The 72,089-nt window shown below is 38.3% G+C and overlaps 2 gene segments (V, D, J or C); both read right to left on the bottom strand.

The window, feature by feature from the left end:
• Window positions 1-33,195: 33,195 nt before the first annotated feature.
• On the bottom strand, window positions 33,196-33,806 carry LOC130882818 (Ig heavy chain V region PJ14-like). The segment is given in 2 exon segments: window positions 33,196-33,677; window positions 33,761-33,806. Coding segments are annotated over 2 exon segments (528 nt in total).
• Window positions 33,807-49,146: 15,340 nt separating this feature from the next.
• On the bottom strand, window positions 49,147-49,653 carry LOC130882816 (Ig heavy chain V region PJ14-like). The segment is given in 2 exon segments: window positions 49,147-49,523; window positions 49,608-49,653. Coding segments are annotated over 2 exon segments (423 nt in total).
• Window positions 49,654-72,089: the final 22,436 nt, after the last annotated feature.

Genomic DNA, 72,089 nt, shown 5'->3' with positions numbered 1-72,089 from the left:
AGTATGAATCACACTGTGTAGACCTGGAAAGCAAAACATTGGAGTGTTTATGCTAAGGGAGTCCACATTTATGCAGTGCAGGCAGAATAGTGTACCATAACCTAAATGCATTTGTATATCTCTACAAATTTCAGCACAGATTTTAGTATGGTATTGTGGGCCCATATTTCGGTTTGGCACAGTAGCCATTAGCCTGGTCTGAGCTAGTCACATAGCTCTGCAGACAAGCTGTCCCTTCCTTAACAAAAGTCAGGATGTGCTGCTCCTAGTTTCTTTTGTTAGAATGTGGATTACCTGAGGAGAGATGTTGGCTAAAGCTGATGACTCAAGAGTTTCAGGGGTTCGGTGCTTCCTTCCTTTTGTTACTAAGAGGATGTCTTATAGAGATGCTAATTCATGGCCTACCTGACTGCTAGATGTGGACATGACCTAAGCTGAGGCACCTGGTTGCCTAGGAGACAGCCTAATGTGTTTTCCCCCACTGAATGTAGATATAAGATGTTCCGAGAATAAAGAGTGAATCTGGCCTTTTCCAAGATGACCTTGTAAGCTGTGTCAGTTTTATTCCTCGTGACTCCGTTTCAGCCGGGTTAGGGAATCTATGTTGGACCCACATGGGCTCCGACATGGTATTGGGCCTCTTAGTTATTAGAAACTCTACTTTAAGGAAAAACTTAAAGTTTATTCACTTAATGTCAGTGAAATCATTCTTATTCTCATAACTTGTCTACAAGATAACTTGTGAAGATGAAGCTCACTAACATTATTACATGTGGTTTCAAGAGCTTATCTGAGAGGATACCCAAGAGACTTATTTGGTTCCTACCTCATGTGGCTCAACTTACTCACTTTCCCATTTTGGAACATGGTATCGAGGGACTGGTTTTAGTACCTTTTGACATATCAATCTACATTTCTCTATTTTCTTCTCTATTTTTAGCCAGTAATACAGAAAAAACCCATGTTCCTGTATATAATTATTGCATTAATAAGGGGTGGGAAATTTGGCTGTCAATAAAATTCAAGAAGCACAGTAGTATGCAACTAGTCTTGAGAGTTGTGTTAATGAACTTGAAAAATAAGGAAGGGAAGCTGAATCATTACCAAAAGTGGAGAAGTAGGCATTTATGAATATGGGAACCCTGTGCCTTGAGTTTTAGATCACCATAGAAAACAAGAGTTTGTAGAACTTTCATCCTTGCTTTGGTAACACAAACCATAGGGGAAATAAAGTTCAGAGCTGGACCCACACTGATCAATCAGCATTCAGAGAATGTCTGCCTATTACTTGGTATTGGAGATCTCACATTTTAAATTCCTTATTTCTGTGTGCATAATCTTTGTACTAGAGTGGCAGTGGTAGAGACAGGTCTTAACATTAGGGATTCAGCCATCTTGTGTAAGCTCTGATGGTCACTTCCACTATGAGTACTACGTTTTACATGTTCTTTGCTCTGAAAGTTAGAATACTTTTCAGATATTATACTCAGCATGTTTCATCGTGGGTTTATCTAATATTTTCACTCTGTTAACAAAAATTTGGGAATGAGTATTACTATTACATAATTAAATTGCCACTCTTGTACTATATTGGTGAATTTGCCCTTTGGTTTCTTCAGAGATAGTTTGTGTCTGTACTTTCTTGTTCATTGTTTTTCCCTTTTTCATTTATTCCATAAAGGAAGTTGCTAAGCAAATTATTTGTAAAGGTTAACAATTCATGGTAAATCTACCTATTACATATAATTATATTCTATTTGATAGGTAAGTTCTTATCCATAAGTTCTTTATCAGTTATTTGTTTACTTATGTCTGGTGGACATATGGAGACTCACTTAATTGGTCATGTTATAATGGCAGTACCAGCTTGTACATTTGTGGTGTCATTAGAATTCTATGAACATAATACAAATGACAGTCATCAGGGAATAAGGGACTTCATTTGGAAAAATTTCCTCCATCAGGTTGTTCTGGAAGAATGACTGCAGTCATTTTCTTGAGTAATGATTGATCGGGGAGGGTCTATACAGATGGGGTGGTGCCATCTATGGGAAGTTGTTCCTGGTTTGTATAAAAAAGCATGCTGAACAACCAGGGAGGGCAGACCAATAAACAGGGTTCTTTATGGTTTTCAATTCAGTTTCCACCTTCAGGTTCCTGCTCTGATTTCATGTACGGATATACCTACTGTTGGACTGTAAGATTTAAATTGACATAAATCTTTTCCTTCCCATGTTGCTTAGGTATGATGGTCATGACAGGTACAGAATAAAAACGAGGATAATTTCAGTTACTTATGATGAAAGAATGGATGTGGAGTCAGTGACAGTTTGCACAATTTCAACCACAGACACATATGTCACTCATCCAAACATACACCTACACACACCCACACACACATCATATCCTCTACATGCAGAAACTCATATTCACAGGTAAAATGGTTAAATAACGTTTCTCCTTTCTTTTTAAGGGTCACTCTGGTTGGCTTGCACTCACTGTCTACAACAGTCTGGTATTAAACCATGAGGTATTTTCTTATTACTGCTTTCCTAGTGACTGGATTAAAGGTTTGTACAACACTCCAGACCATCACATAAAGTTTTTTTAAAAAATCATTCCTTAATTAATATTTTGGAAAATAATATTTTCATACAATATATTCTGATAATTGTTTCCCTTCCCTTATCTTCTCCTAGAACTTTTTTCTCTCTTAAGCTTCCATTTCCATTATCATCAGAGTTTTAAGGACAGTTAAGAGATTGGCTCAATGACATTAACTTTCATATAGGTAATGATTGGTATAAAATTCCATACTGACAATGGATTTTGTCTTTTAAAAATCATTTGCTCTTAGGGTACTCTTTGTTACCTAGTGTCTCTGGAACTGTGGATTGTAGTGATTATCTGCAACACCAACTCCAGTGTCATCTGTGTGACATGACATATGTCATTATGCCAGATGGGAGCTACGTGTACTATGGGACTAGGCTTCCTGAAGGTCAATGGCAGATGGCCTGGTATTAGCCACCGCTGAGGCATAGACAGGTTTCTTGAGTAGCTGGCTATGTGGGATATGAGCTTTGCACAATTTCTTTCATAATAATGATAATCTTTTTGTTTGTTTGTTTGTTTTTAATTAATTAATTTATTTAATTATTAAAGATTTCTGCCTCTTCCCCGCCACCACCTCCCATTTCCCCCCCTCCCCCAATCAAGTCTTCCTCCCTCCTCAGCCCAAATAATGATAATCTTTATATATACAAAACAAGGATCATTCTCTTCAGGAACAGCTCTAGGATAAGGAAGCACAGTATGGGAATGTATAAGACTACAGCAGAACCTTTGTCATACATGGGGTGTATGATGAGCAAGGGAATAGATGGGTTAATGTTGATGGACAAAGACTGCTATATTATATTTTGAACTTTATGGATAGGCTTGCTAGATCCCAACCCCCATGGTGTCTGCCACAAAAGAAGGTACTAAAAAGTATATTTCAACATGTGCAGAGAACTGATTAGGCATATTTGGTCACTAGATGAAATAAAGGTTTAGGAAGAGGAAGGGCCATGATAGCGATCATGAAACAGAAGCTTTCTATTCATAAGATGAAACCACTTGTCTGAGGTTTACATTCTCAAAGACAAGATTTCCTCTTCTCCTGGTAATATACTTTTCTTAAATATCGGTGATGTGACTAAAAGAAGCTTTCATACTGTGCCAACCAATGATACATGACCGTCTGATTCATTCTTTTTTTGAATACTATATAATGAAAACATGAATTTGGTAAAATCACAACAGATTCCAACCACTCTCTTGCGTGTTGTGTCTGTCTGTCATTCACCGAACTTGTGCCTTCCTGTTACCAGGACCCTGCTTCTCCCATGGTCTGAGTGGCTCCCCTGAGCCGGTCCTTGGCAATTATCCTTTGCTTTATATACAATTATCCACTTATGAGTGAATGAATACCATATTTGTTTTTCTGAGTCTGGGTTACTTAATTCGGTATGATTTTCTTTTTAGTTCCATGTATTTGCCTGCAAGTTTCATGTTGTCATTTTTTTCCATTTAGTAATCCTCCATTGCATAAATATACCACAATTTCTTTATTCATTCCTTGGTTGAGGGACATCTAGGTAGTCTCCAGGTTTAGCTATTTTGAATAATGCTGACATGAACATTGCTGAAGAAGTGTCCTTGTGGTATGATTGAGTATCCTTTGGATGTGTTACCAAGAGTGGTATAGCTGGGTTTTTAGGCTTATTGATCAAACTTTTCTGAGAAATCACCACAATGACTTCCAAATTGGCTGGTTAAGTTTGCACTCCCACCAGCAATGGAGGCGTGATTCCTTACTCCATACCCTTTCCAACAAAAGCTGTCATCAGAATTTTTGAAATTAGACATTCTGACAGGTATAAGATGGTATCTCACAGTGATTTTATTTGCATTTTCCTGATGATTAAGGATGCTGAAATGTCTTTGATTCATTTGAGATTCTTCTGATGAGAACACTCTTTTTAGATCAGTAGTCCATTTAAAAATAGGATTATTTAGTATTTGATTTTTAGTTTCTTAACTTCATTATATATGCTGTAGGTCAACACTGTCAGATGTGTGGTTGTCAATGATCGTTTTACATTCTGTAGGCTGTTTTTTGTCTTATTTACCATGTCATTTGCCTTATAGAAGCGTGACCATTTCAGAAGATTCCATTTATTGATTGTTGTTCTTAGTTTCTGAGCTACAGGATGCATGGATTGCCCCAGAAAATGGAATTGGAAGAGATATCATGGTACACAGGAGGTGAGAGGAGTGGTAGCAAAAAGATGATGGGGATGAAGACATTAGGGAAAGTGATGGTTGTGTTGGGGGAGGGTCTGAGTAGGGGAACAATAAATATTTTCATAGAGGGAGCTACTATGGGGATAGTGAGAGACCTGGAGCTAGGAAATTCCCCAAAATACATGAAATACTCCAGCTAAGACTCTTAGCAACAGTGGAGAGAGTTCCCGACATGATCTTCTGTAATCTGATTGATGAATACCACATCTGTCATACAGCCTTCATCTAGTTAGTGATTAATATAGATGTAGGTTGATTGAGGCTACTAGTTCATTTTCTGTCTACCCAGACTTAAAATAATCACTCAGAAACTATATTATTTTCAATACTGTTTGGCCTATACCTTAAGTGTATTTCTAGCTAGCTCTTATACCTTAAATTAACCAATTTCTATGACTATAAATTTCCCATGAGACCTGTGGGCTCCAGTGGAGGCAACTGTCTCCTATGGGCTGATACATGGCTTCTTGTTGACTCTGCCTTCTTTCTTCCAGCATTCAGTTGTGGCAAGGAGGCCGCTTGTTTGTTTCCATCTGCCTGGCTAGCTTAGACCCGAAAAAAAAATCACACAGAAACTGTATTAATTAAATCACTGCTTGGCACATTAGCTCTAACTTCTGATTAGCTAACTCTTACATATTAATTTAACCCATTTCTAGTAATCTGAGCATTACCATGAGGTGGTGGCCTACCAGAAAAGTTTCAGTAATTCTGTCTCCGGCAGCTCCATGGCTTCTCGCTCTCTGCCTTCCTTCTCGCAGAATTCTATTTAGTTTCCCCCACCTATCTCTGTTCCCCAAAAGCATTTTCTTTATTCATTAACCAATAAAAACAACATGTAGACAGAAGGACCTCCTACACCATTCACTTTAGTTTTCCTGACTAGCTCTATTCTTCCAAGTTCCTGGCCAAAATAGTTTTATTCATTAACCAATGAAAGCAGCATATATACAGAAGGATTGACCACACAAGATGCAGAGATCCACAGCCAAGAACCAAGGTAAGTTCCTGGAATTCAGTCAAATAGATGGGAGAGGGATTATATGAGTGTGTGTGTGGTGGGGGTTTCAACATCATGGTGAGGAATTCGACAGAAACAGTGATTCAAGCTCCTGGGAACTCATGAAATCTAGACAGATAGTGGTGAGCCTCAGTGGAACAAAAATTGGCCCTTTTATATGGTAGACAGTGTGTAACTTGGTCTATTTATGATTCCCTGGCAGTAGGATTAGGATATATCCCTGGCAAATGACATAGCTTTTTGTCACCAGTTCCCTATGATGGGATGACTCACTCAGCCTTGATGTAGGGAAAGGGGTTTGGTCCTGCCTCCACTTAATCTTCCAGACATCATTAATACCACATTGGAGGCTTTACCCTTTGGGAGGGAGGAATGAATAGGTGGGAGGTAAGGGTGTGAGAGAGAAAGAACTATGTTTGGAATGTAAAATGAATAAACAATCAATAAATCAACAAAAAATTTAATTTTATTCCTACCCAGTACATGACCTAGATGCATGTTTTGTCTATTATCTGACATGTCTGGAGCCTCTTTTTAACAAGCCTGTCTCTGGTTACTCCAAAGCCATCCTTAGTTTTGCAGTCATTCCAGTCCAGTCCATTCCAGTTCCTGGATGTTAATTGATATGTCTTTAGATGAAATACAGTCTTGTAGCACAATCGTATTCTTTGGATAATAGAGATACAATCGCATTTACATGGAGTAGTATGTGGTATACTGAGAGTCCTTTCTAACTAATGAAATCCCCATTATGCTAATATATCCTCAATAGAAGTCAATTATCTCCATCTACCATTCTGAATATGTGTTTTAAAACACTACTTGATCAAATATTTTACCACTATTTTTGTTTCCATTTTGAATATTAATATCTAGAAAGTATATAATTGTATATTTCAGGTGGGCTTATAAATGCTTACTTAATATGTAATATCTCCATAGAAATAAATTGAAGTACAGAGTTAGCAAACAGAATCCTTAATTCTTAAAAGTAACCATCATTGTAAAGTTTTGGAAAAATGCAGTGTGTTATATATAATGAGATAATATGTATGTTCATGTACCAAAAGCCAATATAATTTAAATAGTTATATCCGTGACTAAAGTATACTTTTACCATGTATAATGTACATATTTGTTTTATAGGTTGCATATTTTTATTAATGTATACAATGTGTAGTGATAAAATTTTGAATAGAAAAAAATGGCTCAGGGGTAAGGTGTGAGTATCTCAGTTTGGTTCTCAGTACTTAGCAATGATGCTGTGATTTACTGTGTATTCCCAACACTGGGGAGGTAGTGACAGGAGACTCTATTGAAACTTGCCATCCCACCGTACTATCTGAACTTGTGAGCTTCAGGTTCAGTGTGAGACCCCATCTCAAAAAATAAGCTAGAAATCAATTGGAAAGACACTCAGAACCTATCTGTGGCATCTACATGCATGTACAAACACATGTATGTGCACACATAATCTCAGTAATTAAAACTGCCATTCATTGAAACATTTCCTTTTTCCCGTGTTGAACTCATAGTATGTAGTTATTTGAATCATGTTATGGGTGCTTCAGACCTAGGCTGAATTGTCTGTTATAGAACACAAGAGCTGACCTCTTGTAACTCCCTATATATTTGTTCCCTTTTACTTGCACTACTTTCTACCTGGACTTCCCTGTCTAGCTGTTGTAATTCCCTCTAAACATAAAATTGTATCTTTTATGTCTATGCATGCAAGAAATGACAATTTTTCTGTGCAGAATTTTGAAATTTCTTTTTGAAATTGGGATGGAACTTAAAACCTTGCACATAGAAGGACAACACAATAGGCCCATATCTTTAAAACATCACTTTTTTTTCCCACAGCAAATAAAGTTTAATTACATCATTGGGTTATATTATCCTAAAACAATTACTAGCCTTTTCAAGATCCTCTCTTTGATGCACAGAACTTATGAGTGATTAAAGCAAAAAAGAGAAAGAAAATGGAAAAGATCAATGTTCTGAGCAACAGTCTCAAGATGGCAACAATTAGTTCTCAACCACTAGTATTCTGAATGCAAATTTGACCCTTAGGCATAAAGTGGAGATGGGCTGTATTTAGAGCCTGTATAATGGAAAATGAGGCCCTGACCCTGAAGTAATCCCCCAAGTCACAGTTTCCCAGGACACCTGACCCTTGCTTTGAACTCAGTAGTCAGAGGATGCTGTGGTAAACTCTGTAATGTAAACTATTAACATAATATGAGAAAATATGCCTCTATAAAGCAAACATGCTAACTTCAAGACATTGAAACAGAAAAATAGACAAATAGCAGCAGAGAGAAAGATACACAAACACATACATACTTGGAGAAACAGATATATGTATGCTAAAATCTTAAGTTATTTGAAAGCATTCCTTTTCAGCCTATGTCATTCATTCTACTTAAAGAACTCTAGCTCATTAACAATATACCTTGATAACATTAATGTATCTTAGTACCCTTTCTCATCTACATCTTACACCAGATGACCCTGTGTGTTTTTAGCTCTGTGTTGTCCTGTGGAATCAAACCTCAGTTGAGTGATAGAAAATAGTTTTTTTTCTGAGAAGAAAAATGAGTCTGTTCTTTCGATGACAAAAAGTGTCATAACCTTTTACAGGGAGTATGGATGATAAAAATGCAGTATTTATTAATCAAAATGAGGAATACACACTTGAAATTGTACTTTTTGAATCAAAGTTTCATATATACTACACCAGAACTCTTCCATTAAGCTAACTTCCAACAAGGAATGAGAAACTTTTAAATAAATGATTTATTTTTAATTAAGTGTATATGTTTCTATATGGTTGGTGTAGTGATCATGGAGAAAAACAAGAGGTCCCAGGGTCCTCTGGGCTCATATGTGGTTATAAACTGCCCTGAGTCTAGGATTTACATTATTTAGGTTTTTTAGCTTCTCCTCGATCTTATGGTGATCACCACAGAATCACTCCTACCTTGTATGATGATTTGCGTTTTGTTGATTTCAGAGCATATCCTAAATTTAGAATACAACTTTAATGGAGCTGTGAAAATAGCTCTGTGCTTCAAGTTCTTGCCATAGCAAGAATGAATGGTCACTGGGATCTAAACTATAAGTTCAGGTCTCCAAGACTGCAAAAAGAGCTGTGTGGCAGACAAAGATAAGAGTTATCTTATCTGTGGGATGTGGGGACGGGATAATCACTAGGGCTCACTGGTTCACCAGTCTAGCCATTCGTGAGATCTAGGTCAAGTGATTGAAATTGTCTTTTTAAATATTTTGTAGATGGAGGGCACTTTGTACTCTGCTTTTTATTTGGCGACTCCTCAGTAAAGAGGGACCAGGAAGAGAAATACAAGATAGTGGTTAAACAGTGGATGGGAATTTGGAATTCTTTAAAGGTAAGGGTGCTTAGGAGAAGCAAGTAACTCTGGGAATCTTTATTACCAGTAAAAGCATCAACAAATCACAATCTCAGTTTTCATAGAATTCAGATGCTAAGGAAAGGGCTGGTGACAGTTGGAGGCAGTAATGAAGCTTATACAAGTAAGGATGTGCACACTAGTGGCTGAGAATTTTGTACATTGAGAGCATGTGAATATGCCTACAGAGGAATAATTCCTTGAAAATTAGGGTGCATACTGATTTTTAACAAGATGCAAATGTTTAATATTAGAACCTTTCACAAATGGTAACAAAGTGTATCCTTTTAAGTTTCCTTGGTTTAGAAGAAAGAAAGATTGTATATTTCATTTTCAAATCTACCCTTGGAAAATGTATTTTACAGAGAAGCTGCAGTTTCTCCATCACATGTTCAAAAACAAAGAGAATAAATTACAAAATATTTAAAATTCCCAAGCTTTACATTGAAATTTAAGTCAACAAGTGTCACAATTTCAGATTCCTTTTAAATATTATTTCACACACACACGCAAAGAGAGAGGGAGAGAGAGAGAAAGAGAGAGGAGAAAGAGAAAGAGACAGAGAAAGAGAGAGAGAGGAGGGAGTGAGAGAGAGCACCACAGAATATATTAAATTAGATGTCATTCTTTTTGGTAATCAGAAGCAATTGGATAACTTAGAGAGTATATAGAAAAAATTGATCTCATGTTTGCACACATAGAAGGTTGAATATAATAAGACAAAGGAGATGGGCCTCAGGATATGCTTGGCTGGAAGAGCAAACCACAGGATCTGATTTTAAAATTCAAGGTCATGAAGCCTTACCCTCTGAGGTGAACTTTACTTTTGGTTCTCAGGAATCCCTGTTCATCCTTAGTCCCCTCTGTGGGTCCCAGATGTCTCTACAAGGAGGTATTTTTTTGTGTAGGCTTAAATTGGAGTTTCCTCACTGTGTCTCTGGCACAGTAATATATGGCTGTGTCTTCAGTGTGCAGATTGTTCAATTTTAAGAAGACTTCACTCTTGGAGGTGTCCCTGCTGATGGTGATTCGAGATTGGAGAGCTGAACTGTACTGTGTGCCTCCATTATTCCATATTACTTCCATCCACTCCAGACCCTTTCCTGGAGGTTGGCGAACCCAGTGTATATAATAGTCATTTAGTGAGAACCCAGAGACAGTGCAGGTGAGAGACAGGGTCTGTGAGGGCTGCACCAGGCCAGGTCCTGTCTCCTTCAGCTGCACCTGGGAAAAGACACCTGGAGGCAAACAGCATCATGATCAGTCATACATCTTATAAATGGCATTCCTGGGTCCCTCTCCTGAAACCCTGAAACACTTACAACTTGGAAATATCACCAGGCAGAGGAGCAGCACAAGGACAGCCATGCTTTGCTGGAAGATCTAGTGAAAAGGAGATGGGGCCTCTCAGCTAGGTCTGGGCTTTTATAGTGAGCCTAAGGGCTGCTTTGCATTGACACACCATCTTGAGAAAGAAAGCACAGGACTTGGTTTCCAACTTCCCTCAGGTGAATGAGATTTCACTTATGCGTCTTAGAGGATGAATATGATAACTCAGGAACATTTTCTTATTATTGTATTTATTTTCAAACCCTGACAAGTGGGAATTAGTATGAATCACACTGTGTAGACCTTGAAAGCAAAGCATAGGAGTGTTTATACAAAGTGAGTCCACATTTATGCAGTGCAGGCAGAACAGTGTACCATAACCTAATGAATTTGTATATCTCTATAAATTGTAGCGCTGAATTTAGTATGGAATTGGGACTCTTAGTTATCAGTAACCCTACTTTAAAAAACAACTTCAAGTTTATTCACTTGATGTCAGTGAAATCATTCTTATTCTCATCACTTGTCTGGACGATAACTTGAGAAGATGAAGCTCACTAACATTATTACATGTGATTTCAAGTATTTATCTGAGAGAATACCCAAGAGACTTATTTGATTCCTACTTCATGTGACTCAACCTATTCACTTTCTCATTTTGGAACATAGTATCAAGGGACTGATTTTAGTACCTCTTGACATATGTCAGTCTACCTTTCTCTATGTTCTTTTATCTCTCTTTTTAGCCGGTAATGCAGAAAACCCATGTTCCTATATATATAATTATTGCATTTATAAGAGATGGGAAATTTGGCTGTCAATAAAAGTTCAGAAAGCACAGTGGTATGCAACTAGTCTTGAGAGTTGTGTTAATGAAAGTAAAAAATAGGGAAGGGAAGCTGAACCATTACAAAAAGTAGAAAAGTAGGCAGTTATGAATATGGGAACCCTGTGCCTTGAGTTTTAGATCACCATAGAGAACAAGAGTTTGTAGAGCTTTCATCCTTGCTTTGGTAATACAAACCATAGGGGAAATAAAGTGCAGAGCTGGACCCACACTGATCAATCAGCATTCAGAGAATGTCTGCCTATTACTTGGTATTGGAGATCTCAAATTTTAAATTCCTTATTTGTGTGTGCATAATCTTTGTACTAAAGTGGCCGTGATAGGGCTTAACAATTAGGGATTCAGCCATCTTGTGCAAGCTCTAATGGTCACTTCCACTATGAGTGCTGTGTTTCACATGTTCTTTGCTCTGAATATTAGAATATTTTTCAGATATTATTCTCAGCATGTTTCATTATAGATTTATCTGATATTTTCATTGTGTGAACAAAAATTTGGGAAGGAGTATTACATAAATAAATGTGCCTCTCCTCTCTTGTACTATATTGGTGAATTTGGGCTTTGGTTGCTTCAGAGATAGTTTGTGTCTGCACTTCATGTTTTATTGTGTTTTCCTTTTCCATGCCTTCCCTAAAGGAAGGCACTAAGCAAATTATTTGTAGAGATTAAGAACTTATGGTCAATCCACCAATTACACATAATTATATTCTACTTGATAGGTAAATTCTTATCCATAAGTCTTTTATCAGTTATGTGTTTACTTATGTCTGGTATACACATGGAGAGTCACTTAATGGATCATATTATAATGGTAGTACCAGCTTGTACATTTGTGTTGTGGTTAGGATTCCATGAACATAATACAAATTATAGTCATCAGGGAATAAGGGACTTCATTTGAAAAAATTTCCTCCACTAGGTTGTTCTGGAAGAATGACTGTGCATTCATTTTCTTGAGTAATAATTGATGGGGAAGATCTAGACAGATGGGGTGGTTCCATCCAAGGGAAGTTGCTCCTGGTTTGTATAAGCAAGCATGTTGAACAACCAGGGAGGGCAGGCCAATAAACAGAGTTCTTTATGGTTTTCAATTCAGTTTCTACCTTCAGGTTTCTGCTCCAATTTCATGTACTGATATACCTATATGATGGACTGTAAGGCTTAAGATGACATAAATATTTTCCTTCCCATGTTTCTTAGGTACGATGGTCATGACATGTACAGAATAAAAACTAGGGTAATTTCAGATACTTCTGATGAAAGGATGGATGTGGAGTCAGTGACAGTTTGCCCAGTTTCAATCACAGACACATGTATCTCACTCATCCAAACATACACCTACACACAAACATACACACACACATACACTATATCCTCCACATGCAGAAACACATATTCACAGGTAAAATGGTTAACTAACATTCCTCCTTTCTTTTTTAAGGGTCACTCTGGTTGGCTTGCCCTCACTGTCTAGACCATTTGGTATTAAACTATGAGGGATTTTCTTATTACTGCTTCTCTAGTTACTGTATTAAAGATGTGTACAACACTCCAGACCATCACATAACTTTTTTTTAAAAAAATTTCATTCATTAACTAAAATTTTGCATAGTAATATTTTCATACAATATATTCTGATAATTGTTTCCCTTGTCTTATCTTTTCTTGGACCCTTCTTCTATCTCAAGCTGTCATTTCCATTACCATCAAAATTTTAAGGACAGTTAAGAGATTGGCTCAATGACATTAACTTTCATATAGGTTTAAAATTCCATATTGACAATGGATTTGTCTTTTCAAAATCATTTGCTCTTCGGGTACTCTTTGTTACCTAGTTATCTCTGGAGTTATGGATTATAGTGATTATATTTTTCTTTACATGTAGTACCCACTTATGAGTGAATGAATACAATATTTGTCTGAGTCAGGGTTACTTAATTCAGTATGATTTTTTTTAGTTCATGTATTTGCCTGCAAATTTTGTGTTGTCATTATTTTCTACTTAGTAATCCTTCATAGCATAAATATACCACATTTTCATTATTCATTCCTTGGATGAGGGACATCTACGTAGTTTCCAGGTTTTAGCTATTTTGAATAATGCTGACATGAACATTGCTGAAGAAGTGTCCTTGTGGTATTATTGAGCATCCTTTGGATGTGTTCCTGAGAGTGGTATGCCTAAGTCTTTAGGTTGATTGATCTATCTTTTCTGATAGATAAATTACCATGTTGATTTCCAAGGTGGCTGATTAAGTTTGCATTCCAACCAGCAATGGAGGCATGATTCCTTACTCCATATTCTTTTCAACATAAGCTATCATTAGTATTTTTGAAATTAGTCATTCTAACAGGTATCACATGGTATCTCACAGAGATTTTATTTGCATTTTCCTGACGATTAAGGATGCTGAACAATTTCTTAAATGACTTTGATTCATTTCAGATTCTTCTGTTGAGAGTACCCTTTTGAGATTGGTAGCCCATTTTTAAATAGGATTATTTAGTAGTTGATTTCTAGTTTCTTTCTTTTTTTTTTTTTTTGGTTTTTCGAGACAGGGTTTCTCTGTGGTTTGATTTCTAGTTTCTTGACTTCGTTATATATGCTGTAGGTTAACACGGTCAGATGTGGGGTTGTCAAAGATTGTTTCTCATTCTGCAGGCTGTTTTTTGTCTAATTTACCATGTCATTTGCCTTATAGAAGCTTTATCACTTCGGAAGATCCCATTTATTGATTGTTGTTCTCAGGTTCTGTGTTACTGGATGCATGGATTGCCCTGGAAAATGGAATTAGATGAGATATCATGGGTACACGGGAGATGAGAGCAGTGCTAGCAAAACTGTGATGGGGATGAAGACATTAGGGAACAGGATGGTTGAATGGGGGGAGGGTCTGAGTAGGAGAACAATAAATATTTTCATAGAGGGAGCCACTATGGGGATAGGGAGAAACCTGGTGCTAGGAAAATTCTCCAAAATACATGAAATACCCCAGCTAAGACTCTCAGCAACAGTGGAGAGTGTCCAACCCATCTTTCTTCTGTAATCTGATTGATGAATACAACATCTGTCATCATACAGTCTTCATCCAGTAAGTGACTAAAATAGATGCATGTTGACAGAGGCTGCTAGTTCATTTTCTGACTGCCTAGACTTAAAATAATCACTCAGAAACTATATTATTTTCAATACTCTTTGGTCTATACCTTAAGTGTATTTCTAGTTAGCTCTGACATCTTAAATTAACCCATTTCTATGATTATATATTTTACCATGAAACCTGTGGCCTACTGGCAAATTTTCAGTGGGCTCCAGTGGAGGCAACTGTCTCCTGTGGGCTGATACATGGCTTCTTGTTGACTCTGTCTTCTTTCTTCCAGCATTCAGTTGTTGCAAGGAGGCCGCTTCTTTGTTCCCATGTGACTGTCTACCTTGGACCCGAAATAATCACACAAAAACTGTATTAATTAAATCACTGTTTGGCCCATTAGCTCCAACTTCTTTTTTTTTTGTTGTTGTTGTTGGTTTTGTTTTTGTTTTTCGAGACAGGGTTTCTCTGTGGTTTTGGAGCCTGTTCTGGAACTAGCTCTTGTAGACCAGGCTGGTCTCGAACTCACAGAGATCTGCCTGCCTCTGCCTCCCGAGTGCTGGGATTAAAGGCGTGTGCCACCACTGCCCGGCTAGCTCCAACTTCTTATTGGCTAACTCATACATATTAATTTAACCGATTTCTAGTAATCTGAGCATTACCATGAGGTGGTGGCCTACCAGAAAAGTTTCAATCAGTCTGTCTCCAACAGCTCGATGGCTTCTTGCCCTCTACCTTCCTTCTCCCAGCATCCTATTTAGTTTTCCTCCACCAATCTCTGTTCCCCAAAAGCATTTTCTTTATTCATTAACCAATAAAAACAACACATATACAGAAGGACCTCTCACACCATTCAGTTTAGTTTTCCTGCCTAGCTCTATTCTTCCAAGTTCCTGGCTGAAACAGCTTTATTCATTAACCAATGAAAGCAGCATATATACAGAAGGACTGACTACACAAGATGCAGAGCTCCAAAGTCAAGAACCAAAACAAGCTCTTGGATTCCAGTCAAATAGATAGAAGAGGCATTATACAAGTGTGTGTGGTGGGGGTTTCATTGTCATGGTGAGGAATTCTACAGAAACAGCTATTCAATCTTCTAGTTGCTCATGAACTCTAGACAGATAATGGTGAGCCTCAATGTAACAAAAGTGGCCATTTTTATGTGGTAGACAGTGTTTAACTTGGTCTAGTTGATGATGCCCTGGCAGTAGAATTAGAATCTATCCCTGGCAGATAACATAGATTTTGTAACCCATTCCCTATGATGGGATGACTCACTCTGCCTTGATGTAGGGAGAGGAGTTTGGTCCTGTCTCCACTCAATCTTCAAGACTTTGTTGACTCCCCATTGGAAACCTTATCCTTTGGGAGAGAGGAGTGAATAGGGGGAAGGTAAGGGTGTGAGAGAGAAAGAACTATGTTTGAAATGTAAAATGAATAAACAATCAAGAAATCAATGAAAATTATTTAATTTTATTCCTACCCAGTACATGACCTAAATATATGGTTTGTCTAGTGTCTGACATGTCTGGAGTCTCTTTTTAACAAACCTGTCTCTGGTGATTCCAAGGCCATCCTTAGTTCTGCAGTCATTCCAGCCCAAAATAATTGAGCTTCAGATTCCCTGATGTTAATTAATATGTCTTAAGGTGAAATACAGTCTTGTAACAATCAGAACTTCAACATATTCTTTGGATACCAGAGGTACAATCACATTTACATGGAGTAGTATGTGGTATACTGAGAGTCGCTTTCTAACTATTGAAATCCCCATTCTGCCAACATATCCCCAATAGAAGTCAATTATCTCCATCTAGCATTCTAAATATATGTTTTAAAACACTACTTGATCAAATATATTTACCCCTATTTTTGTTATTTTTGTTCTCATTTTAAATATTGATAACTAGAAAGTATATAATTGTATATTTCAGGTGGGCTTATAGGTGTTTACTTAATATGTAATATCTGCATAGAAATAAGTAAAAGTACAGAGTTAGCAAACAGAATCCCTAATTCTTAAAAGTAACCATCATTGTAAACCTTAGAGAGAGAGAGAGAGAGAGAGAGAAAGAGAGATTATGTATGTTCCTGAACCAAAAGCCAATATAATTTAAGTAGTTATGTCCCTTACTAAAATATACTTTTAGCATGTATAATGTACATATTTGTTTTATAGGTTACATATTTTTATTAAAGTATACAATGTGTAGTGATAAAATTTGGAAAAGAGGAAATGGCTCAGGGATAAATTATGAGTGTCTCAGTTTGGTTCTCAGTACTTAACGATAATACTGTATTCCCATCATTGGGGAGGTAGTGACAGGAGACTCTATAGAAACTTGCCATTCCACCATACGATCTGAACTCATGAGCTTCAGGTTCAGTGTGAGACCCTGTCTCAAAAAAGAAGGTAGGAATCAATTGATAAAGACACTCAGAACCTATCTGTGGCATCCACATGCACGTGCAAACACATGAATATGCACATAAAATCTCAGTAATTAGAATTTCCATTCATTGAAACATTTCCTTTTCCCTGTGTTGAACTCATAGTTTGTAGTTATTTTGAATCAGGTTATGGGTGTTTCAGACCTAGGCTGAATTGTTTGTTATAGAACACAAGAGCCGACTCAGGACATTTTTTTCTGTTTATGTCTGGATTTCCAAACCCTGACTGGAAAAAGTGTGAGTCTCAATGTGTCATCCTTCGATGGAAAACATTGAGTCCACATTCATGCTGTGCAGACAGAAGAGTGTACTGTATCTTGAATGCACTTTTATGTCCCGTTTCTATTAATCTGTGTATTGCCACAAGGCTGTGGCTTATTGGAAAAGTTCCACCATCTTTCTCCTTCTGCAGATTATGTGGCATCTTTCTGACTCTGCCATCTTTTCCTTGCATTCAGTTTAGTTTTTCTGCCTAGCTTTATTCTGCCATGTCATAGGACAAAATAGTTTCTTTATTAACCAATTGTAATAAAATATATTCACAGCACACAAAGGGAAATCCAACATCAAGTCACAGATCTGTACTCATCAATATAAATTCTTGGACTAGTCAATTAGGTGAAATATATATTCTATAGCCTTTGTGACATGAAAATATGTTAATGATTTCTCTATCTACAAATAGGACAATATGAAAAGTAGGCCTGAGGCAACTGGGATGACTACTAGGAAGCAAACCAGGTAAACCTTTGTGACAAACACACATTCTGGGACCCCTTCACCCACAATTTAGCAGAGACGGAACAGAGTCAAAAAAAGCAATAGGGTGTGTGATGTGAATGTGGGACTTATGGCCAATTTTGCCTCATTTTTGACCTTTCATGGAAACATGGGGATTTAGTAACATTGGACTCTTCTTTTCATTTACTTTGGAGTAGGAATCTTCTATCCAGTGCTCTCAGCTCCCTCAATCTCCTCCCTTTAAGGATGTTAATCTACTTTATGTTCATACAAGAACTGTGGTCTGCGGATCTCAGAACATATCCATTAACAAAGATTTTAGGAAGAATTAACCAAGGTTTATTGGAAATAAGAGAGAATAACAACAATGGCCAGTTTTGGCATCAGCCTGGCTGGATCACATTTCCAGTTACTGAGTCACTCATTAGCCATGCTGTGGTTGTGAGCTGTTGTGGCCATGATGTTTAAAGTCTCAGCTTCCTTTTATTCAGGGACAAAGTCCTCACAGAATTGCATGGACCTGATGCTGGAAGGGCAGTGCAGAGAAGAAGAAAATGCTTTGTAGGAGCAGACTTATATCCTGTCTGAAACTTCCAGATGCTCTGTCAAACGGCTGAACTTATAAATATCCAGCCCTGTAACATGGAGGCCACTTGTTGGTTCATAACAGGGAGTGAGTGGAATGCTTGTCCTCTTAAACACCCCACTAGCTTACACCTGAAATAATCACACAGATATTGCATTAATTAAATCACTGCCTGACCCATTATCTTTAGCCTCTTATTGGCTAACTCTCACATCTTGGTTTAACCCATTTCTAATAATATGTGTATTGCCACCTAACTGTGGCTTACCAGCAAGATTCTAACCAGTGCCATCCCAGGCAGGATATCCATGGCATTTTCTTGACTCTGCTCTTATTCCTAGCATTCAGTTCTGTTTACTCTGCCTACTGAAGTTCTGCCCTTTCAGAAGGCCAAGGCAGTTTTTTATTCAACCAATGAAAACAACACATAAACAGAAGGACCTCCTATACCATTGGTTCTCATCTGTTCAGCCCCAAAATAATCACACAGAAACTATATTATTTAAAACACTGCTTAGACCATTAGTTCTAGCTTCTTATTGGTTAACACTTAAGTCTTAATTTCACCCATTTCTATTAATTTGTGTATCACCCCATGGTCGTGGCTTACCGGGTAAATTTACTAGCATCTGTCTCCAGCAGGGCTACACGGCTTCTCCCTAACTCCACCTCCTTTATCACAGCATTCAGTTTAGTTTTCCCTGCCTAGCTGAGTTCTGCTCTTCTATAGGTTCAAAGCAGTCCTTTATTGACCAATGGTATTCATAACATACAGAGGGAAATATCATATCAGAGCCCCCTTTCCTTCCATTTTCCCAGAGCTCACAGGACACAAGAACATCCCAGTCATGGCAAGGACATTATCACAGGTGAGAAAATTTCAAGACAGTCTGAGAATGCCTAGTTTAATTTTCAGGTTTAATCACATTTTCATTGAAAAAAAAATAACATTACCTGGTTTCCAACACTTATCTGTACTTTCATAGTGACACCTTCCATAGGATCCTAATATTCCAGTTATAGAGGAATTAACAAATTTTCAAGGTTCCTTTAGGATCCAAATGTGAGTATACTTGAACTTTAAATTAAGAACCTCATCTTGATTTTCATACAGGGAGCTCACATCATGATTATTGGGGAGGCACTGTAAATAAGCCATAGGAAGGATTCTAGAGGAAAGAAAATGGATGAGCATGTTAAATGAAAATTCCTTAGGCCTATTAATTGCAGTGGGACTATATGTATAAAAGAAAAACAAATAAATATTAAAGAAGAAAACAAAGGCATGTTACCTATTGAGTGGATTAGGAGCTGCCTGTCACCAACTGAAGCTCAGTGAGGTGTCACTGGATGCATTCTTTTCACAGTCTCAAATATGGAGCCTCACACACATTTTATTACCAGTACCACTCCTGTGTCTGATGTGCAAAATTTTTGTGAGGATTAAGGTGAGAGTGAAGGTCATTATTGTTCTTGGGTCTGTGACCCGGCCTGATTTCCTTGTTGGCTCTGACTTGAATCCCAGTGCTCTCACCATGGTGAATCCTGAGACTTCCCAGAGTCAAGGGCTTCACGATTTCCAGTCCCTTTTGATTTTTGAGAATCTGATCATGATCCCCATACAGAATCACTTCTTCCATATTTGATGTTTTGCATTTGGTCAGATCAGAGTGTATCATATATTATAAAAAGTTACCCTTAAAAGGCTATGGGGGTAGCTCCATAATTCCAGCTCTCACCATACAAGAATCCCTGAGTGAGACCTATATTCCCAGTTGTTTGTAAAAGCAAGAAGATAGGTGAGGCAGACAACAAGGAGTCCTACCTCTGGGATGTCGAGACAGTGTCATCAATGTGGAACACTGTCCAACCAGTCTAGTAGGTTAGTGATATCCAGACACAGTAATATTTTTTTACCTCAAAAAATAAGGTGTAGGTTGATAGGAAAATCTCATGTCAACATGGGCAGAAAAACACATTAACACATACATATAAACACAAAAAGACTGAGAGGAACTGAGATGGAGGTACAGAGAGAGAGGAAGGAAGAGAGAGAAATATTATAATAAAAAGTCCAAACACATAGCATAGGAAAACAAATTTGAATAAACATTTGGACACGTTAAGGATTACTACACACTGCACCTCTAAAAAGAATCACTGAGTGTGGTATGAAGAAATAGCCCATAAACAGAGTCCAAACCTTTATGCCTCTCTGAACAGGCTCTTCCATGACCCAAATATCTGTGTGCTCTCATCGCCCCCTGGTGGTTCTGATGACACTGTGGTCACTGTGCCTGAGCTCACAGTACTATATTAATGTGCCTCATACTTCAGATTGTTCACTTACAGGTACTGATTGTTCTTGGCATTGTTTCTGGATATGGTGAATTGATTCTTCGTGGCATTGGAGCATTTAATGTAAGAACTGCCACTACTAAAGTATGCGACCCACTCCAACTGTTCCCTGGAATCTAGTGCATGTTATAATCACTGTATGTGAATCCAGAGACTGCACAGGTGAGTTTATGGGACTTTCCAGGATGTATCAAGATAAGATTCCTTCTAATCTTCACCTCACATTTGACACCTGCAAAAAAAAAAAAAAAAAAAAAAAAAAGAATGCTGGTCAGAAAACTGTCATATTAAACGAATATTTCTTTCTCATGTTCACATAACACACAGCACCTCCTTTCCACTAATTACCTTTTAATGACAATGAAAAACAAGCTGTGTCTGAAGACTATTGTGAGTGGCCTCTTTTCAGCAATAATCACTGAATGGGAGGACTTGTGAATCCAGAGCTGGGCTCCTCTGCCAGAGCTGAAGGATCAGGAAAGAGCTGGTTTTCACGGGCACTGAGAAGTCTTATTTACATGTCTTCCTGCTATAAGAAGGAACTTCCTGGAGTTGGATCTTTGTGGGAATACAGAGCTCAGAATATATCTCACACATCAAAGATCATAGTGACCGTTATAGAAATTCTCACAAAATTGCAATTTTGAATTCACGTTTTCCTTGTTAAGGCTTCCCCACACTCCAGTTAGTTCCCTTTTGTGTGTGTGTACAGAACACGCTAATATATACTGTCATGTCTCCTTAGTACATGTATGATATTGAAAGTACCACACAGCTGTGTTTCTACATAGGAGCTCAATCTTTCTCACTTTCTGGACTAGAAATGGCTTGTCCCTGATGTGGCTCTTGGACACGATCACAGCTGACAGATTATATTACCATATCTCATTCCCTATGGTGAGAAAATGTGGGTATTTTTTGAGGTTTCCTCATTTCCAAGATGATGCTGTCCCCAGGCTCATGTAGTCTAGCATGTGAGATACTGCTGGTCACTTTCTCTATTGCTTTGCATTTGATATGGGGATACATTTCTATTTGCAAAAAAAAATGAGCTTGTTTTGCATCCTTAAGTATTTTTTTAATTTACATGACTTTTATTGTTTATTTAAGCATGAATTAGATTTCCAACTATAAATCATAGTAAGTACAAAAGAGAATAAGTGATTGCACAAAATGGTTATATTTACCCTTTTGTTTTTTAGGGCTGCTCTTGAAGAAAATCTGTATTTCCTTGTAGGGACATAGCCCCACCCATTGGAGGCGTGTTCGCCTTGGGCTAATGTTTACGGATAAATCTGCCGGGCGTGAGCCAAGCAGCCCCTTTTTTCTTTTGCTCCGCTTTTCCAGTGCTCCGCAGGAACCTGTGGTCCTGTAAGTCTATTTCCTTATTAAAGCTGTATATATCTGTATAATCTGTCTGCATTCATTTGCGTCGCCACATTTGGTGTCCCAACGTCGGGCTATTTTGCCCCCGACCCGGCACAGGGGGGGCGCAAGCTCCACCTTTCCCGGCTAGGAAGGTGATTTACAGCGCGCTCCCTGCTCGCTTTCCCTTCCCCCACTCCAGGCCACTACAGTCACAGAGCAGCGACCCCCTACAGAGCAGTTAATAGCTCCCTGCTTCTTCTAAAGCCTCACTGCCTGATTTAAGGGAAGCACCTGCGGTTTTGAAGCAAAAGCCGCCAACCCCTTCCCTTAACAGGCAGTACAATAATTTTTGTTTTGAGTTAATTGTTTCAGACCGGCTCTGGCTTAGACCACGTGGACTCAGGTGCATTTCTTTAGCCACCACTGGCAGGAAAACTTCATTACAGGTACATAATTTTCTTTTATAAATAAGAAAAATGTCTGAAAACATTACCATTCAAGACTTTAACAGCCTTTTCAGTTGTACCATGTGGGAGATTTTACAAGAAGTGTCTGTCAGCCCACAGATATGGATCTTTCTGGGATTCGTAGTTTTCCTTGGTACTGTATGGTTTGATAATAGAAATATGATAAAGTCTTTACGAGATGAGGTTGAACGCTTAAAAACAATTGAGAATGACAACAATCTTCTCAAAAATCAGTTTGAAGTTCTCCAGGCAGAGAACAGATCTTTGTTTAACACAACTCGACAAACTGAAAAAAATTTAGAAGAGGTACAGGCTGATGTTAAGGAGAAATTCATTACTATGGAAGAGGGAACAGCTGATTTGGATCGTAAGCATCAGTCCCTTTCTGTAGGAACTGAAATATTAACGGCTGATATTAAGGAGAAATTCATTACTATGGAAGAAGGAACAGCTGATTTGGATCGTAAGCTTCAGGCCCTTTCAGTAGGAACTGAAACACTAACTGAGAGAATCAAAACTGCTGAATGTGACAATCGGATTTTGTCTAAAGCTTATGACAGATTGACAGAAAGATTATCTATACAAGAAGGCACAATATATGCTATAAAAATTATGTCCAAAGATGAGACGTTATCTCTAATGGACAAACTTCATACTTTAGAATCCTCAATGAAGGCTTTAGAACATAATTCTGGACAGGAGATTCAGACATTAAAGAAGGCAATGGTGAATAGAATTGAAAAGATTGAGGAATTTCTAAATTCTGAGGAAGAAGAGCAAGAGGTAGAAAGGCATATTTTAACTAAATCTGTGGGTAAATCCCTCCAGGACAATTCCCACAAAGCTCTACCTACAGTTCTACCTGCCTTTCCAGTTGTAACAACAGAGAAAGTAGTTGGTTCCAGAAACCCTAGGGTCATCAAGGAAGATACATGGGAACCTGTCCGTATGAATGATCTCAAAGAAATTAAACAGGCTGTAATGACTTTTGGAATGAATGCCTCTTTTGTTAAAGAGATGCTAAGATCTTGGGCCACCACGAATAAAGTCACGCCCTCTGACTGGTTTCAACTGAGCTCTGCTGTCCTTGAGAGTGGAACGCAATTGAAATGGAAATGCTTATTCAGGCAAGAGGCTAGACTTTTAGAACAGCAGGAAAGAGCAAAGGGAATTGAGATTTCCATAGATCAAATTTTGGGAGAGGGGCTATTTTCTGAGCCTCAGGAACAAGCTAATTTGGATGAAAACATACTCTCCGTGTGTACTACAGCAGCCTTAAGGGCTTGGGACAGGGTGCAAGACCCAGGACAGAGGATGGAATCATTTGTCAGAGTTAAACAGGGTCAGAGAGAACCCTTTACTGACTTTTTAAAAAGAATAACTAAAGCTGTACAAATAGGGATATCTGACCCAGAAGCAAGACGTATAATGATCGAGACTTTGGCTTATGAAAATGCAAATGTGGAATGCAAAAGGATTTTGGGACCTTTAAAGCTCAGATCAGCGCCATTAGAAGAATGGGTCTTGCATACACTAGATGTTGATACATTTGGCTATGGCACTGAAGCATGGGTAGAAGAAGCAATTTCCAATGGTAAAAGGAGACATCAGAATACCAAATGTTTTAATTGTGGCAAAATGGGTCATATGAAAAGGAATTGTAGACAACGGATTTTCAGAAATAATAATAATGCATCTTCTAGAAATAACAGAAATAGGAGGACTCAGCCTTCAGGTTTATGTAGAAGATGTGGAAAGGGCAGACACTGGACGAATGAGTGCAGGTCTACAAGAGATAGACAAGGCAACCTGATACAGATGGGAAACGTGAGAGGGGGGGCCTCACAGGCCCCCATGGCAAACATGGTTCAGTCATTTCCAGTTACTACAAAGAACGTGACTCGTCAGGACAATTAGAAAGCCCCATGCCTACTGTTACAAGGAATAATGATCAGAAAGATGAGTTCCGTGTGTTTTGGCAAACTTCTATAAATGACCAAAGACCAAAGCTGAGAGTGTGTGTAAATGGCATTTTTATTACTGGCCTGCTGGACACAGGTGCGAATGTAAGTATCATTACCCCAGAATCTTGGCATCCATATTGGCCTCTTCAGAATGTAAATGTTCAGCTCCTGGGAATTGGAACCCTATCTCGAGTAAGGCAGAGCACGAGATGGGTTGAATGTATAGGACCAGAGGGACAAATAGGAAAATTAAGGCCATATGTAGCCAATATTGCAATGAATTTATGGGGTCGTGACCTATTACAACAATGGAATACCCAAATTAACATTCCTGCTACTTCTAGAGCTGATATTTCTGGGGATAATATTAAAAGATATTATAAACGGAGAAAACCGGCCATTCGGGCTGTACAAGAACAAGCAATTGATGTCCCTTCAGAGATACCAACAGCCTTGCCTTTAAAATGGTTGACTGAGAAACCAATATGGACAAAGCAATGGCCTTTAGCTGAGGAAAAGTTACAGGCTTTAGAACAGTTGGTACAAGAGCAATTAGATGCTGGACATATAGAAGAATCTACCAGCCCTTGGAATTCTCCTGTATTTGTGGTTAAGAAAAAATCAGGTAAATGGAGAATGGTGACAGATCTCAGGGCTATCAACAAGGTTATTCAACCTATGGGCCCTCTACAATTTGGAATTCCTTTGCCATCTTTATTGCCAAAAGGATGGCCTCTCATAGTTATTGATTTAAAGGATTGTTTTTTCACTATACCTTTACAAAAAGAAGATAGAGAAAAATTTGCCTTCACAGTGCCTACTTATAATAATTCTCAACCTTCGAGGAGGTATCACTGGGCCGTCCTCCCCCAGGGTATGTTAAATAGCCCCTCCCTGTGCCAATATTTTGTGAATCAACCACTGCAAATAATATGCAAGAAATTTCCCAAATCGATAGTATATCATTACATGGACGACGTTTTGTTATCCGATTCAAACATGGATACCTTGAACAGACTGTTTGAAGAAATAAAAATACTTTTACCAAAATGGGGATTGCAAATTGCTCCTGAAAAGATTCAGAAGGGAGATTCTGTTAATTATTTAGGTTATAAAATAGGTTTACAAAAAATTAAGACACAAAAGGCACAAATTCGGAGAGATCGCCTACGGACTCTTAATGACTTTCAAAGACTATTAGGGGACATTTCCAGTCTACGGCCAGCTATTGGGATAACACCTGATCTAATAATTCATTTGAACAAAACCTTGGATGGTGACAAAGATTTAAACAGTCCCAGAGAATTAACAGCTGAAGCAGAAAAGGAACTGACGATGATTGAGGAAAAATTACAACAGGCACATGTGGATAGGGTAAATCCAGAGCTCGACTGTATTCTCGTCATACTACCATCAAAAATTTCCCCTACAGGAATTTTAATGCAGAGAGATAATATTATCTTGGAATGGATCTTTTTACCACATAAACCAAGTAAGAAACTGAAAACTTATGTAGAAAAAGTCTCTGAGTTAATTATAAAAGGCAAGTTGAGACTTCGTCAACTAGCAGGCATAGACCCAGCAGAAATTATAGTGCCTTTCACTGCTGATGAACTAAAGAAATTATAGGAAGATAATTAACCATGGCAAAGAGCTTGTGCTAATTTCTTGGGAGACATTAATAACAACTACCCAAAAAGCAAGAGGCTTAACTTCATAAAGAGAACTTCTTGGATCCTTCCTCGAATCGTCCGTGATACTCCAATAACTGGAGCCCGTACGTTCTATACTGATGCCAATAAATCAGGGAAGGCATGTTACAAATCAGAAGACTTTGGTAAGGTGGAACAAAGTCCTTATGATTCTGTCCAGAAGGCAGAATTATATGCCATTCTTATGGTGCTAAGGGATTTTAAAGAACCTATTAATATAGTTACTGATTCACAATATGCAGAAAGAGTTATTTTACATATTGAAACTGCTGAATTTATACCTGATGATACAGAACTAACCTCTTTGTTTATCCAGGTGCAAGATTTGATTAGGAATAGGCTTTGCCCTATGTACATAACACACATCCAATCCCATACGGGTCTGCCAGGTCCTCTAGCACAAGGTAATGCAGAAATTGATCAATTATTGATTGGTAGTGTGCTACAAGCCTCTGAATTTCATAAAAAACATCATGTTAATAGCAAAGGTTTGAAGAAAGAGTTTTCTATTACATGGCAACAAGCTAGGGAGATTGTAAAGAAATGCCCTACTTGCTCTTTCTATAACCAAACGCCACTGCCTGCAGGGGCTAATCCAAAGGGCACCCAAAGGAATGAAATCTGGCAGATGGATGTGTTCCACTTTGCAGAATTTGGCAAATTAAAATATGTTCATCACACCATTGACACGTATCCAGGCTTTCAGTGGGCAATGGCTTTAAGTTCAGAAAAAGCTGATTCAGTTATCACTCATTTATTAGAAGTCATGGCTATCATGGGTATACCTACACAAATAAAAACAGATAATGGTCCTGCTTATTTCTCTAGGAAAATGAAACGATTTTTTGGTTATTACAATATCAAGCATGTTACAGGTATACCATACAATCCTATAGGTCAAGCAGTCATAGAAAGATCAAATCGAACTATAAAGGATATGTTGAACAAACAGAAAGGGGTGGAAAACACCCCCATAAATAGGTTACATAATGCTTTGTTAACCTTGAATTTTCTCAACGCTAATGAGAAGGGAACATCGGCTGCAGAAAGACATTGGATAATGGAAAAGTCTACTGAACTAAATCAACCAGTTTATTTCAAGGATGTGCTGACCTCACAACGGAAGCCAGGATATGTGCTGCGTTGGGGAAGGGGATTTGCTCTTGTCTCCACAGGTGAGGAAAAATTGTGGATACCGTCAAAATTGATAAAGGTTCGTTTTGATGAAGAGAAGCCAGTTGGGAAAGATAAATAACAAATCAATCACATGGATGGCAATCATACTGATGGTAAGTAATACAGATAGGTTGGGGGCAGGGTTCTCTTCTTATCTCCACAGGAAAATACCCATCTTCAAAGAATTTAAGGGACTCTGAATATTTAATTACTGATGGAGGGACGTGTTCTGTAAGTATTAATTTTATATATATATATATGTCTTAAACTTTCTTTGCTTTTCCTCATATCTGTGTCTTTCTTTATATGTCAGTATATGTCCTTGTTGTTAATGTTTAAATTTCCCATAACAAGCAACAAATTTTCCTACAGTAATCTTTGAAGTTTCCAGGATGAAGATGGGGCCCCACAACATCAACTCCATCTGGTTTTTATGACGTCATGAATTTTTTTTTTAAAGCGCTAATATTAGACCTGTTTTTTGGTACCAACTACAAGAGACAATTTCGAATGGTGCACATTTTTGACAACACTCTGGTCGGACCTTCTCAAAATGCTCTGAGACTAGTTACAATTTTCTTAGGTCAAAGGTTAATTTGGAAATTTTACCATCATTTGCTTTCGCAGGACCCCGTAAGAAGAACGTCGCCCCCATGTCAGCTAGAAGCAATCTTAGAGGACGACATCCCCTCTCCCAACAGAGTTTGCCCTCAGGGTTGGGGACATCTTTTAATGGTTGGTTTAGGGATGAGGGGATGGGGTGATATTTTTTTGGAAAAAAAAAAGAAGAAGAAGAAGAGGAAGAAGAAGGGGGTAACTGGTTTTTTGGGATGATTGGTATTTGTGAATTACTGTTTATAGAAAATTGTACTGGTACTGTTTCTTGTATATTGATATGTTGAATATTGAATGTGAGTGTTCCTACCTCTATTTTTGTATGAGTATGCTTATAACTTTGTCTATATTGTATTGATACATCTACCGTATTACATTGTACATTTCTACCTCTGATACTATGACATTGTTTACAGTTGAAGATCATTGTCTTCATATATTTCACAGTTGTTTATTCTTTTAGTCTTCAAAGTTAGATAGGTATTGAGAATTATATGTTTGTCATATTTATTTTTAAGTTTATCAGGTCTTTTAGTTACATAGAGATTATATTTAGTATAGATAGTATGATCTTCAGCCTCTTCGAAGAGCTGTAGAAAATGGCCTTTAATCTAACCTAAAATTTCTGTGCCAAAGAGACACAATTACTCCTGGCAACACCACTCCCAAGAGAACGTTGAGCACCAAAGACACTCCACTGGGAGCTTGTCTTCTTGGCAGAACTGGCCTTTGGGTTAAGAAAAGCCCATACCTCAACTTCTGACAAAGTTACAGAATATCCCTAAGTGGATGAAACAGGATTGTCTTATCTTGCCAAGACAGGGTAGGATAGTCCTAAGAAAGTTCCTTGCCTTTAATAATGGTATGCCAGTTATGTTAGGCCTTAGCCAAAGTTGGTTGACTCAACATTGCAAACGAGACTTTGGGTGATTGCCCAGGTAGTCAGTTGTCTCTGTCAATTGTTGCACATTTTGGATATCTCTCGATGTTAAGTAATATTTATTCCCTTCTCAGATCTTTGACGGAGTTGAAGATTATATAATTGTAGTTACTCTCTATGTTATTTAGACTCCTTGAGATAGAATGTTTAGCAAAAGTTTTGTTCTCAATATTGTTTATTTATTATTTGTTATTATTGTATATAGTTGTATTTGGTTTGGTTCTATCTTATTTAGACAAAAGGGGGAGATGTAGGGACATAGCCCCACCCATTGGGGGTGTGTTCGCCTTGGGCTAATGTTTATGGATAAATCTGCCGGGCGTGAGCCCAGCAGCCCCTTTTTTCTTTTGCTCTGTTTTTCCAGTGGTCCGCAGGAACCTGTGGTCCTGTAAGTCTATTTCCTTATTAAAGCTGTATATATCTATATAATCTGTCTGCATTCATTTGCGTCGCCACATTTCCTTTTGAAGAAAGTTGTAAAATGGTATTTGTCAAGGTTCTATAAAAAGCCAAAGATAATGCTTATGTTTTTGCTTCATTTTTTATTTTTCCATTTAAAATTTACAGTTCCTCTCCTCCTTCCATTCCTCTCCCACTCCCCCACTCACCCTCCTCCCTCCCTTTCCCTCATTAAGAGAGGGCAGGGTACCCTGCCCTGTGAGAAGTCCAAGACCTCCCTCCTCCATCCAGGCCTAGGAAGGTGTGTATCCAAATAGACTAAAGTCCCCAAAAGCCAGTACATGCAGTAGAAACATGTTCTGGTGCCATTATCAATGTCTTCTCAGTCTGCCTCCATTGGCAGTCACATTCAGAGAGTTCGGTTTGACCACATGCTCATTCAGTCCTGGTCCAGCTGGATTTGGTGAGCTCCCATTAGATCAGGCACCCTGTCTCCGTGTGTGGACCAACCTCTTGCGGTCCTGACTTTCTTGCTTATCTTCTCCCTCCTTCTGCTCTTCAACTGGACATTGGGAGCTCAATCCATGGGGATATCCTCAGCTAGGTTTTTGGGCAGAAGAGGAGTGGGTGCCTGAACTGGCCTTTCCCCACCATCACACTGATGATTATCTCGAATATCACCATCTGGAGATGGATGGGGATAGAGACAGAGACCCACATTGGAGCACTGGACTGAACCCCCAAGGTCCAAATGAGGAGCAGAAGGAGGGAGAACATGAGCAAGGAAGTCAGGACCGCGAGGGGTGCACCCACCCACTGAGACTTTGGGGATGATCTAATGGGAGCTCACCAAGGCCAGATGAACTGGCACTGATGGAGCATGTGATCAAACTGGACTCCCTGAATGTGGTGGACAATGAGTACTGACTGAAAAGCCAATGACAATGGCACTGGGTTTTGATTCTACTTCATGTACTGGCTTTGGGGGAGCCTAGTCTGAAATGTTATATTTTGCCCATTTAATTGAAACAGAATATATTTTAGCAATGAGAATCCAAACATTATATTTCAAATTTTCTGGATAATTTGTCTCATGTGAATAAACAGGAATGTCTCTAAACTATCTGAGAATCAGGAAAACATGAGAACTGTTGCCTAACCTTGACCAAATTGCAGCCCAATATTTACAGCATGGTCTTCTCTGATAAAGCCTGCAGATACGGACCAGTGTCCACATCCTACAATTCTGAATACAAGTGTTTTTGTGCATTATGAAAAATCTTAGGGCTTCATGTCAGAGTGCTCCATGTTGTGGACAGTAGGTAGGGATTTCAGGATTTCCCATTGGTAAGTGTCAGCAAAGAGATTTAGAAATGTTATCTACGTTGCCCAGGCTTATGGAATACGTAGGGGTTGTATTGCAGGTGGATAATAGCAACATGAAGATTTATATATTCCATGTAAAATTCTATCTTAAAATTTATTTTAAATTCATTAGTAAATAAATTTAACAGATACATGCTTTGTGGTTATTATCAATACCATGGGATATAAAAAGATATTGTATAAGAGAGATTCCTTATGCCTGAAGACAGAAGATGAATGTGAGAGCCTGGAGAAAAATAATCCACTAGAATGGAGAACACAGCGGCTAGGAGAGTCTGCTTCAATTAGAAAAAAAATCAGTCAATATCTGTCCAAGTGTAACAAAGGCCATTGGCTAGTGAGCAATGCAATGAACTCATTAAGTGAGCATAACTATTGTGAATAAAATTGCCCCATGTTCACTAAATAATCATACAAGGCAATCATGAAAGGTGTTTCAAGGGATCAATGAATAGTTTTCTTTTTATAGTCTTAGAATATAATATTTTTATAGGTGTTTATTCACTTGAAAACTTTGCAGGATGCTGATATTTAACTGCACAAAATATTGTATGGCCACATTAATTCAATAAATTAATTTACACAAATATAACCAATGTAACTTCTGTGCCCACTTTTATTTATGGACAATTGCCATACTGAAAACAATTAAATGAAATTATAGGGATGTGATAGCTACAATCACAATTAATTTTGGGCATCTCTGTGAGATTTGACACCCCAGGCTTCACTTATAGAGAGTCCAGCAGTGAGAGACAGTATAGCAGTGGTATATGGAAATAATCATTAAAACGCAATAATCTATTTTAATTGAATATGTCATTTTTTTCAGATCCTCACATAGAAGTAAGAATATTGGGCATGTGTTCTTGTGTACACAATTTTTGTGGTTCTTTAACTCCTTTACAGTAATGTAACAGAACCATGTTCCCTTAACAAGGCACGAGGCTCATTTCTCTCCATCCCCATAGCACTCGGATTTCTTTATTTTGTTTAGTAAATGGGTCTTGAATTATTGGTTACAAGCAACTTATCCTTTTGGCTTTAATTTTCATTTTTTATGTTGACCAAAGATGCTTGTTCTATGCAACCTACTCTGTCCACATGCATTGGCCAAGATGAAAGAACCAAAAGAGAGGATGGCATGCAGAAAAATGTCTGTTCGTGAGGGCATTAGAGCTATGTGCTATCCTTAGACTCAAATTTCAGACAAGTGATAGAAATGAGTTATATCTGAGAAGAAAAATGAGACTTATCTCTTGGATGAAACAAAAAAGTGAGGAATTAAAGGTCCTAATTTTTTACTTTTTGAAATTTTCTATAAGTATCAAAGCTTCATATAAACCATAGAGTATTCACGTTCAGTTAACTCTCAACAGTGGAAGAGAAAATCAGATATTATGTTTTTAATTATGTGTGTATGTTTCTGTGTGAGTAGTGTAGTGTGCATGCAGTCCAATGGAGACCATGGGTTCTCCAGATTTACAGGTAGGTATGACTTACCCATTGTGGGTGCCAGAAATTGAAACTGTTTCCCTGCCAGAACAGTATGCTCTCTGAACCTCTGGGTTGCTTCCCAAATGCACAGATGAGCAGTGGCCACCTTCCCTTTTATGTTTGCTGCAGCTCAGTTCTCAACAGTTGAAATATCAAATCAATCTGCATGAACATGGAGGGCCTTGTCAGTAATAGCCAGGCATCAAGAGCACAAGATGAACACTTACCCTGTGCAACTTAAGAAGCTCATCTTAGGAAAAGTAAATTTAGGAAAGTCTGATCATGGTTTGGACAGTGTAGAGTGAGAAGATTAATCAGTTAGTTGGGAATGATTATCCCAAAAATAAGTTGTATGGAAGATGACCAAAGTTAATAAGAACATATCCTCTTTTCATATATCGATAAAGTCAGTTTTATAGTTAGACAGACCCCAAACAATAACTATTTGTTTTTCCTGAGGAACACTGTTTATAAGTCTTATGGGAAAGTTAATTTTTACCAAGGTGCAAATGCATGAAATGGGATCTGTTAAAAGCAATAATCAATTTTATCCTTTTATGGTACCTTTTTGGAGTAGAAGGAAACTATGGGTATTTTAGTTTCCAGGGTGTTGTGAAAAAATGACTTTAAATTAGGGAAGCTGTGGTTTCTCTATCACAGGTACAAAAACAAAGAGGACAAATTACAGCTCTTTTAAAGTTCTCTAGCTTATAACTGAACCTAACATCAACAAGTGTCATAACTGCTGACTCCTTTAAATATCTGCATATATAAGAAAATGTATGAATATGTATGTATGTGTGTGTATCTAAACTATATAAATGTTTATGTCATTCTATCTAATAACAAGAAGCAGATTGTTAGCTTACAGGGCTTGGGGGAAAAGCTATTTGTTACAGTATTTGAACAAATAGATGGTTTATTAAACTACGACAGTGAAGAGATGCGTCTAGAAGATTTTTCTTTATCTGTGTTTGGAAAAGAAAAATACAGATTCTAATATTGAAACATTTGCCCATGCAGCATAGTCTAGAACATACTGGTCTTGGGAGACCCTGTTGGTCCCCATCGCCCCCTGCTGGTCATGAGTGTCTCCATATGGAGGTTTCTGTGCAGGCTCACACTGGAGTTCTCTCACTGTGCTTTTGGCACAGTAATACATGACTGTGTCATCTGTTTGCAGACTGTTCAGTTTTAAGAAAACTTGGCTCTTGGAGGTATCCCTGGTGATGGTGATTCGGGACTGGAGAGGTGATTTATACTCTGTGCTTCCACCACTCCATATTCTTCCCATCCACTCCAGACCCTTTCCTGGAGGTTTGCGAATCCAGCCTAGACCATAGCTGGTTAATGAGAATCCAGAGACAGTGCAAGTGAGAGACAGGGTCTGTGATGGCTGCACTAGGCCAGGTCCTGACTCCTTCAGCTGTATCTTGGACAGGGCATCTAGGGACAAGCAACAACACCATCAGTCACATAATCTATATATTAAATCCTGGATCCCTTTCCTGAAACCTTGAAGCACTTACAGCTTGGAAATGTCACCAGGCAGAGGAGCAGCACCAGGACAGCCATGCTGTGTTGGAGGCTCTAGTCAGAAGGAGATGGGGCCTCTCAGTTTGGCCTTGGACTTCATCTTGAGCTAGAGTACTGCTTTGCATTGGGGGAGGTTCCAGATGCATAAAAACAAGCACAGGCATTTGCTTTGTGCATCTTAGAGGTACTCGACATTGAACCTCAGGATCATTGCTGTGATGCTGTCTGGATTTCCAATTCCAACAAAACAGGAAATATTAAAAGTCATACTGTACAGGTCTTAGAAGCAAAACATGAAAGTGTTTACATTATCTAGGTTCACATTCATTCAGTGCAGGCAGAGGAGAATACCAGGTTCTTAATGGATTTATGTATCTCTGTTACTCTCAGTAGAGAATTTAAATGATATTGTACTTTTAGTGATCAGAAATCCTGTTTAAGGAACTAATTAAAATTCTTTGTCTTGGTGTCTGTGAAGATGTCTCATTCTTATAACTTCTCAGGAAATAACTTGTAAGGAAGCAGCTCACACACATTTCATACATGTGATTTCCCATGTTTATCTGTAAGGAAATCTGTGGTACCGATTTGGGTCCCATATTATTAGGCTCAATATCACCTTCTCACTTAGGAACACCCTACCTGGACACTAGTTTCTGTTACTCTTGATTTGCGTCATTCTAGCCATGTACTTTTATATCTTTCTCTTTCACTCTCCTCAGCTTGTAGCCAGTCTGAGGTTCCTAAATATGATTGTTGCTTTGGTACGTTATAGGAAGATAAGCTACTTCATAACACTTCATGAAAAACAACAGTGTGCACCAGGTTTGAGGGTTATATTCACTGAAGTAATAACAAGACAGAGAACATTAAGTGATAACAAGAAGTGGAATGTAAGGCAGATATAAACATGGGGAACCCTGTGACTTGAATGATAATCATGGCATAGATTTAAGAGTTTCTTGTGTCTTTCCCTGTGTCTTGTTAATGCAAATCACCAGGGAAGAAAATTGCAGAGCTGAAACCAACCTGTCTGTCTTACTTGGCATTAGAGACATCACAATTTGTGTCATTTATTTATTTATTTATTTATTTATTTATTTATTTTTATTGAAAAAAAAATTACCACCTCCTTCCCACCTCCCATTTCCCTCCCCCTCCTCCCGCTCCTCTCCCTCCTGCCACTCCTTTTCCTCCCTCTCCAGTCCAAAGAGAAGTAAGGGTTCCCTGCCCTGTGGAAAGTCCAAGGTCCTCCCCACTCCATCCAGGTCTAGGAAGGTGAACATTCAAACTGGCTAGGCTCCCACAAAGCCAGAACATGAAGTAGGATCAAAACCCCGTGCCATTGTCCTTGGCCTCTCATCAGCTCTCATTGTCCGCCATGGTCAGAAAGTTCGGTTTTATCCCATGATTTTTCAGTCACAGTCCAGCTGGCCTTGGTGAGCTCCCAATAGATCGGCCCGAATGTCTCAGTGGGTGGGTGCACCCCTCGTGGTCCTGACTTCCTTGTTCATGTTCTCCCTCCTTCTGCTCCTCATTAGGATCTTGGGAGCTCAGTCCTGTGCTCCAGTGTGGGTCTCTGTCTCTATCTCCATCCATCGCTAGATGAAGTTTCTATGGTGATATGCAAGAAATTCATCAGTATGGATATAGGATAGGGTCATTTCATGTTCCCCATCCTCAGCTGCCCAAGGAACTAACTGGGGACATTGCCCTGGGCACCTGGTAGCCACTCCAGGTTCAAGTCTCTTGCCAACCCTTAGGTGGCTCCCTTAACTAAGATATGTGCTTCCCTGCTCCCCTATCCAACCTTCCTTTATCCCGATCATCCCGTTTCCCCAAGTTCCCCCCATCCTCTCCTTCTCACTTTTCTCTCCCCATCTCCCCTTACCTCCATCCCACATCACCCCCAAGATTCATAGGTTTGTGGGTTAAAATCCGTGTCTTCTATACGATTCCATTGGTCGACTTCTCTGTTTTTATGCCAGTACCACGTTGTTTTCATTACTGTAGCTCTGTAATAGAGTTTGAAGTCAGGGATGGTAATACCTCCATACGTTCCTTTGTTATATAAGATTGTTTTTGCTATCCTGGGTTTTTTGTTTTTCCATATAAAGTTGATTATTGTCCTCTCAAGATCTGTGAAGAATTTTGATGGAACCTTGATGGGGACTGCATTGAATCTATAAATTGCCTTTGGTAGAATTGCCATTTTTACTAAGTTGATCCTCCCAATCCAAGAGCAATGGAGATCCTTCCATTTTCTGGTATCCTCCTCAATTTCTTTCTTCAAAGACTTAAAGTTCTTGTCAAATAGATCCTTCACTTAATTGGTTAGAGTTACCCCAAGATATTTTATGCTGTTTTTGGCTATCGTAAAAGCTGATGCCTCTCTGATTTCCCTCTCTGCTTCTTTATCCTGTGTGTATAGGAGGACAAATGATTTTTTTGAGTTGACTTGTATCCTGCAACGTTACTAAAGGTGTTTATCAGCTGTAGGAGTTCTTTGATGGAGTTTTTGGGGTCGTTTATGTACACTATCATATCATCTGCAAATAACTCAAGTTTAACTCCTTCCTTTCCCATTCGAATCCCCTCGATCACCTATGTTGTCTTATTGCTATTGCTAAAACTTCAAGCACTATATTGAAGAGGTATGGAGAGAGTGGACAGCCTTGGCATGTTCCTGATTTTAGTGGGATGGCTTTAAGTTTCTCTCCATTTAATTTGACTTTAGCTGTCGGCTTGCTGTAAATAGCTTTAATTATATTTAGGTATGACCCTTTTATCCCTAATCTCTCCAAGACTTTTATCATAAAGGGATGTTGAATTTTGTCCAACGCTTTTTCAGCATCTAATGAAAGGATCATATGTTTTTTTTTCTTTCAGTTTATTTATATGATGGATTACATTGATAGATTTGCATAGGTTGAACCAGCACTGCATCTCTGAGATGAAGCCTACTTGATCATAATGGATAATTTTTGTAATGTGTTCTTGGATTCAGTTTGCCAGTATTTTGTTGAGGATTTTTGTGTCAATGTTCATGAGTGAGATTGGCCTGTAATTCTCTTTCTTGGTTGAATCTTTGTGTGGTTTTGGTATCAGAGTAACTGTAGCTTCATAAAAGGAATTTGGCAATGACTCTTCTGTTTCTATATTGTGAAATACATTAAGGAGTATAGGTATTAGGTCTTCTTGGAAGATCTGGTAGAATTCCGCATTGAAACCATCTGGTCCTGGACTTTTTTTGAAAGGGAGGTTTTTTTTTTATTTATCTTTTATTAAAAAAAAAATTTCCGCCTCCTCCCCGCCTCCCATTTCCCTCCCCCTCCTTCTGCTCCTCTCCCTCTCCCCCAACTCCTCTTCTTCTTCCTCTCCAGTCTGAAGAGCAGTCCGGGTTCCCTGCCCTGTGGAAAGTCCAAGGTCCTCCCCACTCCATCCAGGTCTAGGAAGGTGAACATCCAAACTGGCTAGGCTCCCACAAAGCCAGAACATGAAGTAGGATCAAAACCCCATGCCATTGTCCTTGGCCTCTCATCAGCTCTCATTGTCCGCCATGTTCAGAGAGTCCGGTTTTATCCCATGCTTTTTCAGTCACAGTCCATCTGGTCTTGGTGAGCTCCCAATTGATCAGTCCCACTGTCTCAGTGGGTGGGTGCACCCCTCGTGGTCCTGACTTCCTTGGTCATGTTCTCCCTCCTTCTGCTCCTCATTGGTAACTTGGGAGTTCAGTGTGGAATATATACCGGAAAGGGAGGTTTTTGATAACAGCTTCCAATTCTTCGCGACTAACAGGTCTATTTAGGTTGTTCACCTGGTCCTGGTTTAACTTTGGTATATTGTATTTATCTAAAAAAGTGTCAATTTCTTTTACATTTTCCAGTTTTGTGGCATACAGGCTTTTGTAGTAAAATCTAATGATTCTCTGAATTTCCTCTGTGTCTGTGGTTATGTCCCCCTTTTCATTTCTGATCTTATTAATTTGCAAATTCTCTCTCTGCCATTTGATTAGTTTAGATAGGGGTTTATCAATCTTGTTGATTTTCTCCAGGTATCAGCTTTTTGTTTCATTAATTCTTTCAATTGTTTTCTGTGATTCTATTTTGTTGATTCCAGCCCTCAGTTTGATCATTTCCAGTCTCCTACTCCTCCTAGGTGAATCTGCTTCTTTTTTTTTTCTAGAGCTTTCTGGTGGGCTGTTAAGTATCCAATGTGTGCTTTCTCTGTTTTTTTTTTTAAGTTGGCACTTAGGGCTATGAACTTTCCTCTTAGGACTGCTTTCATAGTGGCCCATAAGTTTGAGTATGTTGTTTCTTTATATTAATTGAATTCAAGGCAGACTTTAATTTCTTTCTATTTCTTCCTCAATCCAGGTATGGTTCAGTAGTTGACTGTGCAGTTTCCATGAGTTTGTAGGCTTTCTGGGGGTAGCATTGTTGTTGAATTCTAGCTTTAATCCATGGTGATCTGATAAGATACAGGTGGTCACTAATATTTTCTGTAACTGTGGATGTTTGCTTTGTTACCGAGTATGTGGTCAATTTTCGAGAAGGTTCCATGAGCTGCAGAGAAGAAGGTATATTCTTTCATATTTGGGTGGAATATTCTATAGATGTCTGTTAAGTCCATTTGGTTCACTACCTCCATTAATTCTCTTATTTCTCTGTTAGGTTTCTGTCTAATTGACCTGTCCATTGGTGAGAGGAGTGTTGAAGTCTCCTACTACTAGCGTGTGCAGTTTGATGGCTGGCTTGAGTTTTAGCAATGTTTCTTTTACGTAGTGGGTGCTTTTATATTAGGGGCATAGATATTCAGGATTGAGACTTCATCCTGATGAATTGTTCCTGTTATGACTAGAAAATGTCCCTCTTCATCTCTTCTGATTGATTTAAGTTTGAAGTCAACTTTGTTAGAAATTAGTATGGCCACACCTGCTTGTTTCTTAGGTCCATTTGCTTGATAAGCCTTAACCCTTTCCTTTACTCTGTGTAGGTGCCTGTCTTTGTGGTTGAGGTGTATTTCTTGTAAACAGCAGAATGTTGGATCCTGTTTTTGTATCCAGTCTCTTAGCCTGTGCCTTTTTATAGGTGAGTTGAGTCCATTGACATGAAGTGATAATAATGACCAGTGGTTGTTAACTCCGGTCACATTTTTAGTAGTAGAGTTTGTGTGTTTCCCTTCTTTGAGTTACGCTAGTGAAGGGTCTCTAGATGTCTGAGTTATTGTGGTCATTGTTGGACTCCTTGGTTAGTGATTTTCCTTCTATTACTTTCTGTAAGGCTGGATTTGTGGCTACGTATTGTTTAAATTTGTTTTTATCCTGGTACATTTTGTTTTCTCCATTTATAGTGAACGAAAGCTTGGCTGGGTATAGTAGTCTGGGCTTGCATCCATGGTCTCTTAGTTTCTTCAGTACATTTATCCAGGACCTTCTGGCTTTCATGGTTTCCACAGAGAAGTCAGGTGTAAGTCTGATAGGTTTACCTTTATAAGTAACTTCGCCTTTTTCCTTTGCAGCTCTTAATATTCTTTCTTTATTCTGTATGCTTTGTGTTTTTATTATTATATGGTGAGGGGATGTTTTTTTTTTTGATCCAGCCTATTTGGTGTTCTGTATGCTTCTTGAACCTTCATAGGTATATCTTTCTTTAGGTTGGGAAAGTTTTCTTCTATAATTTTATTGAATATATTTTCTGGACCATTGAGCTGCGCTTCTTCTTCTTCTTCTACTCCAATTATTCTTAGGTTTGGTCTTTTTATTGTGTCCCATATTTCCTGAATGCTTTGTGATGAGAGTTTGTTTGTCTTGCTGTTTTCTTTGATCAGCATGTTTATTTTCACTATGGTATCTTCAGAATCTGAGAATCTTTCTCCTATCTCTTGCATTCTGTTGGTTATGCTTGTTTCTGTATTCTCTATTCGTTTACCTAGATTTTTTATGTCCAGCCGGCACTCTGTTTGTGTTTTCTTCTTTGCCTCCATTACAGTTTTCAAGTCTTGAACAGTTTCCATTATCTGTTTGATTGTTTTTCCTTGGTTTCCTAGAGTATCATTCACTGATTTACTCAATTCTTCAAACTTTCTGTTGTACTTTTCATCCATTTCTATAAAGGCAATTTTTTACATGCTGTTTAAGGGCATCAATCACTTTCATAAAGTCAATTTTTTCTGCTTCCTCTTGATTAAGGTATTCATGTCCTCCTTTTGTGAGGTCGTTGGGTTCTGGTGGTTTCATATTGTTTTTCAGATTGTTGGGTGAATTCTTGCATTGGCACCTGCCCATCTCTTCCTCTGAATGCTCCCCTATGGATCTTCTTTTACAGGATCAGGTCTCCTTGCCTACTGATGTACCTTCCCAGTGATGGCACTCCCCAGTGATGGCTCTCCTGGTGCTCCAGTGATGTCTCTCCTGGTGCCAATATCAGATCTCCATGCCCAAAGATGGCTCTCCTGCTGCCGAGATCAGATCTCCGTGCTGGTTGGGTAGTTCATAAACAAAGCACCTACCTTGCTTGGTGCAGGCAGGCTATTGAAACAAAGGAACTCCCGCCTGCCCGCTTGCCCTGAGGATTCGACCCCAGTGCCCAGACAGGCTGAGCTGTGTGGTGTTATGTGCCAAAAGAGGGAAGGGGGGCAGAAGGGAGGAGGGTTATGGATGCAAGCTGGGTGGGATAGGAAGAGAGAGGCAGTATGAAGGGAATAGAGCTCCTGCAGGGAGCCCAGGAAGTATAAGGGGGGGATGAGGAACTTCTGAGTTCCCTGTCCCAGGCTGCTGCCGCGGGTCAAAAACTCACCCCAATGTTGGCTCTCCAGGTGCTGAGATCAGATCTCCGTTCTCTGTCCATTATTTCTTTATGCATAGTCTTTTCACTTTTTGCTGTGAGTTGCAGTGGTAGAAACTGCTCTTCCCTTTAAGGAGACAGCCATCTTGTGAAACCCCTGATCATCATGTACAGTATGAGTTCAATGGTCCTTGTGTTTTTTAATGCTTCAGGGTTATAAAAAGATTTTTTCAGGCATGATGCTTTGTAAGTTTCATCTTGGGTTTGTTGGATATTTTCCTTGTGGTTACAATAGTTTGGAAAGGAATATCTCAGGAATAAATTCACATTTCTTATACTATATTGGGGAACTAGGATTTCCACTTATTCAAATATTTTTTTGTCCTTAGTTACTTTAGAGATATTTTCTAAATTATGTTTCCATTTCGGTAGAAAGGCACCATGACCACAACTGTTATAAGGAAACCGTAAAATTTAGGGTTCTTTCCTGTAGCTCCAGAAGTTCAGACCATTCTCATCATGGCACGATAATGGCAGTGTGCAGGAAGTCTTGGTGCTGGAGGAATAGATGAGAGTCCAACATCTTGCAAGGAATAAGAAATCACCTGACAGACTGGGCAGCACTCTGAGCATAGAAAACCTCAAAGCCTACCCTCTAAAGTGACACATTTCCTCAATCAGGCTGTGCTATTATGTAAACCAATTACATTCGAACTTTGACAGAGAGCTTCTGTCCATATACCATACTTTCTTACTCCTTGGGTTTTTCTTTTTTTCATGAGACTCTCTACAAGGAAGTGACTGGGAAAAGAGCATTCGCAATGGGAATGCATTCATACTAAATTCACACATTATTTATTATTATCATCTATTTGAGAGGTGTTCCTTGAGAGTTTCATATTTTTGTGACAGAGGTTTCTAGATGACGTTTCGGTGCCATTTCTGGGCCTGGTTGTGTGTGGTTTGGTTCTTGGACTTGGCCATGTCCGGATGGTAATCAGCGGCTCCCGAAGCACCTGTGACCGGAAGAGAAGGAGCCAGAATCTTTCTCCTTGGGCAACTACATGACGAATGCCTGATTCCACCTATTTTCTTGCATTACGTTTAGTTTTCCTGCCTACCTATATTCTGCCTTGCCATAGGGTAAAGCATTTTTTATTAGTAATCAATGGCAATAAAACATATTCACTGCATACATAGGGAAATCACACATCATCTCCCTTTTTCTGTCTAAACAAAAAGGAAACTTTTAACTTTAACTTAGTAAAACTACATATAACAAAACAGACATCAAGCAAGAATGAGAGTTACCATATTTTCTCACAGTTAAACTTTCATATCTAATTTAACTTTTGTCATAACAGGAAAACTATAATTGTAACTATGTGTCTTCAACTCCATCAAATACCCCAGAAGGATATAATATTACCTAAGTAAATGGAAAGTATTCCACTTCCAAAACTCTAAAATTGACAGAGACATCTCACTGCCTGGAGAGGAACTGAAAGCACTTCTGTAGTCTTGGGGAATCCTTTCACAGCCTTCATGCCCACAGTATCTGGCAGACATTTATATTTAACGGAGAATTTGAAAGACTGATTCATCTGTATTTGCAGTTTATAAATCACTTTTTACTGTGTCCTGCAGAATGTCTGACAGACTATTTTATAAAGCAGTAACCCTGAAGGACTATCTTGTCTTCTTTTGGCAAGTTCAGCATTCATTTTCTGTGGGTCTTTCATGCCTCATTTATATAATATACCATCAAGCAGTCCACACAAAAACAGTTTCTTGACCACATGACTAGTAAAGTCTATAAAGAGCCTTTTTGATGTCCATAATACTCATGAAGCAATTAGTGCTGCCAAAAGCAGACATATGTCACTATCAAGAAAAGTCTGAGTTCTTCAAACATTTTAAATGCAATATTCTGTAGGTATTTGTAGTGCTGAAAAATATGTATCTAATGAAATATATCTCTGTACATTCAGAAAAATATAACATATCTACAGTTTGACTATTAAATGCGTATCTATTAATTCATAATTTTAGTTACACATTACATTTTTAAATGAACTGTATAAGCTCATTTAATTATTATATAACTGTATATGTTTTAATACCTTAAACAGGAACAGAAACATACATATAACAAAATTGTCTTCAAAATTGTATCAGTAAACAAAAGTCCATGTCAATGTACAATATTAATCTCTATGTCACATTCCCCTTATTTTTTGAGGAATTGACCAAGACCGTTAATCATTTATAAGCAATTCCCTTTAAATTAAAAAGAAATATTTATAAACAATCTTATTGGGAATTTTTATGTATTTTTCTTCAAAGTGCTTCCCACTGTTTGTTGAATGTAGTATTTTTAGGGTTCATGGAGACCTTTTGGGGGATCTTGATCCATCAAACCACATTAGACTGGAAGGAACCTACAGGTCCTTAAGAGCATCAGCATAGTAGATATACCTACTACTAATGTTAATACATATGACACACTCTAATCCTTTCCCAGGGACCCATCAGACCCAATGCATTCTACTGAACGAGAATCTATAACTTTTTGTTTTTTACGAAAACAAAGATATTACCTCTTACCCAAGATGTTGCCTTGATGCAATCACTTCTACCTGAACACATTGGCCAAGATCAAAAACCCAATCTAGATTGAGGGCAGGAAGATGTTTTCCCAAGAGGACAACACCTCTCACTCATGTGATGTCTAATCTATATGTTGTCTATTTTATCACACATCTCAGATAAGTGATAAAAATGAATTTTTACTGACAAGATAAATGAAATCTCTCTCTTGGATGTCACTAACAGTATCCTAACCTTTAACGGGGGGTACTAATTCAAATACAAAATATATTAATCAAAATAATGAACATGTTTTTGAAATATTACCACTTGAATCAAGACTTTATATGCTACACAAGAACACTTCAAGTAAGTTTTAAAGAATATTTTATTTTTAATAACTCATATATTTATCTGTATGGATAATATAGTGCTCATGGTGGGTAGAACAGTGGTCATGGAAGTCAATAGAGGGTCCTAGGTCCTCAAGACTTGCAGTTTTTTATGAGCTTCCAATTGTGGTTGTCAGAAACTGAAACTGATCCTCTATGAAACATTATGTTCTCTAAACCAGTGAGGTGTTTCTCCAGTGCCTGGATGAGCAATCGAAGTCTTCCTGTCATGTTTTCTTCAACTCTGTTCACAAAGAACTAAATATCATAATGAGCTGAATGAACTGGAAAGATTGAGTGAAAGTCAGATACCAAGAATACAAAAAGAGTTTTTTTCAAGTGGAACTTCAGAAAACTAACTACAGGTTAACGAACATTAAGGGAAGGTTGACCTTGGCTTACCCACTGTAGACTGAGATGTCTAAACAGTTATAGTGGGAGGAGTATTCTAACAATGAACTGTATGGATATTGAGCACAGTTAATATTATGTTCTTCATATCCAGAGTGAGTTGATCTTCTGAGATATCACACCCAACCCCAAGCAAAAACTGTGTAGTCACTCAACAGTGGACATTTATTTGAGAACATAATGTTAGCCAGGGTAAAGAAAGTTTCAAACACCACACAATTGTGTCAAACCATTACTAAAAATACAGGCAGAAGAAAAATAAATGATTATATGTATCTATCTGATTATAAGTTATATCATACACTAGTTAGGTGTTTTCATAAATATCAACTGTATAAATTTTTATTTTACATAATTAAGTTATAGCACTATTTGCTTATATTTAAAGTTTTTAAGATATAAAAAATTATTATGTTTCTAAAAATACTACTATTAGATTCAGAGTTATCATGTTAATCAATAAAATTTTCAATTCCTGGATTTCTTCTAATCAATTATAATACTTTAGAGGTATCAATGATTTTATTTTTTACCTAATAAAAATTGCATTCAAACAACTGAAAAGTAAGAATAATTGTAAAATGATTTAAATTGGGAAAAGAACATAATATATTTGGGACTACCAGGCATTGAGGAAACATTTTTTCATGTCTTCTGTGACTGAAATAGGCTCAGCCACTTATTCTGGAACCATCTTCTGGAACAACAGGGAACTGGTGAGCTTCTTCAGTTTTTGTATAATACCTATTTACATAAAAATATATATATAATTTATAAAATAGTTATTGCCACAAATTTGTCTATTTTACAGTTGACATCAAATTGATGGTCAGACAGAGTTAAGGAAAGAACAGTGTAGGGATCTATGTGCTATAGTCACACACTATCAGGACATGTTATAAGAATACCTACTCCAGTATTTTTGACCTTGAGATTGTATATGCTATTATTCTGCACTCATAACATCTAGTTATGGTTCCCTAGAACAATTCCTAGACAGTCAAGAGCAGACTAATTCAAGGGACTTTCCATGCACTCTTAATTTTTCTGTTGTACTTAAGAGGAGGATACTTCTACTTTTTGTTTATTAATTTACTGATACTAATATGGATATGTAAATGGTTCATTGCATATAATGTTTGAATTTTAATAACATGTCCTGGATATTTTTAATCTAAATCTAAATGCTTAGAATTAGAGCTTCTAGTTATTGGCTTTGGTATGTTTTAGGTCTAACCAAATTGATTAACTGTTTCTCCCTGCTCATACCTAGTCCCCAGCAGTCATTTATTCTGATCCTCAGCCTAAGCCTGGGTAACATGAGACTGAGTAATCTATTTTCTGCTTTGTGTGGAATTATGCAATTCATTGTTATAAGTCTTGATGTCAGGATTCTAAGAAACTAGACACTTCTGTATCTATCCAAATCTTCAACACTCACTGCTGGTGTCACTGCAACTGTCTATGATAAAAGCTGATGATAAAGGTGACAAAACTGGACCTGACATCTGGTGAACCATGCACACTGTAGGCTGAGAAATTTGTGATCTGAGGGTTCAGGACAGACTTGCAGAGGAACCAGCCCTTTGGATTTTTATTTGAAATGTAAATTTTACCAACAAGGAAATACATAAAAATTTGAATTGTCAAAAATGATAATGAAGAGAACACTTATAAGTCCTGGTGTTTTAAAATAAGGAAACAATGAATGATATTAAATTTCCAAGATGTCTTGTGAAAGAAATATTAATTCAGGCTAGAAGTAGTTTTCCATCATGTCTACAAAAAAGAAAAAATAAAATAATTATAGATTACTTTAAATATTTAAGCATACTTAATGAGCTTACACTTAACAAGTGTCATAACTTACAGTCTCCTCTTGAAATACACATGCACACACACAAACATATGTATATAATGCATTGAATGGAATTAACCAGAAAAGTATTCATAAATGCACAACACATATAAAATTATATGTCAATCTGACAAAAAGAAGCAAATTTATAGCTCAGATGATTTGATATGTGGGTATAATTCATTGGTTCCACCTTGGGAAAAAATAGGAAGCTTGATAGGCTTCAACAGTTGAGAGGGACATCAACTGGTCTTTTTTGTCTAGAAGAAGAAACCTCATATTTCCACATTATAGCAAAAGTCCATGCATAATGGTATATAGCTTTCAAATTTCTGAAGTGACCCTTAATGGTTTTAGAAATCTTGTTGGTCCTTTGCATCCCCTCCTTTCCCCATGTTTCTCTGAATAGGGGGTCTCTGCAGGCTCACAGTGGATTTCCCTCACTGTGTATCAGTCACAGTAATACATGTCTGTGTCCTCAGTTTACAGAGTGTTGCATGTTAAGAAAACTTATCTCTTTGAGGTGTCCCTGCTGATGGTGACTCAGGATTTGAGAACTGAATTATATTTGCACAGATACAGAGGTGCACAGGAGGATGTAAGAAGTGACTTTGACTGTGCCCATCATTTTTGAGTTGATGGAGTAGTAGGATGCTCTCTATTTTGAGACCATGATGAAGAGGAAATATCAGCTCCTCAACTCTCTGAGCTAGTGAGTTGCCAGCCCAGCTTCTGACTCGTGAAATTTTATTTTTAAATAGAGCATTAAATATTTAGTTGCAAACTACATATTGTGGCAGTGGCACAATATGTGGCAGTTTGGATTTGATTGACTCAGATGTGGGCCGGCTAGTAACCATGGAGTCACAGTTACTTTCTGAAATAGCAAGAGCTACAGGTATATTCATTGTGAAGGTGTCAAAACAATAAGTTTTTATTTTTATATACATGGAAGAAAAGAAGATGATAAAATTAAAGTGAACATGGAAAAAATTAACAGCTTCAAATATATTGTAAGTGACAAATCAATAATCGTTAAAATCATCTTTCCTTAAGACATGTAGAAGCTTCCTTGTTGAGGGAAGAGAGGGGATAGCAGTTATAGAATTTAGAAGCATAAAATGTTACACCTTCCATGTTTAAAAGAAAGAGAATATATTTTAGCAATGAAAATCCAAACATACATATTTTTAAATTTTATGGATAAATTTGTCTTATGTTAATAAACAGAACTGCCTCTAAACTGTCTGAGAAGCAGGAAAACATAACAACTGGTGTCTAACCTTGCTCAAATTGCAGCCCAATATTTACAGCATGGTCTTCTCTGATAAAGCCTGCAAATAGGACCCAGTGTCCACATCCTACAATTCATTCTGAATACAAGTATTTCTGTGCATTATGACAAATTTTAGAGATTCATGTCAGAGTGCTCCAGGTTGTGGACAGTAGGTGAAGATTTCAGGATTTCTTTCCCATTGGTAAGTGACAAAAAGGAGATGTAGAGATGTTATCTCTGTCACTTAAGCTTATAGAGCAGCTGGAGGTTATCTCGCAGATGGACAATAGCAACATGAATGATGTTATATTCCATATATCTGTTAAATTTATTAATAAATTGTATTGAAAATTTTATTAATAAATGTATCAGATGTATGTGCTTATTTTCAATACAACAGGATACAAAAGATATTGTATAAGAGATTCCTTATTCCAGAAGACAGGGGATGAATGTGAGAGCTCGGAGAAAAATAATTCACTAGAATGGAAAACAAGTCACTAGGAGAATCTGCTTCAGTTCGAAAAAAAAACAGTGAATATCGGTCCAAGTGAAACAAAGGCCAATGGCCAGAGAAAAATGCAGTGAACTCATCAAGTGAGCATAACTCTTGTAAATAAAAATGCCCCATGTTCACTAAAATAATCATATGAGGCAATCATGAAAGGGGCTTCAAGGAAACAATGAATATTTTTCTTCTTCTTGTCTTAGAGTATAATATTTTCATATGTTTTTTACTCACTTGAAAACTTTGCAGGATGCTGATATCTGAATGCACAAATTATTATTTGGCCACATTAATTCAATAAATTAATTTACAGAAATATAATCAATGTAACTTCTGTGCCTACATTTATTTATGGACAATTGCATACTAAAAGCATTTAAATGAAAATCATAGGGATATGATAACTACAATCACAAGTAATTGTGGGTATCTCTGTGAGATTTGACAACTCAGGCTTTACTTATAGAGACTCAGGCAGTAAGAGACAGTAGAACAGTGGGATATGGAAATAACCATTGAAATGCAATAATCAATTTTAATTGAAAATGTCATTTTCTTTGGATCCTCACATAGAAGTGAGAAAATTGGGCATGTTTCTTTTATATTAAATTTTTGCAATTCGTCCAAACTCCTATACAGTAATGTAACAGAACTATGTTCCCTTTTACAATGCCCATCTTTTCTCTCCATCCGCATTGCTCATGTTCTCCCTCCTTCTACTCTTCATCTAGTCCTTGGGAGCTGTCATCAAAAACCTCCCTACCAAAAAAAGCCCAGGATCAGATGATTTCAATGCAGAATTCTACCAGAACTTCCAAGAAGAGCTAATACCTATACTTCTTAATGTGTTTCACAAAATAGCAACAAAAAAGTCATTGCCAAACTCCTTTTATGGAGCTACAGTTACCCTGATACCAAAACCACACAAAGACTCAACCAAGAAAGAGAATTACAGGCAAAACTAATTTTTACCAAGATGCAAATGCATGAAATGGGATCTGTGAAAAGCAATAATCAATTCTATCCTTTTATGGGACCTTCTTGGTGTAGAAGGAAACTACGGATATTTCAGTTTCCAGGGTGTTGTGGGAAAATGACTTTAAATTAGGGAAGCTGTGGTTTCTTTCTCACAGGTACAAAAACAAAGAGTGCAAATTACAGCTCTTTTAAAGTTCTCTAGCTTATAACTGAACCTAACCTCAACAAGTGTCATAACTGCTGACTCCTTTAAAATATCTGCATATATAAAAAGTGTGTGAATATGTGTGTATATGTGTGTGTGTAAAACATATAAAGTTATATGTCATTCTATCTAATAACAAGAAGCAGATTGATAGATTACAGAGCTAGGGGAAAAGCTATTTGTTATAGTATTTGAACATATAAGAAGTTTATTAGACTATGACAGTGAAGAGATGCCTCTAAAGATTTTTTTCTTATTTGTATTTGGAAGAGGAAAACACAGATTCTAATTTTGAAACATAATCTCATGCAGCACAGTCTAGAACTTCTCATCTTATTAAGCAACCACATACTGGTCTTGGGAGACCCTGTTGGTCTTCACCACCCCCTGCTGGTCATAAGTGTCCAGGGACTTTTTTGTGCAGGCTCACACTGGAGTTCTCTCACTGTGTCTCTGGCACAGAAATACATGGCTGTGTCATCAGTTTGCAGACTGTTCAGTTTTAAGAAAACTTGGCTTTTGGAGGTGTCCCTGGTGATGCTGATTCGGGACTGAAGAGCTGAATTATAATATGTATTTCCATTATATGCTATTGCTCCCATCCACTCCAGACCCTTTCCTGGAGGCTGGCGGATCCAGTGTACATCATAGCTGGTTAATGAGAATCCAGAGACAGTGCAGGTGAGGGAAAGGGTCTGTGATGGCTCCACTAGGCCAGGTCCTGACTCCTTCAGCTGTATCTGGGACAGGGCACCTAAGGACAAGCAACATCACCATCAGTCATATAACCCATAGATGAAAAACTTGGTTCCCTTTCCTGAAACCCTAAAGCACTTACAGCTTGGAAATGTCACCAGGCAGAGGAGCAGCACCAGGACAGCCATGCTGTGTTGGAGGCTCTAGTGAGAAGGAGATGGGGTCTCTCAGCTTGGCCTTGGATTTCATCCTGAGCTTGAGGACTGATTTGCATTTGGGGAGGTTCCTGAGAACATAAAAGGAAGCATAGGCAATGTTTCCAATTTCTCCTCCAGGAAACTGAGATTTGCTTTGTTTGTCTTAGAGGTACTTGATATTGAACCTCAGGAACATTTACGTGATGCTGTCTGGATTTAATATCAGAGAAACAGGAAATATTATGAGTCATACTGTACAGTCATTAGAAGCAAAACATGGAAGTATTTATATTAATTAGGTCCATATTCATTCACTACAGGCAGAGGAGAATACCAGGTTCTCAAAGGATTTATGTATCTCTGTAACTTCCAGGAGAAAATTTAAATGGTATTGTTACTTTTGGTGATCAAAAATCCACTTTAAGGAATTACTTAAAATTCTTTCTCTTGGTGTCTGTGGAGTTGTCTCACTCTTACACCTTGTCAGGAGATAACTTGTGAGGAAGAAGCTCACACACATTTCATACATGTGATTTCACATGTTTATCTGAAAGGAAATCTGTGGGACTGATTTGGGTCCCATCTTATGAGGCTCAGATTTCACCTTCTCACTTATAAACCTCCTACCTGAACACTATTTTCTGTTCATTTTGATTTATATCAGTCTATCCTGGTACTTTTATATATTTCTCTGTCACTCTCTGCAGTTTGTGTCCAATCACAGATTCCTAAATATGATTGTTGCTTTGGTAAGTGACCGGAAGCTCAGCTACTCATAACACTTCATAAAAAGAAACAGCATGCAGCCAGGTTTCAGAGTTATGTTCACTGATGTAATAATAAGACAGAGAAAATTAAGTGACGAGAAGAAGTGGACTGGAAAGATGATATGAACTTGGGGAACCCTGTGACTTGAATGATAGGCAAGGCATAGATAACAAGTGTTTCTAGTGTCTTTTCCTGTGTCTTGTTAATGCAAATCACCAGGGAAGAGACGTGCAGAGCTGGACCCAACCTGTTCATTCAAGACTCAGGAAATGTCTGTCTAACTTGGCATTAGAGACATCACAATTTGTGTCTACTATTTCTTTATGCATAGTCTTTTCACTTTTTATTGTGAGTTGCAATGGTAGAAACTGCTTCTCACTTTAAGGAGACAGCCATCCTGGGAAAGTCGTGATCATCATGTACAGTATGAGTTTAATGTTTCCTGTGTTTTTTAATGCTTCAGGGTTCTAAAAAGATTTTTTCAGACATGATGCTTAGTATGTTTCAGCTTGGGTTTGTTTAATATTTTCATTGTGTTTGCAAAAATCTGGAAATAAGTATTTGAGAAATAAATGCACATTTTTATACTATATTGGGGAACTAAGTATAAATCCACTTATTTGAATATTTTTCCTTAGTTATTTCAGAGATATTTTTTAAGTTATGTTTCCATTTCTGTGAAAAGACACTATGACCACAACTGTTATAAGGAAACTGTATAATTTAGGGACTTTCCTGCAGCACCAGAAGTTCAGACCATTCTCATCATAGCAGGAAGAATGACAGGATGCAAGAAGTCATGGTGCTGGAGGAATAGATGAGAGTCCAACATCTTACAAGGAAGAGGAATTCACTGATATACTCGGCAACATCCTGAGCATAGAGAATATCAAAGCCTACCCTCCATAGTGACACATTTCCTCCACTCAGGCCATGCCCATTCCAGCAATGCCACACATCTTAAAATGTGTCACTCCCTTTGATACTATGTGAACCAATTATATTCAAACACCCACAGAGAGTTTGTGTCCATATTCCATACTCTCTTACTTCTTGGGTATCTCTTTTTCTATGAGACTCTCTAGAAGGAAGTCATTAGAAAAAGAGCATTTGCAAATGGAATTCATTCATGGTAAAATCACACATTATTTATTATTATCTTCTATTTGAGAGGTATATCCTCATTTTAAAGGTTTATTTGGTCATTTGTTTAATTATGTAAAGGGGATAGATGGATACTCATTTAATGGGTCATATAGAATTAACAGTCCAGCCTGTTCATTTGTGTGGTGGTCAGAATCTTTTTACATGATATAAACTAGGGGCGTCCCACACCAGAGCACTGGACTGAGTTCCCAAGGTCCAGTTGAAGAACAGAAGGGTGGAGAATATGAACAAGGAAGCCAGGACCAGGAGGGGTTGGTCCACGCACTGAGACAATATACGTGAACTAATGGGAGCTCACCAACACCAGCTGGACTGGGACTGAATGAGCATGGGATCAAACTGGTCCCTCTGAATGTGGCTGACAATTGGGGCAGACCAAGATGCCAATGATAATGGCACTGGGATTTGTCTCTACCGCATGTACTGGCTTTTTGGGATTCTATTCTATTTGGATGCATACCTTCCTAAGCCTGGATATAGGGGCGAGGGCCTTGGATTTCCCACATATCAGGATACCTTGCCCTCACTCAGAATGAAGTGGGAGCAGGGAAAGTATTTGGGGAGCAGGAGGGAAGTGGGGGAGCAGAGGAAGTGGAAATCTTCATTGGTATTTTTTATAAAGTAATAAAAAAATAAATAAATAAACTAGGGTCATTATGGGAAAAGGAACCGTAGTTGGAAAAAATACGCACATTAGATTACTATGCAGACATGACTGTGATGTCATTTTCTTTATTAACAACTGATGTAGGAGGGCCCAGACAAATGTTGAAATTGCCATTCTTTGGCAGGTGGAAATGGCCATTCTTTGGCATTGTATAAGGAAGCAGGCTGCACAACCATGAAGAACAAGTCTATTAATTCAGTTTATTTTTGGTCTCTAATTCAGTTCCCACTTTCAGGTTACTGTCTGGATTTCAGGTCCTAATTTTCTGTCACAGTGGTCTGTAATATTTAAGATTACACAAACCCTTTCCTTTCCATGTTGCTGACCACATCAATAGGTAGCAGACTGGAATAGCTTAAAATTTTTTCTGATGAGAGAATGGGGGTGGGGATGGTGACAGAGTGCACAACTGCAACCATAGTCACAATACAACTACACTGTTAGGGACAGCCACACTTCACAACACACACATTCACACTCATGCAGAGTCACACTTACAGACACAGTCACAAATATAATTACACTCCAACGGTAACATTTAATGATGTAATCACATACACACACACAGACACATGCACACGCACGCACACACAGATACCACCACCACCTCCAACACCTCCACCACTGCCACATCCACAGGTAGAAATATTTATTTATAAGCAGAGGGACTGAATTTCTTTCTTCCTGTCTTTTACACAGGGCCACTGTAGTTGACTCACTATGTAGACCAAGCTGATATTGAATCATGAAAGAATCTCTTGCTACTATCTCCCCAGTGATAGAATTAAAGGTGCTCATTCCCAACCATCTCATTCAGAGTTCTTAAAAAAAATGAAATATTTTTTTTCATATAATGAATTCTGATCATTATGTTCTTCCCTCATCTCTTCCCATATCTTTCCTCTTTCACAACTTGCCCAACTCTAAAACAGGCTTATTTTTAGAGACATATTTGAGGCCAGACATATAGCATTCATTTTCATATTGACAAGTTTAAAAGTATAGAATTGACAAAACTTGTTCTCTTAAAAATTATTATATGATAAATATGCTAGTTTTATAGTTTACAACATTTTTATTAATGTTTACAATGAATAGTGCTACAGTTCAGGGCTGAGGAGATGGCTCAGTAGTAAGGAGCCTGATCACAGAATGAGGGCTGGAGGAGTTTGATTTTCAGCACTTAACATTGAAGCTGGTGGTGATGATTTATCCTTATATTCTCAGAACTGATGAGGTAGTGAAAGGAGCTTCTCTGGATCTTGCCATACAACCATTCTATCTGACCCTCCTGAACTTCAGGTTTAGTGTGAGACCCTCAAAATATAAGGTAGATGTCAACTGAGAAATACACTCAGAATCGACTTGTGGCCTCTACACCCATGTGCAACCATACACTGTGATAATTAATGTTTCCATTGTTTTGATCATTTCCCTTTCCATGTGTTGAGCTCATCATTTACTGTTATATAGAAACAAGTCAAGAATGCTGCAGTCCTAGGCAGAGCTGATTTTTATGGGAAGCAAAAACAGATCTCCTCTTATACTGTATACTCATTCCCACTCGAAAACTTTCATCTGCTCTTTCTACTCTAGGAGCTATCATTCCTTCTTCAGCCACAAAATTGCCTGTTTCAAGTCTGTTAATGTGGTAAATAATATTTCTCTGTATACAATTCTGATTTTTTTATTTGAACTTTTTTCTTTGAACTTAATACCTTGTAGATGGAATGTAAGTACTATCACTCAGAGGTAGCCTAGCCCTCCTATCCTTTAAAATATCACATTTCCATCATAAAATAAAGTTTTGATTACAACATTCAAAACAAACACCAGCCCCCCACTTCTATTTGATATCCAGCACTTATGAATGTATGTAACACAGCAGAAAAATGGATATGATCAATATTCTGAATGTAGAGTAGGAAGAACAAATAAAATCAAAGAAATAAAATGAGGCTGGGGAAAAAAAAAACCTCCTTCCCAGCTTGTGGCTTTCATTCAGAATCTAGAGTACTTGAAATGATGAAATCATTATGTAATATAAAGATTCCTAGAGCATTCAGGAATCTCCCTAATTATATTCAACACCACACACTTACATGAATGGTTAAAAAATAAAAATGTACTGTGCAGATGAAAAACACATTGTCTGCAACCCACTGAACTGAGGAAGTCTGGGGCTACTGAGTTGGGCTCTCAGTCATTGGTGTTCTGATTGTCAGTTTGGATCTTAGGCAGAAACTGGATCTAGGTTGTGTTTAGAGCCTTTGTAATGGGAATGGAGGCCCTGACTTTGAAGTCAATTCCCCACTACAAGTCTCCCAGGGCACCTGAAACCTGAGCTGGGCTCTGTGGCCAAAGGATGCTGTGGTAACTTCTGTAAGGTAATCTATTAACAAAGTATGAGAAAATATGCCTCTCTTAAGCAAATACATAAAATCCCAGGCATAGACACAGACAGACATAACAACAGATTGGGTCAGTTTAAAATTTTTCTCATGAGAGAATGGGTTGAGAATGGTGACAGTGTGCACAACTGCAACTATAGTCACACATATAGTTACACTGTTAGGTACAGCCACACTTCACAACACACACATTCACACTCACACAGAGTCACACTTACAGACACAGTCACAAATATAATTACACTCCAATGATAACATTTAATGATGTAATCACATACACACACTCGAACATGCACACGCACACACACACAGAGACACCACCACCACCACCACCTCCAACACCTCAACCACTACCACATCCACATGTAGAAATATTTATTTATAAGCAGGGGTCTGAATTTCTTTCTTCCTGTCTTTTACACAGGGCCACTCTAGTTGGCTCACTATGTAGACCAAGCTGATATTGAACCATGAAAGAAACTCTTGCTACTTTCTCCCCAGTGACAGAATGAAAGGTGTTCATCTCATACAGAGTTCTTCAAACATTGAAAATTCTGATCATTATGTTCTTCCCTCATCTCTTCCCATATCTTTCCTCTTTCACAACTTGCCCAACTGTATAACAGGCTTATTTTTAGAGACATATTTGAGGCCAGACAGATAGCATTCATTTTCATATTGGCAAATTTAAAAGTACAGAATTGACAATACTTGTTCTCTTAAAAATTATTATATGATATATATATATATATATATATATATATATATATGCTAGTTTTATAGTTTACAACATTTTCATTAATATTTACAATGAATAGTGCTACAATTCAGGGCTGAGGAGATGCCTCAGTAGTAAGGTGCCTGCCTCACAGAATACATGTTTTAGCTTGATTTTCAGCACTTAACTCTGAAGCTGGTGGTGATGATTTATCCTTATTTTCTCAGAACTGGTGAGGTAGTAAAAGGAGCTTCTCTGGATCTTGCCATACAACCGTTCTATATGACCCTCCTGAACTTCAGGTTTAGTGTGAAACCCTCAAGAAATAAGGTAGATGTCAACAGAGGAATACACTCAGAATCGACTTGTGGCCTCTACACCCATGTGCAATCATACACTGTGATAATTAATGTTTCCATTCTTTTGATCATTTCCCTTTCCATGTGTTGAGCTCATTATTTACAGTTGTTTAGGAACAAGTCAAGAACACTGCAGTCCTAGGCAGAGCTGATTTTTATGGGAAGCAAGAACAGATCTCCTCTTATACTGTATACTTATTCCCACTCGAAAACTTTCATCTGCCCTTTCTACTCTAGGAGCTATCATTCCTTCTTCAGCCACAAAATTGCCTGTTTCAAGTCTGTTAATGTGGTAAATGATATTGCTCTGTATACAATTCTGATTTTTTTAATTTGAACTTTTTTCTTGAACTTAATACCTTGTAGATGGAATGCAAATACTATAACTAAGAGATAGCTTCGCCCTTCTATCCTTTAAAATATCACATTTCCATCATAAAATAAAGTTTTGATTACAACATTCAAAACAAACACCAGCCCCCCACTTCTATTTGATATCCAGCACTTATGAATGTATGTAACACAGCAGAAAAATGGATATGATCAATATTCTGAATGTAGAGTAAGAAGAACAAATACAATCAAAGAAATAAAATGAGGCTGGGGAAAGAAACTTCCTTCCCAGCTTGTGGCACTCATCCAGTACCTAGAGTACATGAAATGATTAAATCATTATGTACTGTAAAGACTTCTAGAGCATTCAGGAATCTCCCTAATTATATTCAACACAACATACTTGAATTAAATGGTAAAAAATAAGAATGTACTGTGCACATGAAAAAAACATTTTCTGCAATGCACTGAACTGAGGAAGTCTGGGGCTACTGAGTTGTGCTATCAGTCATTGATGTTCTGATTGTCACTTTGCATCTTAGGCAGAAAGTGGATCTGGATTGTGTTCAGAGCCTTTATAAAGGGAAAGGAGGCCCTGACTGTGAAGTCAATTCCCCACTCCAAGTCTCCCAGGGCACCTGACACATGAGGTGGGCTCTGTGGTCAAAGGATGCTGTGGTAACTTCTGTAAGGCAATCTATTTTTTTTCTTTATTAATTTATTTATTTATTAAAGATTTCTGTCTCTTCCCCGCCACCGCCTCCCATATCCCTCCCCCAATCAACTCCCCCTCTCTCATCAGCCCTAAGAGCAGTCATGGTTCCCTGCCTGTGGGGAGTCCAAGGACCTCCCACCTCCTTCCAGGTCTATTAAGGTGAACATCCAAACAGCCTAGGCTCCCACAAAGCCAGTATGTGCAGTAGGATCAAAACCCAGTGCCATTGTTCTTGACTTCTCAGCAATCCTCATTGTCCGCTATGTTCAGTGAGTCCGGTATTATCCCATGCTTTTTCAGACCCCGTCCAGCTGGCCTTGGTGAGCTATTTTATTAACATTGTATTAGAAAATATGCCTCTCTTAAGCAAACACATAAAATCCCAGGCATAGACACAGACAGACAGACATAACAACAGAGAATACCTATACAAAGACATATATACTAGAGCAAAGAGATATATGTATGTCAATACATTATTTGAATGTCACTTACTCTATTTAAAATATCATGTTCATTCATAATATACTTTAATATCCAGTACCCCCTCTCTCCTGCATTCTACTCTGGATGACCCTGTGTTTCCTGAGCTGTGTGTTTTCCTGTGGTCTGAAATCTCAGAGAAGTGATTAAAATGAGTTGTTCGTCGGAAGAAATATGAGACAGTTCTTTTGATGAGAAGTACGTCCTAAACTTTAACAGGGAGTAGTGACGATTCAAACACAGTATTTATTAATTAAAATAAGCAATTAATACTTGAAATGTTTCTTTTTGAATCAAAACATCATATATACTACACAAGAACACTTCCTTCAAATTAACTCCCTGCACTAGATTAGTAGTTTGTTAAATAAATATTTTTTTTTGAAGAAGGACTTCTCTGTGGAATAGCCCTAGCTGTCCTGGATCTGACTCTGCACACAAGGCTGTGCTTGAAGTCAAATTATCAGCCTGCCACTGCCTGGTTAGAGCTGAAATCGAAGATGTGCACCCTCACCACAAGGCAAATACAGTATTTTGAGTTACGCATACATGTTTCTGTGTGCATGGTGTAGTGATCATGGAGACATTCAGATGTCCGGACTCACATGTGGTTATGAACCTCACTGAGTGTATGATTTACAATCTCCTATTTCTTTAGTTTTCTTAAGATCTGATGCTGTTCACCACAGAATCAGTTCCACCCTTTATGACAGTTTTCTTTTTGTTCATGTCTGAGTACACACTAAATTTAAAATGCAACTTAAATGGGGCAATCGAAATAGCTCTGCAGTTCAGATTCTTGCTGAAGCAGAATCTTCAACTGAAATCTTAAATTATGAGCTCAAGTCTTCAAGGCTACAAAAAGAGCTGTGTCAGCCAACAAGTTTTCCCATTCATGGAATGTGGAGACAGCATAATCACTGGGACTCACTAAAACTGGTCTAACCATTTGTGATATACAAGCCATGGTGCAGGAAGTCCTTCTGTGTATGTGTTGCTTTTATTGGTTAATAAATAAGGTGCTTTTGACCAATGGTTTAACAGAATATAGCCAGCCTGGAAAAGATATATATATAGAGAGAGTAGGCAGAGTGAATGAAACTCCATGTATCTGCCAGAAGAAAAAGACATGAGCCACCTGCCAGAACCTTGTCATGAGCATCATGGTAAAATATAAAAGAATAGAAATGGGTTAACTAAAGATATAAGAGGTAGTTACTAATAAACTTGATAGTGATTATTTTGGGAGTCTGGGAGGCTGGAAAATGAACAAACAGACTCTAGCAACAGGGTCATTTGATACAACTTGTCTTTAAAATGAGGTGCTGATTGACAGGTGAATGAATCACAAATCAAAATGTATACAAATACACACATATACGAGGGCAGGGTTAAAGGAAGGGAGAAACACGAAGAAAACAGTATAACAAATACATATATATATATAAATACAATATTATAAAATAAATATGAATAAAATAAATACAAAAACACTTATCAAACTGAAAAATGGGAATTTAAATAAACATTTGGACACTTTAAGGATTACTACACATCACACCTATAGAGAGAATTCCTGATTGTGATATGGAGAATCAACACATCAAAGATGTGTCTGGCCTTTTCTGCCTCTTCCAATAGGCTCTACTGTGACCCAGAGCTCTGTGTAAACTTAGTGCCCCCTGCTGGTCCTTAGGAAACTGCAGGGCAGTTTGCATCTGAGCTCATAGTAGCATTCACTAACTGTGTACTTTGCATGCTAATATATGGCTGTGTCCTCAGACATCAGACTGCCTATTTCCAGGTACTGAGTGTTCTTCTTCCTGTCTCTGGAGATGGTGAATCAGATCTTCATGGCATCAGCAGAGTGGTTGTAGAACTACTACAACCCTTAATGCATGGAAACAACTCCAGCGGTCCCCTCATGCTGGGCAGACCCAGTTCATGTTATAGTTACTGAAGGTGCATCCACGGAGTCTCAGGAGCTTTTCAGTCTTTACTAAGAATCCTCAAGACCCCATCAACTGCACCTCTCACTAGACACCTGAAAGCTCAAGGAAATATGATCATAAAAGTGACCAAAATCCATTTTTTTCATTTCATGCACGCACATGACACACCGTCTCATATCTATAAATTACCTTTTAAAATAATGACAAGAAAAAGTGAACTAATACTCAAGTCCATGGTGAGTGGCCTGTTTTCAGTTCTAATCACTGAATGGGAGGACCTGGGAATTCAGGGATGGTCTCCTTTGCCAGAGCTGCAGGATCAGGGCAGTGTTGTTATTCATGGGCCCAAAGAAGACTTATTTGCATGTCTTCCTGCTATAGGAAGCACTGGAGTTGGATCTCAAAGGAAGGCATCTCTCAAAGCAGAAAATAGTCATCAAAGACAATAATGGCATTTATAGAAATTGACACAGTATTCATCCTTTCCTGGTTAAGGGTTCATCACCTATTGATCTCTTTTGTGCAACTGCACAAAATTTGCTTTATTTCCATGATATATGTCTCCATTGGATAAATATATAACTAAGGAGTTCCACACATATCTCTGTTTCTATACACAAGCTCATCTTTTCCTGTTGTCTGTGCTGGACAATTCTACTCCCTGATATGTCTCTTAGATAGGGTCAGACCTGCAATGTGATCTTTGCAGAACTCCTTGTCTGTTGTGGGAATACTTAGGAATTTTCTGAATTTTAATTATTTCTGAGACAATGCTGTTTGCAGGCAACAGGAGACTTAGAAATGAGACAAGTCTTGTCATTGTCTCACTACCACTTTGCAGTTATGTATTTCTATTTTCATCAAACTCACATTCTGCATCCTTATGTTCTCTCTTTGATTCATTTAAGCTTTCTACCATTATCTTCTTCATGTTTACACCAGGCAACTCATGACAGCTTTTATGTTGTTTTAACCTGGTTTGTATTTCATCCAATTAATATAATTAGCAAATACAGGGACATTGATTAAGTTTTAGGATGACTTTGCTGTTTTTCAATTGTTAACATTTTCTTAAATTCTCTGGTTTCCTCACTACTCATCCCCTTTCTCTCAGCACTCCTCATTTTTGCTTTCACACCATCAGTGTAACCTTGCCTTTGGTACTCTTTGTTTCTCACATAAGATGTTTTCCCTTCCTAGGGATTTCATCATAGCTCCAAAATTTACAAAATTGAAGTGAGAACACCAAACATATAACCTACGTTCTAAAATGATCAAAACAAGCAGTGCGCCTCCCCCACCAATCTTTATTCTACTGTTTGACACACAAATTTCTAGTGTCAATCATGTCCTAGGCTGAATAAACATAGAGGAAGAGGAGGCAGAAAGAATATAAAAGGTGGAGCATGGGGAGCAGTGCTGTGAAATCCTGTGTACAGGATGTGACCTGGTAATTACATTCATGAACTCATAATGGCTGCTGTTTTGTGTGTAAACCCTACATAAGACCAAGTCTGCCAAAACCCTAGTGGAGAGGAGATTATTTTCAGACATTATCTCTTACTGTCTTACTGAGGAGCTGTTGGATGTAGACCATTCCTGGAGAGGAAGAATGCTTCTCATCTGAGACCGTAGTCATTGGTAGTTTCCTACGTAACAGTGTTTGTCTCCATACACATGTACATATGGCCAACATTAAGTGGCCTCTACATGTCATGAAGCGGTGAGTGGTGAGAAACATAGGGGAGGATATGGAAGGGAGTTGAACGGACATAACATAGAGATGTGATCATAATAACTGTATACAAGCAGACTACACAATTCTATAAAAGAAAGAAAAATATTACCTACTGAATAACTAAATGGTTTAAAGAAGCTTTTGCTAATTGTGATAGGCAGGGGGTAGTCAAGACAACCCTCAGTAAAAAGAATGATGATGAAGATGTACTACACATTATTTCCGGTGCTCACTGCAGTTACCATGATAATAAAACAACTTTGAGATACCATCTTACATCTGTCAGAATGGCTAAAATCAAAAACACCAATGATAGCCTTTGCTGGAGATGTTGTGGAGAAAGCGGCACACTCATCCATTGCTGGTGGCAATGCAAACTTGTGCAACCACATTGGAAATCAGTGTGGCGATTTCTCAGGAAATTTGGGATCAACCTACCCCAAGATTCAGTAATACCACTCTTGGGAATATACCCAAGAGATGCCCTATCAAATGACAAAGGTATCTGTTCAACTATGTTCATAGCAGCATTGTTTGTAATAGCCAGAAACTGGAAACAACCTAGATGCCCTTCAATGGAGGAATGGATGAAGAAAGTGTGGAATATATACATATTAGAGTACTACTCAGTGGTAAAAAACAATGACTTCTCGAATTTTGTGTGCAAATGGATGGAAATAGAAAACACTATCCTGAGTGAGGTATCCCAGACTCAAAAAGAGGAACATGGGATGTACTCACTCATAATCGGTTTCTAGCCATAAAATAAAAGACATTAAGCATATAATGTGTGATCCTATAGAAGCTAAATAAGAAAGTGAACCCAAAGAAAATCATATAGTCATCCGCATGGAGAGGGGGAAGTAGACAAGATTCCAGGGCAAAAACTGGGAACTTGCGGGTGAGGTGGCATGGGGCAAAGGGGAAATGGGATGAGAAATATGAGAAGGGGAGGATGGGAGGAGCTCGGAGGATTGGGATGGTTGGGATATAGGAAGGATGGATACGGGAGCAGCGAAGTATATATCCTATCTAAGGGAGCCATCTTAGGGTTGGCAAGAGACTTGACTCTTGAGGGGTTCGCAGGTGTCCAGGAATATGTCCCCAGCTGGTACCTTGGGCAACTAAGGAGAGGGAACCTGAAATGACCCTATCCTATACTGATGAATATCTTGCATATCACCTTAGAACCTTCATCTGGCGATGGATCGAGGTAGAGACAGAGTCTAAATTTGGAGCATCGGTCTGAGCTCTTAAAGTCCAAATGAGGAGCAGAAGGAGGGAGAACATGAGCAAAAAATCAGGACCACGAGGGATGCACCCACCCAGTGTGACAGTGGAACTGATTTATTGGGAGCCCACCAAGGCCAGCTGGTCTGGGACTGAATAAGCATGGGTTGATTCCGGACTCTCTGAGCATGGCGGTCAATGAAGACTGATGAGAAGCCAAGGACAATGGCACTAGGTTTTGATCCTAATACATGAACTGGCTTTGTGGGAGCTTAGCCTGTTTGGACGCTCACCTTTCTGGACGTAGATAGAAGGACCTTGGTCTTCCCGCAGGACAGGGAATTTGGACTGCTCTTCAGTAACGAGAGGGAGGGGGAATGGAGTGGGGGGAGGAGAAGAGGAGTGGGGATAGGGGGAGGGAAGTGGGGGGAGGGCAATATTTGGGAGGAGGGGAGGGAAATGGGAAATGGGGAGCAGGTGGAAATTTTAATTAAAAAAGAATAAAAATAAATAAATAAGTAAAAAAAATAAGAACTAACTTTGCTTCTAAGGAAATTAATTAGAAATTGGGAAGGCTGTGCGTGAAGAGATATCCCAGTGCATTCAAATCTGAAGGGTATTCCAAAAATTCTAGCACTGGAACAAAATTGCATGATGTATAACAGTACCCACTGTCACTAAGACAAATGAAGAAGCGATGAAGAGCTAGGAAATACAGAGGAGTAAAGTGGAAAAAAAAAAAAAGAAAGTGAACCCAAAGAAAATCGTATAGTCATCTGCCTGGATAGGGGAAGTAGACAAGATTGCAGGACAAAAACTGGGAACTTGCGGGTGAGGTGGCATGAGGCAAAGGGGAAATGGGATGAGAAATGTGAGAAGGGGAGGATGGGAGGAGCTTGGGGGATTGGGATGGTTGGGATATAGGAAGGGTGGATATGGGAGCAGCGAAGTGTATATCCTAACTAAGGGAGCCATCTTAGGGTTGGCAAGAGACTTGACTCTAGAGGGGTTCGCAGGTGTCCAGGGAGAGGTCCCCAGCTGGTACCTTGGGCAACTGAGGAAAGGGAACCTGAAATGACCCTATCCTATACTGATGAATATCTTACATATCACCTTAGAACCTTCATCTGGCGATGGATCGAGGTAGAGACAGAGACTCAATTTGGAGCAACGGTCTGAGCTCTTAAGGTCCAAATGAGGAGCAGAAGGAGGGAGAACATGAGCAAGGAAATCAGGACCACGAGGGATGGACCCACCCACTGTGACAGTGGAACTGATTTATTGAGAGCCCACCAAGGCCAGCTGGTCTGGGACTGAATAAGCATGGGTTGATTCTGGACTCTCTGAGCATGGCGGACAATGAAGGCTGATGAGAAGCCAAGGACAATGGCACTAGGTTTCGATCCTAATACATGAACTGGCTTTGTGGGAGCTTAGCCTGTTTAGAAGCTCACCTTCCTGGACGTAGATAGAAGACCTTCGTCTTCCCTCAGGGCAGGGAATTTGGACTGCTCTTCAGTATGGAGAGGGAGGGGGAATGGTGTGGGGGGAGAAGAAGAGGAGTGGGGATAGGGGGAGGGGAGTGGAGGGAGGGGGCAATATTTGGGAGGAGGGGAGGGAAATGGGAAACGGGGAGCAGGTGGGAATTTTAATTAAAAAAGAATAAAAATAAAAATTAAAAAAAAAGATTGTGTCATTCCTAAAAGTGTCATATTCTTCCTTAATGATAGAACATGGAGAAGAAAACTTAAACCTAATACCCAATAAACTGAATTATAGCCATAGTCATATAAGCCTTGCATAATACAATCCATAGTATTAGCCAAAAATTTTCTAAAAGTTGCATTGTTAATGAAGTCTGTCATAATGATTTATGTATTACCTGTTATTGTCCAGCAGATGTCGTGGTTGCAGAGTTGAAACTAGAAGGAAAGCAACTGGTGACAACAGGAATGGTCTTGGTCTGCTTTAGTTTTCACCTTGGTACTGGTTAAATACATTTGCTTGACAAATTAAAGGCAATTAAATCAATTACATAAACAGAGCAAGAAACCCAGAACCGAAAGGCAGGGACCAGAAACTGGAAGAGGCACAAGACAACACATGGCAAGGAATCAAAATGGAGATGAAATAATACCTATTGAATGGCTGAATTGTTTAAAAAATAAATTCCCAAAGAAAATGCTTAAAGGAAGATACTACTAAATATGAAAGAAATGGGTATGCAGGGCAACCTTTAGAAAAAGAAATGGTGATGAAGGTTTATCCACACTTTATTTCAAACTACACTGAAGTACCTTGATAATAAAGCCAGTATGGCACCAGCTAAAATGCTGACATATGGAGTCTGGGAGAGAAGCAACAGAACTGAGGTGGTTGATGGTGCTTGTGGAGGTTCCCAGAGAAAAATAAGGATTTGCAAGGTCAATACATAATTCTCTTAGGGATACATGGGTCATCTGTCAGGTAGAGAGCAGGGCACTGGGAAATCTGAGTGAGGAGTAGGGGCAGTATTGACTAAGCATCCCAAGACAGTTGTACAATCTTGGGAGGAGGAGGATGATATTTTTTATGTTTTTTATATCTGTTAAAACACAATTAATCAACAGTTCTTGAGTATCCCCTGAGTTTCAAGACAGTGGGAGACAAAGATGTTACCTAACACAGACTTTCCATCCTTTAGAAACAGGCATTTTGACCAGAAAGCCTGGAGACAAACAATCCATGGGTACAGAAAAGAGAAAGACCAAGAGTGTCTGCTAACATTAAAAAAATTCTATCAACATTTTCTAAGGGAAAAATGCCAGGGAAACTCATCAAGAAAGCATAACTAGTGTCAGTGTGTTTTTCCCAAATTAGTGAATATAATCATATGAGGGGATATTGACAGAAACTTTAGAAAAGCAATAAATATTATCTTATAGTATAGTGATTTCAAATAGTGATACAAAACGTATTTGTCTGCAGAAATTATTATATGCTCACAATACTTCAATAATTTTTGTTTTGAAAAATCTGAGTAACGTAACTTAGAAGGGGAACATGCCAGATAAAGGGGAAAGAACAAAATGAAGTAATCCCACACTATCTACAAATAGGGTATCATAAGGGGTTCTTTAATTAAAGGGGAACTCACAGATCAAAGGAGCTTCAAGAGTTGAGAGGGACCTCAACTGGATTTTTTGATTGAAAGAAGAAACCTCACAATTTAAAATTAAAGCAAGAGTTCATGCAGCATAGTCTATAACTTCTATGTTTCTAAAGTGGCACCTAATGGTCTTAGAACTCCTGTTGGTCCTTTGTATCCCCCCTGTTTCCAAGTTTCTCTGAAGAGGGGCTTTCTGCAGTCTCACACTGGATTTTCCTCACTGTGTGTCAGTCACAGTAATGCATGTCTGTGTTCTCAGTTTCCAGAGTGTTGCATTTTAAGAAAACTTGTCTCTTTGAGGTGGCCCTGTTGATGGTGACTCAGGATTTGAGAACAGAATTATATTTGAACAGATACAGAGATGCACAGGAAGATGTAAAAGGTGACTTTGACTGTGGCCATCATTTTTGAGTTAATGGAGAAATAAGATGCTCTCAATTCTAAGACAATGATGAAGAGGAAATGTCATTCCTCAACTCTCTGAGCTAGTGAGTTGCCAGTCCATCTTCTGGCTTCTGAGTCTTTACTGGTAAATAGATCATTAGAGATTTAGTTACTAACTACATTTTGTAGCAGTGGGGGGTTTGGATCTGATTGGTTGAGACTTGGGCTACCTAGTAACTATAGAGTCAAAATTACTGTCTGAAACAGCAGCAGCTATGGGTACAATCACTGTGAAGTCGTTAAAAGAACAAGTTTTTATTTTTATATACATGGAATAAAAGAAGATAACAAAATTAAAGTGAACATGATAAAAATTAATGTATTTTAGGTGACAAATCAAAAATCATTAAAATCATCTTAAAGCATACAGAAGCTTCCTTGTTGAGAAAAATGAGGGGGTAGCAGTTGCAAAATTTATAACCACAAAATGTTATATCTTGCCCATTTAATAGAAACAGAATGCATTTTAGCAATGAGAATCCAAACATTATATTTCAAATTTTCTGCATAATTTTGTCTCCTGTGAATAAACAGGAATGTCTCTAAACTGTCTGAGAATCAGGAAAACATGAGAACTGTTGCCTAACCTTGACCAAATTGCAGCCCAATATTTACAGCATGGTCTTCTCTGACAAAGCCTGCAAATAGGACCCAGTGTCCACATCCTACAATTCATTCTGAATACAAGTATTTCTGTTAATTATTACAAATCCTAGGGCTTCTTGTCAGAGTGTCCCAGGTTGTGGGAGTAGGTAGAAATTCCAGGATTTCCCATTGGTAAGTGACAACAAAGAGATTTAGGATGTTTTTTTTCTGTTGCCCAGGCTTATGGAACAGTTGGAGGTTTTCTCAAAGGTGGACAATAGCAACATGAATGATTTTTATATTCCAAGTATCTGTTAAATTTATTTTAAATTTATTAATAAATAAATTTAACAGATACATGCTCTGTGCTTATTATCAATACCATGGGGTACAAAAATATATTGTATCGATGTTATGAGTGAGATTGGTCCAATATCTTTATGAAAGAAAAAAAACCATATGATCATTTCATTAGATGCTGAAAAAGCATTTGACAAACTTCAACACCCCTTTGTGATAAAGGTTTTGGAGAGACTAGGGATACAAGGATTATACCTAAATATAATAAAAGCAATATATAGCAGGCCAACAGCTAAAATCAAATGAAATGGAGAGAAACTCAAAACCATTCCACTAAAATCAGGAACAAGACAAGGCTGTCCACTCTCAGCATATTTCTTCAACATAATTCTTGAAGTTCTAGCAATAGCAATAAGACAACATAAGGAGATCAAGGGGATTCGAACTGGAAAGAAAGAAGTTAAACTTTTGTTATTTGCAGATGATATGATAGTGTGCTTTAGTGACCCCGAAAACTCTACCAAAGAACTCCTAAAGCTGATAAATACCTTCATGGTGTGGCAGGTTACAAGATCAACTAAAAAAATCAGTAGCCCTCCTATACACAAAGGATAAAGAAGCAGAGAGGGAAATCAGGGAAACCTCACCTTTTACGATAGCCACAAATAGCATAAAGTATCTTGGGGTAACTCTAACCAAGGAAGTGAAAGATCTATTTGACAAGAACTCTAGAAATTGAAGAAAGAAATTGAAGAGGACACCAGAAAATGCAAGGATCTCTCTTGCTCTTGGATTGGGAGGATCAACATAGTAAAAATGGCAATTCTACCAAAAGCAATTTATAGATTCAATGCAATCCCCTTTAAAATCCCATCAAAATTCTTCACAGATCTTGAGAGGACATTAATCAACTTTATATGGAAAAACAAAAAACCCAGGATAGCCAAAACAGTCTTATACAATAAAGTTACTTCTGGAGGCACTACCAACCCTGACTTCAAACTCTATTACAGAACTACACTATTAAAAGCAGCTTGCTATTGGCATAAAAACAGAGAAGTCAACCAATGGAATCGAATAGAAGACCCAGATTTTAACCCACAGACCTATGAACACCTGTTTTTGGACAAAGGAGCTAAAAGTATACAATGGAAAAAAGAAAGCATCTTTAACAAATGATGCTGGCATAACTGTATGTCAACCTGTAGAAGAATAAAAATAGATTCATATCTATCACCATGCACAAAACTCAAGTCCAAATGGATTAAAGACCTCAACATTAATCTGAATACAATGAACCTGAGAGCAGAGAAAGTGGGAAGTAGTCCACAACACATGGACACAGGAGACCACTTCCTACATTTATTACCAGTAGCACAGACAATAAGGGCAACATTGTACAAATTGGAACTCCTAAAACTGAGAAGCTTCTGTAAAGCAAAGGACACTGTCATTAAGACAAAAAGGCAACCTACTGATGAGAGAAGATCTTTAACAACCCCGCAACAGACAAAGGTCTGTACTTCAAAATATATAAAGAACTCAAGAAACTAGATTTTAAAGAGCTAATTAACCCAATTAAAAAATGGGGTACTGAACTGAACAGAGAATTCTCAACAGAAGAAGTTCAAATGGCCAAAAGACACTTAAGGTCATGCTGAACCTCCTTAGCAATCAGGGAAATGCAAATCAAAACAACTTTGAGATACAATCTTACACCTGTCAGAATGGCTAAAATCAAAAACACCAAAGATAGCCTTTGCTGGAGACCATGTGGAGTAAGAAAAACACTCATCCATTGCTGGTGGGAAAGCAAACTTGGGCAACCACTTTGAAAATCATTGTGGCAGTTTCTCACCCTACCCCAGGATCCAGCATAACCACTCTTGGGAATATACCCAAGAGATGCCCTATCATACTACAAAAGCATTTGTTCAACTATGTTCATAGCAGCATTATTTGTAATAGCCAGAACCTGGAAACAACCTAGATGCCCTTCAATGGAAGAATGGATAAAGAACGTGTGGAATATATATGCATCAGAATACTACTCAGAGTTAAAAAAAATGACATCTTGAATTATGTATGCAAATGGGTGGAAATAAAAAACACTATCCTGAGTGAGGTAACCCAGACCCAAAAAGATGAATATGGTATGTACTCAATCGTAAGTGGATTCTAGCCATAAATAAAGGACATTGAGCCTATAATTCGTGATTCTAGAGAAGCCAAATAAGAAGGTGAATCCAAAGAAAAACATATAGTTATCTTCCTGGATATTGGAAGTAGACAAGATTGCCAGGCAAAAATTGGGAGCTTGGGCGTATGGGTGGGGTGGTGGTAAGGGGAGGGGAGAGAAGAGAAAGGGGAAGGGGGGGATAGGGAGAACTTGGAGGAATGGGATGGTTAGGATTGAGGAAGGGTGGATATGGGAGCAGGGAAGTATATATCTTAATTAAGGGAGCCATTTTAGGGTTGGCAAGAGACTTCATTCTAGATGGGTTCCCATGTGTCCAATGAGATGTTCCTAGCTTGTTCCTTGGGCAGCTGAGGAGAGGGTGCCTGAACTGGCCCTATCCTTTTGCCATAATGATGAATATTTTGCATATCACCATAGAACCTTCATCTGGTGATTGAAGGAGATAGAGAGAGACCCACATTGTAGCACTGGACTGAGTTCTCAAGGTCCAAATGACGATCAGAAGGAGGGATAACATGAGCAAGGAAGTCAGGACTGCAAGGGGTGTGCCAACTCACTGAGATGGTGGAGCTGATCTAATGGGAGCTCACCAATGCAAGCTGAACTGGGACTGATGTAGCATGTGATCAAACCGGACTCTTTGAACGTGGCAGACAATGAGGGCTGACTGAGTAGCCAAGGACAATAGCACTGGGTTTTGATTCTGCTGCATGTACTGGCTTTGTGGGAGCCTAGTCTGTTTGGATGCTCACCATCCTAGACCTGGATGGAGCGGGGAGGACCTTGAACTTCCCAAAGGGAAGGGAATCTTGACTGCTCTTTGGACTGGAGATGGAGGGGGAGAGGGAATGGGGGAAGGGGGAAAGAAATGGGAGGAGGGAAAGAGGTGGAAATTTTTAATAATAATAATAAAGAATAAAGAAAAAATAAAAAATCTGCATATGTAAAATATGTGAATATGTGTGTATATATGTGTGTGTGTAAAATATATAAAATTATATGTCATTCTATCTAATAACAGAAAGCAGATTGTTAGCTTACAGGGCTTGTGGGAAAAGCTATTTGTTATAGTATTTGAACAAATAGGAAGTTTATTACACTATGACAGTGAAGAGTTGCCTGTAGAGAAGTTTTTTTCTTATTTTTGTTTGGAAGAGGAAAACTTAGATTCCAATATTGAAACATGTTCTCAAGCAGCATAGTCTAGAACTTCTCATGAAGCAACTACATACTGCTCTTGGGAGACACTGTTGATCCCCATCGCCCCCTGCTGGTCGTGAGGGTCCCCATATAGAGGTTTTTGTACAGGCTCACACTGGAGTTCTCTCACTGTTTCTCTGGTACAGTAATTCATGGCTGTGTCCTCAGTTTGCAGACTACTCAGTTTTAAGAAAACTTGGCTTTTGGAGGTGTCTCTGGTGATGGTGATTTGGGACTGGAGAGCTGAGTTATAATCTGTACTTCCATCATTCCACATTATTCCCATCCACTCCAGACCCTTTCCTGGAGGCTGGCGGACCCAGTGTACATAATTACTCGTTAGTGAGAATCCAGAGACAGTGCAGGTGAGCGACAGCATCTGTGAGGGCTGCACTAGGCCATGTACTGACTTCTTCAGCTGTATCTGGGACAGGACACCTAGGGGCAAGCAACATCACCATCAGTCATATAACCCATAGATGAAAAACCTGGGTCCCTTTCCTGAAACCTTGAGGCACTTACAGCTTGGAAATGTCACCAGGCAGAGGAGCAGCACCAGGACAGCCATGCTGTGTTGGAGGCTCTAGACAGAAGGAGATGGGGCCTCTCAGCTTGGCCTTGGATTTCATCCTGAGCTTGAGGACTGCTTTGCATTGGGGTAGGTTCCATAGAGCATAAAAGGAAGCACAGGCAATGTTTCCAATTTCCCCTCCAGGAAACTGAGATTTGCTTTGTGTGTCTTAGAAGTACTCAATATTCAACATCAAGATTATTGTTGTGATTCTCTCTGGATTTTCCATTCCAGTGAAACAGGAAATATTAAGAGTCATACTGTGTAGTCCTTACAATCAAAACATGGAAGTGTTTACATTAGTTAGGTCCAGATTCATTCAGTGCAGGCATAGAATACCAGGTTCTCAGTACATATATATATATATATATATATATATATATATATATATATATATATATATATATATATCTGTAACTTCCAGGAAAGAATTTAAATGGTATTGGTACTTTTGGTGATCAGAAATCCTGTTTAAGGATCTACTTAAAATCCTTTTCTTGGTGTCTGTGGAGTTTTCTCACTCTTATAACTTCTCAAGAAATAACTTGTGAGGAAGCAGCTCACACACATTTCATACATGTGATTTCACATGTTTATCTGTAAGGAAATCTATGAGATTGATTTGGTTCCCATCTTATTCGTCTCAGATTTCACCTTCTCACTTAGGAACATCCTATCTGGACACTGGTTTTCATTCCTCTTGATTTTTGTTAGTCTATCCATGTAGTATTGAATCTTTCTCCACCACTCTCTGCAGTTTGTATCCAATCACAGGTTCCTAAATATGATTGTTGCTTTCCTAAGTGACGGGAAGCTCAGCTACTCATAATACTTCATAGAAAGCAAAAGCATGCAGCCAGGTTTGCGCGTTATGTTCACTGAAGTAATAACAAGACAGAGAACATTAAGTGATGACGAGAAGTAGACTGGAAGGCAGATATGACCATGGGGAACCCTGTGACCTGAAGGATAGTCAAGGCAAGATAACAAGAGTGTCTAGTGTCTTTTCCTGTGTCTTGTTAATGCAAATCACCAGGGAAGAGAAGTGCAGATCTGGACCCAACCTATTCATTCAAGACTCAGGAAATGTCTGTCTAGCTTGGCATTAGAGATGTCACAATTTGTGTCCATTATTTTTTTATGCATAGTCTTTTCACTTTTTACTGTGAGTTGCTGTGGCAGAAACTGCTCTTTACTTTAAGGATACAGCCATTCTGTGAAAGCCCTGATCATCATGTACAGTATGAGTTCAATGTTTCCTGTATTTTTGAATGCTTCAGGATTACAAAAAACAATTTCAGACATTACACATATGCTTCTTCTTGGGTTTGTTTGATATTTCCATTGTGGTTACAATAATCTGGGAAGGAGTATCTCAGAAATAGATGCATATTTCTTATACTTATTGGGGAACTTGGTATTAATCCACTTGCTCAAA

Source organism: Chionomys nivalis, chromosome 10 (assembly GCF_950005125.1).
Source record: "Chionomys nivalis chromosome 10, mChiNiv1.1, whole genome shotgun sequence".
NCBI classification, from domain to species: domain Eukaryota; kingdom Metazoa; phylum Chordata; class Mammalia; order Rodentia; family Cricetidae; genus Chionomys; species Chionomys nivalis.
This window is presented reverse-complemented; position numbering and strand designations above follow the sequence as displayed.